This window comes from Arachis hypogaea, chromosome 1 (assembly GCF_003086295.3).
Source record: "Arachis hypogaea cultivar Tifrunner chromosome 1, arahy.Tifrunner.gnm2.J5K5, whole genome shotgun sequence".
NCBI lineage: Eukaryota > Viridiplantae > Streptophyta > Magnoliopsida > Fabales > Fabaceae > Arachis > Arachis hypogaea.
This window is the reverse complement of record NC_092036.1, coordinates 44,547,146-44,619,234: the sequence shown is the minus strand read 5'-3', so window position 1 is coordinate 44,619,234 and position 72,089 is coordinate 44,547,146. Positions and strand designations below refer to the sequence as shown.

General features: G+C 35.1%; 2 protein-coding genes and 2 non-coding genes across 5 annotated transcripts in view; all 4 read left to right on the top strand.

Annotated features, from left to right (window-relative positions):
• The first annotated feature begins 9,205 nt into the window (after positions 1-9,205).
• LOC112712671 (small nucleolar RNA R71) lies at positions 9,206-9,309 on the top strand. The gene has a single exon (XR_003157876.1). It is a non-coding gene; the product is annotated as a small nucleolar RNA R71 (small nucleolar RNA).
• Positions 9,310-33,096: 23,787 nt separating this feature from the next.
• LOC112716951 (small nucleolar RNA R71) lies at positions 33,097-33,200 on the top strand. Its single transcript, XR_003160530.1, has one exon. It is a non-coding gene; the product is annotated as a small nucleolar RNA R71 (small nucleolar RNA).
• A 9,138-nt stretch (positions 33,201-42,338) lies between these two features.
• On the top strand, positions 42,339-46,152 carry LOC112803207 (uncharacterized). 2 transcript variants are annotated; one of them, XM_025846726.3, is made up of 3 exons: positions 42,339-43,200; positions 43,315-43,505; positions 45,043-46,152. In XM_025846726.3, exon 3 carries the CDS (start codon positions 45,062-45,064, stop codon positions 45,971-45,973), a length of 912 nt encoding a protein of 303 aa, XP_025702511.1. In that variant the 5' UTR covers positions 42,339-43,200; positions 43,315-43,505; positions 45,043-45,061; the 3' UTR covers positions 45,974-46,152. The 2 variants fall into 2 exon arrangements, with proteins under 2 accessions (XP_025702511.1, XP_025702505.1); XM_025846720.3 differs by having other exon boundaries at positions 42,356-43,200; positions 43,289-43,505.
• Positions 46,153-66,261: 20,109 nt separating this feature from the next.
• The window catches only part of LOC112803196 (legumain), a 6,564-nt gene continuing 736 nt past the window's right edge, over positions 66,262-72,089 (top strand). The window contains exons 1-7 of the mRNA XM_025846712.3: positions 66,262-66,787; positions 66,868-67,032; positions 68,986-69,142; positions 69,703-69,788; positions 69,885-70,084; positions 70,790-70,838; positions 70,952-71,161. Of these exons, the coding sequence (XP_025702497.1) occupies positions 66,548-66,787; positions 66,868-67,032; positions 68,986-69,142; positions 69,703-69,788; positions 69,885-70,084; positions 70,790-70,838; positions 70,952-71,161 (1,107 nt within the window). The 5' untranslated portion in view covers positions 66,262-66,547. The remainder of the gene's footprint in view (positions 66,788-66,867; positions 67,033-68,985; positions 69,143-69,702; positions 69,789-69,884; positions 70,085-70,789; positions 70,839-70,951; positions 71,162-72,089) is intronic.

The window sequence follows — 72,089 nt, the reverse complement described above, 5'->3', positions numbered from 1 at the left end:
CAAATGGGAAGAGCATGATCTTGTAAACATCCAGATTCATTTTGTTAGTCTTCACAGTGTCACAGATCTGCAAAAAGTTAGAGATAAACAAATTCAGGTCTTCCTACGGGAGTCCATAAAACTGGCAGTTTTATTGCACCAGAGTGATCAACTGTGTCTTCAGCTCAAAATTATTAGCACCAATAGCAGGTACTGAAATACTGCGCCCATAAAAGTTAGGAGTATGGGCAGTGTAGGAACTCAATGTCCTCCTAGCTTGTGCATTCGGATTCCCTCCATTAAGATCCATGGTGAGCTCTTTAGCTTCCTTCTCAAAAGTATCCCTGAGGTTCTTACCGGCTCTGTAGGCTCTAGCTTGTTGCAAATGCCGTCTCAAGGTCCTCTCAGGTTCAGGATCAAATTCAAGAAAGGGTTCTTTATCCCTGTTCTTGCTCATAAACAAACAGAAGACACAGAAAAGTGGGGATTTCTATGTCAGAGTATAGAGAATTTCTCGTGAGATATCCTATGTAAAAGGAGATAAAATAAAAGAAAGCAAACATTAAACTAGAAATTTTGAAAACTACTAAGAGAAGGTAAAATAAAATTTTTGAAAATTAAACAATAAGAAATTTTAAAGTTTTTTTTTAAAAAAAAAGAAAAATTACTAAAGAGACACCAAACTTAAAATAAAAAATTAAGAAAAAATAAATAAAACTAAATTCAACAATTTAAAGGAAAATAGAATAAAAATAAACAAGTAAAACTAAGAAAAATACCAAATCTAAGCAACCAGACAACTGGTAGTTGTGAACTACGTCAGTCCCTGGCAACAGTACCAAAAAATTGGTGCAGAATTAGAATGTCCACAACTAAACCAGCAAGTGCACTGGGTCGTACCAAGTAATATTTCAGGTGAGTGAGGGTCGATCCCACAAGACTGAGGAACTGAGCAATAATGGTCAACCGATTGGCTTAGTTAGGCAAATAGAAAAGTTGGTTTTGTGGGTTGTAAAAGCATTAAACAATGAAACCAGAATAAAGAAAGCAATTATGCGTTTGGTGTGAAAAGAGCGAGAGAAAATAGTTAAGGTATCAGAGATGTTTACTTTTTAGGATTAAAGTTTCTTACCAACTATTTTAATCATGCAAGATTCATTTTATGACAAACTATAATTAACTAAACCCTAATCTCTTAGTGATTTAGTCTCCTCTAACTTTCATCAACCGCCAATCTCTTGGTCACTTAACTTCGATTAGAGGGTTAAGTGCAAATCTAGTTTATGCTACAAAAACCTAATTACCCAAGGTTAATCGGATTATATGTCACATATCTAGATAAGTCCATGTAATAATCAGTTTAGGAGGAAATTACTTTCAAGCTATTGTTCATGTGAGAGACCTCTCTCAAGGATCACATGAACGCATATAGAATAAGGGTCATACTCTCGTTCCACCCAAATTCAGAAAATTAAGAACGAAAGTAATCCTTGAGATTGAATCAATGCATTAATTAAAATAGAAATAAATAGAGTTCCAAACCTTAACCAAGAAGTTTAGTGGCTCATGACTTACTGAGAAACAAGGGTTCTGAAAAGTGCGAAAGAGGGAAAGATCTGAATGTCTGATCCCCCTAAAGGGTGAATCTTTTTCCTTTTATATCTAACCTAATTTGATTTGAAAATAAAATAAAATAATAAATATTAAAACTAAAAGATATTGTTTGTATATAAAAATTACAAAATTAAAAGATAAGATAACTAATAAAGGCTAAATCCAACTAGAGATGCTCCAAGAGTGGGCTTTGAACTCGGACTGCCTGGCGCTAAATGTCAGCTGGGCATTTAGCACCCAAAAGGGAGCACAGATGTTACTCTTGTGAAGCTTGCTGGTGCTAAATGCCAGTTGGCGTTTATCCCCAAAAGGGGGGCAAGGACGTTACTCTTGTGAAGCTTGCTAGCGCTAAACGCCAGCTTAGCGTTTAGTGCCCAGAAGGGATGCTTCAACTTTTCTCCTTTTAGCTCAAAACTCTACCAACTTGCTCCGAATTACACCTAAAATCATAAAAATACTAAAACAACTCAAAGCAGCATCCGAGGAGGATTTTTGCACTAAAATATCATGAAACTTAATAATTTCTAACTAAAAACAACTAGAAAATAAAGGAAAAAAAAGGTACAAGATGCTCATGCATCACTATGGCAAATCTCAAAACTAGCAATGGGAAGGGAATGTTGAAATTTTATTTCTGGTTCACCTTCCACATCGACTCATAAATCAAATGTAACATAGCTATCTTCTTACCCTCTAAAATAGCCCAAATAAGCATAGTAACACAGAGTTGAATGTGGGTGGCATGGGTGCTAGGTAACATATAATCAACCACTATCTGCTGCCATATCCATGCCTCGAGAGTAAAATCACAGCATGCAATGCAGATAGGGGTAGCTTTTTTCCCCGCACTATACTCCCAACGGGCCTCAGGATGGCCAATCTTCTCCAAAATAGGATCCAAAGGGATCTTGCCCTTAATCACATCTGCCTTAATCTTCTAATAGGTATCTCGGCTAGGCAAGATGTGAAGAATCTTTAGGAGGGCTTCAAAAGCTTGATTGGATATATCCAATCGCTTCCCATAGAGGAATATCGTCTTCACTTCCCAAGCTAAGAGATATCCATAGAATTCCTTTACCATTGGTGCACGAAATTGTGATCATCAACAATGGCTCCAATGACTTGGTAGCTCTCACACGTGAATTACACTTAGTCACAACTCCGCACAACTAACCAGCAAGTGCACTGGGTCATCCAAGTAATACCTTACGTGAGTAAGGGTCGATCCCACGGAGATTGTTGGTATGAAGAAATCTATGGTCATCTTGTAGATCTCAGTCAGGCTGATTCAAATGTGATTGGATTAGATAATTAAAAGATAAATAAAATAGGATAGAAATACTTATGTAAATTAATGGTGGGAATTTCAGATAAGCGTATGGAGATGCTTGTCCCTGTTGAATCTCTGTTTTCCTACTACTTTCATCCAATCCTTCTTACTCCTTTCCATGGCAAATTGTATGTAGGGCATCACCGTTGTCAATGGCTACATCCCATTCTCTCAGTGAAAATGGTCCAAATGCTCTGTCACAACACGGCTAATCATCTGTCGGTTCTCAATCAGGTTGGAATAGAATCCCGTGATTCTTTTGCGTCTGTCACTAACGCCCAGCCTTCAGGAGTATGAAGCTCGTCACGGTCATTCAATCCTGGAATCCTACTCGGAATACCACAGACAAGGTTAGACTTCCCGGATTTCCATGAATGCCGCCATCAATTCTAGCTTATACCACGAAGATTCTGATCAAGGAATCCAAGAGATATGCGCCCGGCCTAAGGTAGAACGGAAGTGGTTGTCAATCACGCACGTTCATAGGTGAGAATGATGATGAGTGTCATGGATCATCACATTTATCAAGTTGAAGTGCAATGAATATCTTAGAACAAGAATAAATCGAATTGGATAGAAATTAATAGTAATTGCATTAAAACTTGAGGTACAGCAGAGCTCCACACCCTTAATCTATAGTGTATAGAAACTCCACCATTGAAAATACATAAGTGAAAGGTCCAGGCATGGCCAAATGGCCAGCCCCCATGATCTGAGAACTAAACGTCCCAAGATGTCTAATACAATAGTAAACTATCCTATTTATACTAGACTAGCTACTAGCGTTTACAGGAGTAAGTAATTAATGCATAAATCCACTTCCAGGGCCCACTTGGTGTATGTTTGGGCTGAGCTTGATCTATCCACGAGCTGAGGCTTCTTTTGAAGTTGAACGCCAAGTTGTAACATGTTTTGGGCGTTCAACTCTGGTTCGCGACGTGTTTCTGGCGTTTGACTCCAGAATGCAGCATGGAACTGGCGTTGAGCGCCAGTTTACGTCATCTAATTACGAATAAAGTATAAACTATTATATATTGCTGGAACGCTCTGGATGTCTACTTTCCAACGTCGTTGAGAACGCGCAATTTGGAGTTCTGTAGCTCCAGAAAATCCATTTTGAGTACAGGGAGGTCAGATTCCAACAGCATCAACAGTCCTTTGTCAGCCTCCTATCAGAGTTTTGCTCAGGTCCCTCAATTTCAGCCAGAAAATACCTGAAATCACAGAAAAACACACAAATTCATAGTAAAGTCCAGAAATGTGAATTTAGCATAAAAACTAATGAAAATATCCCTAAAAGTAACTAGATCATACTAAAAACTACCTAAAAACAATGCCAAAAAGCGTATAAATTATCCGCTCATCATATTACCAAACTTAAATTGTTGCTTGTCCCCACGCAACTGAAGATAAAGTAGGATAAAAAGAAGGGAATATACTATAAATCCAAAAATATCAATGAATATTAATTCTAATTAGATGAGCGGGACTTGTAGCTTTTTGCTTCTGAACAGTTTTGGCATCTCACTTTTTCCTTTGAAGTTTAGAATGATTGGCTTCTCTAGGAACTTAGAATTTTGGATAGTGTTATTGATTCTCCTAGTTAAGTATGTTGATTCTTAAACACAGCTACTTTTATGAGTCTTGGCCGTGGCCCTAAGCACTTTGTTTTCCAGTATTACCACCGGATACATAAATGCCACAGACACATGACTGGGTGAACCTTTTTCAGATTGTGACTCAGCTTTGCTAGAGTCCCCAGTTAGAGGTGTCTAGAGCTCTTAAGCACACTCTTTTTGCTTTGGATCACAACTTTAACCACTCAGTCTCAAGCTTTTCACTTGGACCTGCATGCCACAAGCACATGGTTAGGGACAGCTTGATTTAGCCACTTAGGCCTGGATTTTAGTTCCTTGGGCCCTCCTATCCATTGATGCTCAAAGCCTTGGATCCTTTTTACCCTTGCCTTTTGGTTTTAAGGGCTATTGGCTTTTTCTGCTTGCTTTTTCTTTTTCTTTCTATTTTTTTTGCAAAAATTTTTTTTTCTGCAAGCTTTTGCTTTTTCTTGCTTCAAGAATCAATTTTCCTGATTTTTCATATTATCAATAACATTCTCTTTGTTCATCATTCTTTCAAGAGCCAATAATTTTAACATTCATAAACAACATGATAAAAAATATGCACTGTTCAAGCATTCATTCAGAAAACAAAAAGCATTGTCACCACATCAATATAATTAAACTAAATTCAAGGATAAATTCGAAATTCATGTACTTCTTGTTCTTTTTGAATTTTAAAAAAAAATTATTTAAGAAAGGTGAAGGATTCATGGAATTATTCATAGCCTTAAGACATAGTTACTAAACACTAATGATCATGAAGTAGAGACACAAATATAGATGACATAATAAACATAAAAACCGAAAAACAGAAAAAAATAAGAACAAGAAATGAGTCCACATTAGTGGCGTCTTCTTCTTGAAGGACCAATGATGTCCTTAAGCTCTTCTATGTCCCTTCCTTGCCTTTGTTGCTCCTCCCTCGTTGCTCTTTGACCTTCTCTTATTTCATGGAGAATGATGGAGTGCTCTTGATGTTCCACCCTTAATTGATTCACATTGTAACTCAAATCTTCTAAGGAAGTATTGAGTTGTTCCCAATAGTTATTTGGAGGGAAGTGCATCCCTTGAGGCATCTCCGGGATTTCTTGGTGATGAGCTTCCTCATGCGTCTCTTGGGTTCCATGAGTGGGCTCTCTTGTTTGCTCCATCCTTTTCTTAGTGATGGGCTTGTCCTCCTCAATGAGGATGTCTCCTTCTATGATAACTCCAGCTGAGTAACATAGATGGAAAATAAGATGAGGAAAAGCTAGCCTTGCCAAAGTAGAGGACTTATCGGCTATTTTGTAGAATTCATGGGAGATGACTTCATGAACTTCTACTTCCTCTCCAATCATGATGCTATGAATCATGATGGCTCAATCCACAGTAACTTCAGATTGGTTGCTAGTGGGGATGATGGAGCGTTGAATGAATTCCAACCATCCTCTAGCCACAGGCTTGAGGTCCAGTCTTCTTAGTTGACCCGGCTTGCCTTTGGAGTTTCTTTTCCATTGAGCTCCTTCCAGACATATGTCCATAAGGACTTGGTCCAACCTTTGATTAAAGTTGACCCTTCTAGTGTAGAGGCGTGCATCTCCTTGCATCATCGGTAAGTTGAACGCCAACCTCACATTTTCTGGACTAAAATCTAAGTATTTCCCCCGAACCATTGTAAGATAATTCTTTGGATTTGGGTTCACACTTTGATCATGGTTCCTAGTGATCCATGCATTGGCATAGAACTCTTGGACCATTAAGATTCTGACTTGTTGCATGGGATTGGTTAGGACTTCCCAACCTCTTCTTTGGATTTCATGTCGGATCTCCGGATACTCATTTTTCTTGAGCTTGAAAGGGACCTCGCAGATCACCTTCTTCTTTGCCACAACATCATAGAAGTGGTCTTGATGGGCTTTGGAGATGAATCTTTCCATCTCCCATGACTCGGAGGTGGAAGCTTTTGTCTTCCCTTTCCCTTTTCTAGAGGATTCTCCGGCCTTAGGTGCCATCAATGGTAATGGAAAAACAAAAAGCTGATGCTTTTACCACACCAAACTTAAAATATTGCTCGCCCTCGAGCAAGAGAAAAAAAGAAGAAGAAGAAGAAGAAAATATGGAGGAGAGGGGGAGAGGTGTATTCGGCCAAGAAGGAGAAGAGGGGGTTGTGTTGTGTGAAAATGAAGTAGAATAGAGGGGTATATATAGGGAGGTGAGAGAGGGTAGGTTCGGCCATTTAGGGTGGGTTTGGGTGGGAAAGATTTTTGAATTTTGAAGGTAGGTGGGGTTTATGGGGAAGAGTGGATGGATGTGAGTGGTGAAGGAGGTAATTGGGAAGAGAGGTTGAGGTGATTGGTGAAGGGTTTTTGGGAAAGTATGTTATAGGATTATTAGGAGGGAAGGTGAGAATATGTTAGGTGGGGATCCTATGGGGTCCACAGATCCTGAGATGATCCTGTGGGGTCCACAGATCTTGAGGTGTCAAGGATTTACATCCCTGCACCAATTAGGCATGTAAAATGCCTTAGCATACCATTCTGGCGTTTAAACGCCAAAATGATGCACGTTCTGGGTGTTCATCGCCCATGTGTAGCATGTTTCTGGCGTTGAACGCCAGTTCCATGCTTGTTACTGGCGTTCAGCGCCAGCTTTCCTCAAGGCATATTCCTGGCGTTTAAACGCCAGGATGTTGCTTGTTTCTGGCATTCAGCACCAGATCCATGCTCTGTTCTGGCGTTGAACGCCAGCCAGATGCTCCTTACTGGCGTTTAAATGCCAGTAAGTCCTTCCTTCAGGGTGTGATTTTTCTTCTGCTGTTTTTGATTCTGTTTTTAATTTTAATATTTTTTTCGTGACTCCACATGATCATGAACCTACTAAAACACAAAATAACAATTAAATAAAAATAAAATTAGATAAATATAAATTGGGTTGCCTCCCAAAAAGCGCTTCTTTAATATCAATAGCTTGACAGTGGGCTCTCTTGGAGCCATAAAGGTGATTAGGTCAATGTTGTGAACTCCCAACACCAAACTTAGAGTTTGGATATGGGGGTTCAACACCAAACTTAGAGTTTGGTTGTGGCCTCCCAACACCAAACTTAGAGTTTGATTGTGGGGGCTCTGTTTGACTCTGTATTGAGAGAAGCTCTGCATGCTTACTCTCCCTTGTTACAGAAGGATAGCCGTGTGCCTTAAACACAAGGTAGTCCCCATTCAATTGAAGGACTAATTCTCATCTGTTAACATCTATCACAGCTTCTGCTGTGGCTAGGAAAGGTCTTCCAAGGATAATGCACTCATCCTCCTCCTTCCTAGTGTCTAAGATTATAAAATCAGCAGGAATGTAAAGGCCTTTAACCTTTACCAACACGTCCTCTACTGATCCATAAGCTTGTCTTACTGACTTGTCTGCCAATTGTAATGAGAATAAGGCAGGTTGTACCTCAATGATCTCCAGCTTCTCCATTACAGATAGTGGCATAAGATTTATGCCTAACCCTAGGTCACACAGAGCTTTTTTAAAGGTCATGGTGCCTATGGTACAGGGTATTAAAAATTTCTCAGGATCTTGTTTCTTTTGAGGTAGAGTTTGCTGAACCCATGTATCAAGTTTACTAATGAGCAAGGGAGGTTCACCTTCCCAAGTCTCAGTACCAAATAACTTGGCATTCAGCTTCATGATGGCTCCTAGATATTGAGCAACTTGCTCTCCAGTTACATCTTCATCCTCTTCAGAGGAAGAATAGTCTTCAGAGCTCATGAATGGCAGAAGGAGATTTAATGGAATCTCTTTGATCTCTATATGAGCCTCAGATTCCTTTAGGTCCTTAATAGAGAACTCCTTCTTGCTTGAGAGACGTCCCAGGAGGTCTTCCTCACTAGGATTTTCGTCCTTCTCCTCCCTTGTGCATTCGGCCATATTGATTACATCAATGGCCTTGCACTCTCCTTTTGGATTTTCTTCTGTATTGCTTGGGAGAATACTGGGAGGAGTTTCAATGACTTTCTTACTCAGCTGGCCCACTTGTGCCTCCAAATTTTTTATGGAGGACCTTGTTTCACTCATGAAATTTAAGGTGGCCTTTGACAGATCAGAGACTAAATTTGCTAAATTAGAGGGGCTCTGCTCAGAATTTTCTGTCTGTTGCAGAGAAGATGATAGAAAAGGCTTGTTATTGCTGAGCCTGTTTCTTCTACCATTATTAAAGCCTTGTTGAGGCTTTTGTTGATCCTTCCATGAGAAATTTGGATGATTTCTCCATGATGAATTATAGGTGTTTCCATAAGGTTCACCCATGTAATTAACCTCTGCCATTTCAGAGTTTTCAGGATCATAAGCTTCTTCAGAAGCTGCCTCTTTAGTACTGTTGGATGCATTTTGCCATCCATTCAGACTTTGAGAAATCATGTTGACTTGCTGAGTCAACACTTTGTTCTGAGCCAATATGGCATTCAGAGCATCAATTTCAAGAACTCCATTCCTCTGAGGCATCCCATTATTCACGGAATTCCTCTCAGAAGTGTACATGAATTGGTTATTTGCAACCATGTCAATAAGTTCTTGAGCTTCTGCAGGCGTTTTCTTTAAGTGAATGGATCCACCTACAGAATGGTCCAATGACATTTTAGAAAACTCAGATAGACCATAATAGAATATATCTAATATGGTCCATTCTGAAAACATGTCAGAAGGACACTTTTTGGTCATCTGCTTGTATCTTTCCCAAGCTTCATAGAGGGATTCACCATCTTTTTGCTTGAAGGTTTGAACATCCACTCTAAGCTTGCTCAGCTTTTGAGGAGGAAAGAATTTGTCCAAGAAGGCCGTGACCAGCTTATCCCAGGAGTCCAGGCTATCTTTAGGTTGTGAGTCCAACCATGTTCTAGCTCTGTCTCTTACAGCAAAAGGGAAAAGCATGAGCCTGTAGACTTCAGGTTCTACTCCATTTGTCTTAACAATCTCACAAATCTGCAAGAACTCAGTTAAAAATTAATAAGGATCTTCAGATGGAAGTCAATGAAACTTGCAGTTCTGTTGCATCAAAGCAACTAATTGAGGTTTCAGCTCAAAATTGTTTGCTCCAATAGCAGGAATTGAGATGCTTCTGCCATCAAACTTGGACGTTGGTTTAGTAAAATCACCAAGCATCCTCCTTGCATTATTGTTGTTGGGTTCGGCTGCCATATCCTTCTCTTGTTCGAAAATTTCAGTAAGGTTGTCTCTGGATTGTTGTAATTTAGCTTCTCTTAATTTCCTCATCAGAGTCCTTTCAGGTTCAGGGTCAGCTTCAACAAGAATGCCTTTTTCCTTGTTCATGCTCATATAGGGAATAAGGGAACAAGAAAAGAAAGAGGAATCCTCTATGTCACAGTAAAGAGGTTCCTTATTGTTAGTAGAAGAAGAAAGGGAATAAAGAAAAGAGAGGGATGAATAGTCTGTATAAAAAGTAAGGATAGGGGAGGTGATAAGAGATGAAGAGAAGTGAAGAGAAGAGTTAGTAAATAAATAAATAAATAGAAGAAGAGAAGAGAGGGAGAATTCAAAAATAATTTTGAAAAAGTAGTTAATGATGTTCGAAAATTAAAGATAAGATATAATTAAAATTAAAATTTAAAACAATTAGCTAACTTAAAAAGAATTTTGAAAAAGGGATTAGATATTTTCGAAAATTAGAGAGGAAAAAGTAGTTAGATGGTTTTGAAAAAGATAAGAAACAAACAAAAAGTCAAATAGTTAGTTGAAAAAGATATTAAAGTCAAATTTGAAAAGATAAGAAGATAATAAGTTAGACAAGATATTTTGAAATCAAATTTTTAAAAAAGATAAAATTTTGAAAAAATATATGATAAAAAGATAAGATAAAAGGATTTAAATTTTTAAAATTAAAATTAATTACTTAACTAACAAGAAACTAAAAGATATGATTCTAGAATTTAAAGATTGAACCTTTCTTAACAATAAAGTAACAAACTTCAAATTTTTGAATCAATCACATTAATTGTCAGTGTAATTTTGAAAATTTGAAATAAAATTAAGAAAAAGATTTTGAAATAATTTTAAAATTTTCAAAATTAATAAGATAAAAATGAAAAAGATTTTATTTTTGAAAAAGTTTTTGAAAAGATAGGATTTTTGAAATTGAAAATTTAACTTGACTTGTAAGAAACAACTAATTTTTAAAATTTTTGACTTAGTCAACTCAAATTTTTTAAAATTATGAGAAATTCAAGGAAAAGATATTTTTTGATTTTTTTAATTTTTAATGATGAGAGAGAAAAACACAAAAATGACCCAAAACATGAAAATTTTGGATCAAAACACATTATGCATGCAAGAACACTATGAATGTCAAGATGAACACCAAGAACACTTTGAAGATCATGATGAACATCAAGAACATATTTTTGAAAAATTCTTGATGCAAAAAAAACATGCAAGACACCAAACTTAGAAATCTTTAATGCATGGACACTATGAATGCAAAAATGCATATGAAAATCAATAAAAGACAAAACAAGAAAACATCAAGATCAAACAAGAAGACTTACCAAGAACAACTTGAAGATCATGAAGAACACCATGAATGCATGAATTTTCGAAAAATAATGCATAAATTTTTAAAAACATGCAATTGATACCAAACTTAAAAATTGACTCAAGACTCTAACAAGAAATACAAAATATTTTTTATTTTTATGATTTTATGATTTTTTTGTATTTTTATTTTTTTTCGAAAATATTCTTTAGGAAAACGAAAATAAAGACAAATTTTTGAAAGATTTTTTAAAACTTTTTTGAAAAGACAAATAAAAAGAAAATTACCTAATATGAGCAACAAGATGAACCGTTAGTTGTCCAAACTCGAACAATCCCCGGCAACGGCGCCAAAAACTTGGTGCACGAAATTGTGATCATCAACAATGGCTCCAATGACTTGGTAGCTCTCACACGTGAATTACACTTAGTCACAACTCCGCACAACTAACCAGCAAGTGCACTGGGTCATCCAAGTAATACCTTACGTGAGTAAGGGTCGATCCCACGGAGATTGTTGGTATGAAGCAATCTATGGTCATCTTGTAGATCTCAGTCAGGCTGATTCAACTGTGATTGGATTAGATAATTAAAAGATAAATAAAATAGGATAGAAATACTTATGTAAATTAATGGTGGAAATTTCAGATAAGCGTATGGAGATGCTTGTCCCTGTTAAATCTCTGTTTTCCTACTGCTTTCATCCAATCCTTCTTACTCCTTTCCATGGCATGCTGTATGTAGGGCATCACCGTTGTCAATGGCTACATCCCATCCTCTCAGTGAAAATTGTCCAAATGCTCTGTCACAGCACGGCTAATCATCTGTCGATTCTCAATCAGGTTGGAATAAAATCCCGTGATTCTTTTGCGTCTGTCACTAACGCCCAGCCTTCAAAAGTTTGAAGCTTGTCACGGTCATTCAATCCCGGAATCCTACTCGGAATACCACAGACAAGCTTAGACTTTCCGGATTCCCATGAATGCCACCATCAATTCTAGCTTATACTACGAAGATTCTGATCAAGGAATCCAAGAGATATGCGCCCAGCCTAAGGTAGAACGGAAGTGGTTGTCAATCACGCGTGTTCATAGGTGAGAATGATGATGAGTGTCACGGATCATCACATTCATCAAGTTGAAGTGCAACGAATATCTTAGAACAGGAATAAATCGAATTGGATAAAAATTAATAATAATTGCATTAAAACTTGAGGTACAGCAGAGCTCCACACCCTTAATCTATGGTGTGTAGAAACTCCACCGTTGAAAATACATAAGTGAAAGGTCCAGGCATGGTCGAATGGCCAGCCCCCATGATCTGAGAACTAAATGTCCCAAGATGTCTAATACAATAGTAAACTATCCTATTTATACTAGACTAACTACTAGGGTTTACAGGAGTAAGTAATTGATGCATAAATCCACTTCCAGGGCCCACTTGGTGTATGTTTGGGCTAAGCTTGATCTATCCACGAGCTGAGACTTCTTTTGGAGTTGAACGCCAAGTTGTAACGTGTTTTGGGCGTTCAACTCTGGTTCGTGACGTGTTTCTTGCGTTTGACTCCAGAATGCAGCATAAAACTAGCGTTGAGCGCCAGTTTACGTCGTCTAATCACGAATAAAGTATAAACTATTATATATTACTGGAAAGCTATGGATGTCTACTTTCCAACGCCGTTAATAGGGCGCCATTTGGAGTTTTGTAGCTCCAGAAAATCCATTTCGAGTGCAGGGAGGTCAGATTCCAACAGCATTAGCAGTCCTTTGTCAGCCTCCTATCAGAGTTTTGCTCAGGTCCCTCAATTTCAGCCAGAAAATACCTGAAATCACAGAAAAATACACAAACTCATAGTAAAGTCCGAAAATGTGAATTTAGCATAAAAACTAATGAAAACATCCCTAAAAGTAACTAGATCATACTAAAAACTACCTAAAAACAATGCCAAAAAGTGTATAAATTATCCGCTCATCAACCATTGATTCATTGATTTCCATTGGTTGCTCAAGAAATCCCCACTGAAAGGAGGCAATTCGGTCATGGATAGCAACCGCATACTTTTCCTGTACATTGAGCTTTTGCTCCCAATGTATGGCTCTTTGCTCAAGCTTTCCATACAGAATGTTGGCCTTTTCATTTGTGACAGTATCTGACTTATCACTCCAGAGATCAGAAGGACAAGGAAGAATGCCTCAAGGGGTCGAGGATGATGTAGCCGGCTCTTTGTTTTTGTGGTGCATCCTAAAAGGATCAAAAGAATAGAATTCAAGATCACAAGCTAAGGGGTACAAAAAGACAAATGAGGAAGCAAACACAATGTAATCAAGTAACAAACACTTAATTGAGGAAAATTGTATAAGTGTGTGGTTCAAGAAAAGACAATGTGTATCATAAATGTGCGCGCAATTAGAACACACATTAGTATGTTAAAATGGCAACCACACAATCAGAAAATAAAGCACAAGTTTCTCAATTAAGTGGCTTAAGTTACAAGTCATATGATAAGAAAAGAGTGTAGCACAAGCAACCTTAAGCAAACACAACCAAAAGGGAATTGAATTCGTTGAGGAAAATGGATATTGAAATTATGCAATTAAATGCGCAAGATTATATAGGATAGCACAACAAACAATAACCAATTCAATCAAGGAAAAAAACCATTTATTTATCCCAAATAATAAAATAATCACATGAGCAAAGTAGTTAATTTGAAGCAAGTTAATTTTGTGTTAAGACCATGTCAAGTTGATTCAACAGCTTCAAAATATCAAGAACAAGCACTTTGTTATATGATTGTAATGATTTGAAAATCATGATGAATAAAGAAGTCAATTCAATTCATTAAGTTCAAAGAATTTATTAAAATTACACCCACTATGCAACAAAATATGAATGTTTAACCATATTGGTGTTTGTAAGCCAAACCATTGAATAAATGCATTGCCAAATTCAATTTCAAACATCATCAACATTACCTCAAAATTGCACAATTCACTAAAAATTTGCCAAATAAGAATAAAGTTCAAGACATATGGTGGCCACAACATATGAATCAAACATAAATTTCACTCAGGCAATATGACAAATAGTTGGCGTGTAGTGTGCTTATTCAACAAATTTGAGCCAAATTCATGTAACATATAACCCAATAATCAGCAAACAACACTTGCAACTCATATGACAAACTACCAATCTATCTAATTTAATATAGTTACTAAAATTAAATACTAAAATGCAATTTAAACTAAGCAAAAGAAACAGAATGGATAAAAATAGGAACCTGAGTGATTAAGAGAAGCAGAATGGGGGAGATATTGTAGTGGCACTAGGATATCGCCACTGCCAGAGTCACGTCGGGCTAAACTTTGCTGAAAAAGAACCACGCAAATCTGGGTTGCTGAGGTTGGGAGCAGAGCTCGAACGTGAATGGAGGTGGAAGAAGAAAGAGAAGAATATAGGAAAGGAGAGAGAGAATGCGATGGTGGTCGCAGTGGTCACCGGTGGCAACGGGGTTGCTGGACAGATATGGTGGAAGGGTGGGGTTTGGGTGTTGGGTAAGTTAGGCGAGGAAGAAGAGAGAAAAGGGAATAGGGGTATATGGTGCGATAGGGTTTCTATTTGAATTCACGCCTTATTCGATGAGTGTGCGTACACACACAGGCCCGCGCAAACGCACGCTAGGGAAAATGCAGGGTGAGCGCACGCACAATTGTGTGCAGAGAGGCTGAAAACGGTGTTGTGTACGCACACTGAGGAGTTTTTTTAGAAAAAAGGTCATGGGTGCGTACACACAGACGTGTATGTGCGCACGTGGCAGGGAGGCTGAAAACGAGATCGCGTATGTAACCATGTATGCGTACGCGAAGATCAATGGAATTGGGGCATGTGTTCGTACGCATAGGTGTGTACGTACGCACAAAACTCTGTTTTCACAAGATTTTAAAGGCTCTAAGGCACCAAACATGATATCCAACAAAGGTTTTCAACCCCAAAACATGTAGTACCTCAAAAACACATGATCGAAACTAAAATTCAATCAAACTAAACCTAAGCTAGCTAAGAGAAGAAAAATTCAACCAAACAAAAGCTACAAACAAAGAGAAGTTAGAAAGATGTTACCATGGTAGGGTGTCTCTGATAAACCACTATTTCATGGTTTATCTTGTGCTCAATTGAGTGGTTTTTATCAACTCTTTACCCACTTATTCATACTATTTGCATGGTTTTACTTTTTCCTTCCAGATTTTGTGCTATAATTGAAAACATGCTTCTTTGGGCTTTAAATTTGCTATGTTTAATCCTCTCTTATTACCATTCGATTCCTTGATATGTGTGTTAAGTGATTTCAGGAAATACAGGGCAAGAATGGCTTAGAGGATGGAAAGGAATCATGCAAAAGTGGAAGGAATACAAGAAGTTGAAGAAATTGATAAGCTGTCCAGCCTGACCTCTTCGCACTCAAACGGTCATAACTTGAGCAACAGAGGTTCAAATGATGCGGTTTCAGTTGCATTTGAAATCTAACATCCGGGGCTTCGATTTGATATGTAATCTGCTATAGTGCCCATACAGCAAAACAACGCGCACACGTGAATCACGCGGACGCATCGTTCTACAGAAAAATCAGCGACCTGCACGTGGCAAAATTCGCCCCCAGCAATTTTGGGCCGCATTCTGATCCAGTTTTTAGCCCAAAAAACACAGATTAGAGGCTATAAATTAGGGGAAATACATCCATTCATTCACACAACATACATAATTTATAATTTTAGGTTTTACATGTAGTTTCTAGAGAGAGAGGAGAGCTCTCTCTCAGGATTTAGGATTTAGAATTTCTATTAGTTTTAGGATTATTCTTCTTCATTCCAGGTTCAATGTTACTTTAATTTATGTTTCTTTTCTACTTTTAGATACTCTAATGCTTTTACTTGTATTTGACTCATGTTGCCAAATTGACTTATGAACCCTTTCATGTCAGATTTGAATTTATGTTTAAATATAATTTAAGGTATCTCAGATTTATGATTTTTACTTAGCTTTTTATATTCTTGGATTTAATTGATGAATTGATTTATTGGAGACACTTGAGTTATCAAACTCATTGTGATTGATAATTGTTATCTTTGCTAACTAATTTGAATTCCAATAACTCTAGTCTTTTCTTAGGAATTGACTAGGATCTGAAGAATCAAATTGATTCATCCACTTAACTTACCTTCATAGTTAGATGTTAATAAGGTGGGAGCAAAATCTAATTCTCATCATAATTGATAAGGATAACTAGGATAGGACGTCCAGTTTTCATATCTTGTCAAGAGTTTTTCTAGTTATTAATTTATTTTTCCTGCAATTTATTTTCTCTGTTCAACCTTTCAAAAACCCAAAAATATTGTTTTCCATAACCAATAATAAATCATACTTCCCTATAATTCCTTGAGAAGATGACCCGAGGTTTGAATACTTCGATTATAAATTTTATTGGGTTTTGTTACTTGTGACAACCAAACTTTTGTACGAAAGGATTCTCTGTTGGTTTAGAAACTATACTTACAACGCGATTATATTCTTGTGAATTTCTTTACTGATAGAAAGTCCATTCGCCAAAATGGCGCCGTTGCCAGGAATTGCAAACGTGTGCCTTATTATTGGTTATTGTAAATATTTGCTTTTTGCTTATTTATTTGTTTTTTTTTTGTTTTTAATTTTTATTAACTACTATGAATTCTCACCCCTCTGCCTTCATGTTTGATTCCAATGTTGTTGTAAGGAATGGAAGCTATAATGAGAACAGGCATCAAGGTTAGAAGAATCAAAGATGGGAGGAGCCACAAGAATTTGATCAACCCTCTTGGCAACAACCCCCTCGAATGCGCTATCACCAACAACCATTCTATGATGCATACCAAGACAATAGTTATGGTGGACCTTCTCGTGACAACCAACCTCCACCAAATTACTATGGTCAAGAGCCATTCCATGGTGCGTACCAAGATGATAAATATGGTGGATCCCCTTGTAGTTACCAACAAGTCCCACCATATGCCTATGAACCCCCTCTTCAACATAACTTTGGACCACCATACTCACAAGCCCCTTCACCAGTCACATCCACATGACCCTAATCCTTATCCACCATACCAACCACCATATGAGCCGTACTTACAACCACCACCTCAATATACACCATCTCCATATCCTTCTCAAGAGAAACCACCTTCCTACCATGCACCCTTTCTCCAAAATAATGAACCCTCTTATCCATCCCAAACCTCCATGGAGAATACACTTACCTCTCTCATTGGTCTCACTTCTAAACTCCAAAATCTTATATCCCGTATGAACCAACCCTCTACCCCCAACAGTCAACCATCAAGCTCTAGTGCACTTCCTTTTCAACCACAGAATGATCTCTCCATCCCATCACTATCATCCATGGAAGAGCACCCACATCCATCAATCCAAGAGCAACACGATCCAAATTATGCTGTTGACATAGAACAAGAAAGAAGGGATCATCTTAGGGATGCAATGGATCGGTTGCACGCAGCCTTATTTCCAGAGGAGCAAGAGGAGACCCAAAAGGTAGAGATAGTGAAGATCCTTAAAGATGAAGGAGTAGATGAAGGGAGTTGTCATGGAAAGGTAATCATCAAGAAGGAGTATGATTTTATGCTAAAACAACTGGACAAAGCCGTAATAGTTAAAGAGGGTGTGGTTGAAGACTTAGGAGATGCGGAACCTCCAATTGAACCTTAAGTCATGGAGCCTCCTTCCAAGATGGTTGCATTTGATGTTGCGGAGGGTGTACAACCTCCAAGGCATATCATGGTGGAAGACTTGGAAGAGGTTGATCAAGAGATGGAGCTTAAAGAAGAAGAAGCACAACCTCCCATACCCTTGGTGAGCAATGAAAAAGAGATTGAAGTGGAAAAAAGCTCCCAAGAGGAAGAAGTTGATATTAAAGAAGCTTGCAAAGAGGTGGAGACTGTCAAAGAAGAGCACAAGGGAGTGGAGCTTGCAAGATCATTGGAAACACCTCTCCCAAGGCCATTACCGTCCAATACAATGTTCAAGTGGGTAAAATCCTTATCCTTGACCTTTACTTTCCCACTTGACTATGGGCTACTGGAGACGGATGGTCAACTTAGAGCTCTTTGTGGCATTAAGAGTAAGAGGAAGATGGTTAGGGGTTGGAGTTGTCAAGCAAGGTTCAACATGGTTGTGTGCTCAAAGTTTAAACGCGAAGATTGGTGTAGAGCTCAATTGAATGGGTATAGGATGTTGTTTGGCCGCTTCAGTAAGAATTCAGACTACTTGCCACCCAGATGAAACAATATTGCTCAACAAGAAGACGGGTGTAAAAGCAAGATTTAGGACCCCGGAATTCAGTCTAGAAATCAATACTCTTGGGGCCTTGTCACTTGCTTTAACTTGCTTGAAGGCTTTATACAACTAGTGTGAGATCCCGGAGGATATTGGAATTCTAAACGTTGGTGGGGATTCCTGGATGAGTTCAAGCACAAGCCTCCATGACAAGGAGCACACCAAATTTTCAACTTAAGGACTATAACTAAAAGTGCTAGGTGGGAGACAACCCACCATGGTATATCCTTTCCTTTTTGTTCTTATCTTTATTTTATTTTATTTTCATTTGTGTTCATTCATAATTTCTACATAGTCATCTACATTCTGTATTCTGCATTTTGCATACTGCATAAAAAAAATCGCACGCGACGCACGAGCATTGCTAACGCGTCCGCATCATAGGTGCCTTGGACACGAGAAGAAAAGAAGCAGAGAGTCACGCGAAAGCGTGGCTGGAGGCGTGCCTTAGGCACAAGCATGCCCACGCGAATGCGTCGCTGACGCGCCTGCGTCATTTTGGAAAATAGCCTCTCCATGCGTGCACGTCACCCACGCGTACGCATGACCTTGCAAAATCGACGTAAAGAGGTATATCGCAGCAAGTTATGATGGAGTGGGGCTGGAATGGTGCTGGAAGCACCAGCCCTACCACGCGAACGCGCACCCCACGCGGTCGCATGGTTTCCAAAATATGGCCATTCATGCGTGCGCGTCACCCATGCGCACGCGTCACCCAAATTATTGGCAATGTGCGTTTAGAACAAAGACTTGTGCGTGCGTAATGCTGCTTTCGCGCCAATAGCACAAATCAGATCACGCGTCCGCGTGACTCACACATCTGCATCACCTGAACTTATCACCCACCACGCGATCGTGTGCTCCACGCGTCTGCGTCACAAGTGATGCACAGCTTATCCAGATTAGCTCAGTTATCTTATCTTTTCTTCCCCAATCCTAATTTTTTTCTTCTCACTTCTTATTTATTTCTTCTCCCTCCTTTCTTCTTTATTCCTTCTTACTTTTTACTTTCCTCCCTCTTCTTTTTCACATCCATTATCAAGGTTCTTTTCTTTTCTTCTTCCCTTTTTTACCTTTTCATTATTATTTTTTTTATTTATGTTTTCTTCTTCTTTTCTTTTTACTTTCATTATCTATGTTTTCTTTTTCTTTCTTTCTTTTTGCATTATTTTTATTGGTGTTAGAAATTTATTTGGGTAATTGTATTCTCCTATATAATTGCTTGTGGATTAATTAGGAATTTTTTGACAATTATTAATTATTTTTAGAGTCACTTGCATGTTCAAATTTAATACTTTCAATCACACATTTACCATGCATACTAAGTGTTTGTGAAAAAGCCCGTATAGCATTATGCATTTGTACTTACTCTATTCTCCTACTCTAATGCCTATTTTTCACAAAACCCTTTCATTATTTTATTAATTGAATATAATTGTCAATACAAACAGATTGTTAGTTTGAAAGAGTTGATAATCAAACTTGGACATTTAATGCTTGATTTATGCTATTCATGCCTTTGCCAGCATGCCAATAAACATCTTGCATCTAATTGCCATAACATGCACTTGCTATATTTCCATTGATGAACTTATCACATGTAGTCGCAACCATGTGTTAACGACATCCTTCTTTAGCGTGCATTGATTATCACTTGTCCCATCCTCTTCCTTGCTCTAACCCTTAGTTTTAAAGTTACTTACTTTTTCCCTTTTCAGGATGGCCACCAAGAAGGGTATAGAGAAAGCTACTCCCAAACCACCGGCAAGGAAAGGAACAAAAAGAGCACCAGCTGAGGAACTACAAACCCCGTCCACTTGCACATCTTAGCATGCACCGAGGACGGTGTAATCTTTAATTGTGGGGAGGTCGATACCGACTTCCGTGGGTTAGTACCTTCTTGTCTCAATACCAATGTTTAAATTTTCTTTGTTAAATGAGTTGTTCAATTTGCATGTTTGTTTGATCTTTGTGCATATTTTACCACTTGGTTGAAGTAATCTTTTCTTTTTCAAGAAACTTTTTATAGCATTTCACTAATTTGAATTAAACTTTTCGAAAAAAATTTTTGAAGATATTTTAATTTGGAACATAGTTTTAGAGCTCGAACACACAAAACCAGTGAGATTTGAGCTTAATTGCATGGTTACATTATTTAACCATAATATTTTATTCTTGTGTGTTTCCTTCTCTATGATTGCAATCTTTGCTTTGTTCCATTCTATATGTCCAATGTTCAGTGTATTTAAATGTATGCATATGATTGAGGCCATTACTTGTGTAGCTCACTTATCTCAAATAAGCCTACCCTTTAAATTACCCTTGTCAGCCACTTTGAGTCTTTTAAATCACATTTGTTCTATATTTTACCACATCACTAGCCTTAAGCAAAAAAAACAAATTAGTTATCCCAAATAGAATCTTTGGTTAGCTTAATATAGAGATGGTGTGTTAATTAAGTATGGAAAAACTGTGGGAACATGGGTTAATAAGGGAATGTGTTATGTTCTTAATTTACTAAAATATTGGGAATTTGGGTACCTACTCATGTGAGACCAGAAAAATTAAAAATCCATGTGCATTGATAAGTTATGTTTATTTTTCTATTTAAAATAAATAAATAAATAAATAAATAAAATAAAAAAGAAAAAAAAATCCAAAAAATCCAAAAAATATTCAATAAATAAGTAAATAAATAAGGGGACAAAATTACCCCAATGCTAAGTTAAGTTAAGAAAAAGATCAATGCATATGTGATAAAAATTAAAAGAAAGGTTGATGCATGAATATGAGATGAAAAAAATGGGAATTTTGGGTAGCCAGACATGATTTTAGAGTTATATAGAGTATGTGTATGTTAGGTGAGAGCTTAGACTAGTCAAAGATTCAATTCATAGCTCACTTAGCCATATATATATCCTCACCTTTACCTTAGCCCCATTACAACCTTGAAAAGACCTCATGATGTTTGCATTGGTACATTAAATACTTGTTGATTGGTTAGATGAAGAACAAATTTTAGAAAGTATGACTAGAGAAGAGTAGAGTGATTAACCCTAGACACTTGAGAGAGTCAAAGTGATATACACTACCAGTGAGGGTTCAACGCTTGATTCTATGTTCCCTGCTTTCATGAGCTATCTTCTTACAAGTTTACTTGTCTCTTATTGTGTGATTTAAATTAGTGGAATCTGATTTATATTTGTCTTGAAGAATTTATTTACTTTTAACCAAGTAGGTAGAAGCATTTCATATTTAGTTGCATTCATATAGATAGGATTGCATTTCATACATTTTACCATTCCTCTTCACTCCCTTATAGCTTCTCTTGAGCTTAGCATGAGGACATGCTAATGTTTAAGTGTGGGGAGGTTGATAAACCACTATTACATGGTTTATTTTGTGCTCAATTGAGTGGTTTTTATCAACTCTTTACCCACTTATTCATACTATTTGCATAGTTTTACTTTTTCCTTCTAGATTTTGTGCTATGATTGAAAACATGCTTCTTTGGGCTTTAAATTTGTTATGTTTAATCCTCTCTTATTACCATTCAATGCCTTGATATGTGTGTTAAGTGATTTCAGGGAATACAAGGCAGGAATGGCTTAGAGGATGGAAAGGAAGCATGCAAAAGTGGAAGGAATACAAGAAGTTGAAGAAATTGCTAAGTTGTCCAGCCTTACCTCTTTGCACTCAAACGGTCATAACTTAAGCTACAAAGGTCCGAATGATGCAGTTTTAGTTGCGTTAGAAAGCTAACATCCGGGGCTTCAATTTGATATATAATCCACTATAGTGGCCATACAGAAAAATGACGCGCACATGTGAATCACGCGGACGTGTCATTCTACAGAAAAATCAGTGACCTGCACATGGCAAAATTCGCCCCCAGCAATTTTGGGCTGCGTTCTGACCCAGTTTTCGCCCCAGAAAATACAGATTAGAGGCTATAAAGTAGGGAAAATACATCCATTCATTCACACAACATACATAATTCATAATTTTAGGTTTTACATGTAGTTTCTAGAGAGAGATGCTCTCTTCTATCCCTTAGGATTTAGGATTTAGGATTTCTATTAGTTTTAGGATTATTCTTCTTCATTCCAGGTTCAATGTTACTTTAATTTATGTTTCTCTTCTAATTTTAGATACTCTAATACTTTTACTTGTATTTGACTCATGTTGCCAAATTGGCTTATGAACCCTTTCATGTTAGATTTGAATTAATGTTTAAATATAATTTGAGGTATTTCAGATTTATGATTTTTACTTAGCTTTTGATATTCTTGGCTTTAATTGATGAATTGATTAATTGGAGACACTTGAGTTATCAAACTCATTGTGATTGATAATTGTTATCTTTGCTAACTAATTTGAATTCCAATAACTCTAGTCTTTTTTTAGGAATTGACTAGGATCTGAGGAATCAAATTGATTCATCCACTTAACTTACCTTCATAGTTAGAGGTTAATAAGGTGGGAGCAAAATCTAATTCTCATCATAATTGATAAGGATAACTAGGATATGATGTCCAGTTTTCATATCTTGTCAAGAGTTTTTCTAGTTATTAATTTATTTTTCCTGCAATTTATTTTCCCTGTTCAACCTTTCAAAAACCCAAAAATATTATTTTCCATAACCAATAATAAATCATACTTCCCTGCAATTCTTTGAGAAGACGACCCGAGGTTTGAATACTTCGGTTCTAAATTTTATTGGGTTTTGTTACTTGTGACAACCAAACTTTTGTAGGAAAGGATTCTCTGTTGGTTTAGAAACTATACTTACAACGCGATTATATTCCTGTGAATTTCTTTACCTATAGAAAGTCCGTTCGTCAGTCTCCCACCTAATACTTTGGTTTGACGTCCTTAAGTTGGATGGACATGATTTCAATAATCCACTCTTGGGGCATCCCCAAGGAAGAAAATCATCAACTCCTTGGTATGCTTAGCTTGTTCATCCTTCAATGGGGAGATAGGCTCCTTGTCTTCTTGATTGGTAGGCAATGGTTGAGTTTCTTCATCTTCTTTGCTCAATCTCTCCATGTTCAAGCTCTTGTTGAGAATTATTTCCTCATCTTTTTTGGCATGAGCCTCGATCACCTCCTCTTCAATAAGATCATAACCAAAGATAGAATACACCTCATGTAGTTGTTTTATGGTTCCTTCCAATGTGAACTTCACCACTTTCCTTCGATTTCAAATAAATAAGCTCCCGAAAATGCATCTAACTTGAATCGGGATGTCTTCAAGAACGGTCTTCCAAGTAAGATGGAAGATGGCCTATCCGAGTCAAGTGGAGGTGTTTCCAAGATATGGAAGTCCACCGGGAATAATAATTCTTAAATGTTCACTAACACATTTTTCGTAATACCCACAACCAACACTATGCTCTTATCTGCCAACACGAATCTAGTTCCAGACCGCTTCAACGATGCCAAATTCAACTTCTCATAAATGGAAAGTGGCATGATACTCACATGTGCTCCTAACTCACACATACAATCCATGAATTTCATTTCACTAATCACACAAATAACCAAATAAGGCCCCAGATCACTATACTTTTCCAGAATGAAAGAAGAGATAGAATTGTTGACGTTAGGATTTTTGCTAGTAAAGAATTTTATAAAAATATAGTCGCGTTGTAAGTATAGATTCTAAACCAACAGAAAATCCCTTCGTACAAACGTTTTGGTTGTCACAAGTAACAAAACCCAATAAATTTATAAACCGAAGTATTCAAACCTCGGGTCGTCTTCTCAAGAAATTGCAGGGAAGTACGATTTATTATTGGTTATAGAAAAATAGTGTTTGGGTTTGAAAAAGGTTTTAAGCAAGATAAATAGATTGCAAGAATTAATAAATTAATAACTAATAAAACTCTTGGCAAGGTATGAAAACTGGAAGTCTTATCCAGTTATCCTTATCAATTGTGATGAGAATTGGATTTTTCTCCCATTAAGTTAACCTCTAACTATGAAGGTAAGTCAAGTGGATGGAATAAGTTTAGTTCCTCAGGTCCTAGTCTTTCCTTGGAAAAGGCTAGAGTTATTGGAACTCGAGTTAATTCTTGAAGAATTCCAATTTTCAATCGACAATGAGTTTGACAACTCAAGAGTTACCAATTGATCAATTAAAGCCAAGAATATAAAAAGCTAAATTGAAATCATAAATATCCGGAATACCTCAAATTATATTGAATGAAGATGTCAATTCTAACATGGACAATATTCATAAGCCAATTGGGCAACATAAATCAAACACAAATAAAAGCTTCAGAGTAAACAAAAATAGAAGAGAAACATAAATTATTGAACCTGGTATGAAGAAACAATCCTAATCCTAATAGAAATCCTAATCCTAATCCTAAGAGAGAGGAGAGAACCTCTCTCTCTCTCTAAAAACTACATCTAAACCTAAAATTGTGAGTAATGATTGAATGATCTGATTCTGCTCCAAACCCAGCCTCTAATCTATATTTTTTGGGCCGAGAACTGGGTTAAAAATAGCCCAGAAGTCACTCTCAGCACTTTCTGGTCCGTACAGGTTGCGGCAAAGTGATGCAGAGGCGTCGTCCACGCGTTTGCGTGGATTGAAGTTTGCATATACGATGCGGGCGCGTCACCCATGCGTTCGCGTCATCTAACTTCAAGACAGATATGGCAAATTATATATCATTGCAAATCCCCAGATGTTAGCTTTCCAACGCAACTAGAACCCCATCATTTAGACCTCTGTAGCTCAAGTTATGGTCGTTTTAGTGCGAGAGGGTCAGGCTGACAGCTTTGCAATTTCTTCAACTTCTTGTATTCCTTCCATTTTTGCATGCTTTCTTTCCATCCTCTGAGCCATTCATGCCATGTAATCCCTGAAATCACTTAACACACATATCATGGCATCTAATGGTAATAAGAGAGGATTAATATCAGCAAATATAAGGCCAAAGAAGCATGTTTTCAATCATAGCGCAAAATCAGGAAGGAGAATGTAAATCCATGCATTTAGTATGAATAAGCGTATGAAAGATTGATAAAATCCACTCAATTAAGAACAAGACAAACCATAAAATAATGGTTTATCAATTGTTCACTGGACTCTTTCCTAGCTCACCAATTTTCTCCTTGTGAGTACAAATATCCTTGAAAAATTTGACATATTTTGGAAACTTTTAGATAGCTTGAAAAAGGGAAATGGTAACCTCCACATTCTTGAAAATTTGCACCACATTAGGATCAAGTTCCTCATGCTTCTTAGCTTTCTTGGCCACCGATAGAAAAGGTATTGGTGTAGGATTCTCTAGGGGATTTTTTCTATTCAGTTCCTTGGACTTCAATGAATCCTCTTCTCCTCTTGCAATATCTTCCGTCTAATCTTCGCCCAACTCCAGTTCCTCCTTAACTTCTTCACTTTGTACCTCCTCCCTCACAAGTATAGGCTTAGGACCAACCTCCTCCAACCTTGTACCACTCCTTAGGATGATTTCATTAATGCTTCCCTTGGAGTTTGGTTGAGGTTGAGAGGGTAGGCCATTAGAGGTAAATGGTTGGGAGGTGTTGTAATTGTGGGAAGGAGGTAGAGTCAAATGGAACAAGGCTTCGGCAATGGTTTCCATATAGGTTTCTTATTTCTTGTGGAACTCCCATTGCTCTTGGATGAAGGTTTAAAGTGTATCATTCATATGGGATTAGTTTAAAGAAGAGGGTTGGCTATTTTGTTGAAAGGTGGGTCTAGTGTGTGGTGGTTGATATCTTGATTAAGGTGGGAATTGATATGTTGGTTGGGGGTGTGATTGTTAGTTTGATTATGAGTGGTGTGGACTTTGTGGTTGGTATGATTAATGGTGGGGTTAAGGTGGTTGATGGTAGGCTTGTTGGTTTTGGGATGGTTGATAATGATAAGCTTGTTGAGGTTGGAAAAGGTGATTTTAAGAAGGTTGTTGCCATCTTTGATTGGAGTTGTCTCTTCACCCTTGACCTTGGTTGCCTCCATATTAGTATGACCCTTGATTGCTTTGATTGAAATTGGACCTTTAAGGATTAGGATTTGCCACCACCGATGTGTTATCTTCTTGAATTTGGGGACACTCATCTATGTAGTGGCTATTGCAAGCACATATACCATAAGGTCTAAGGGTCCTTCAATCCTAGGAGGTTGAGGTTAAGCAAGTAACGTTGGTGGAATTTGTTGATTTTGGGAGATTTTTCCCAAGAAAACGGTCATTTCTCCGAGTGTCTTGGTCAAGATGGCATCACCGGAGGGAGAAACATCACTTAAAGACTTTGGTTGGGTGTTTCTTGCCCTCAATTGTTGTGCTAAATCCGCCAAATTCACAATGACTTCCCATGCTTCTTCCGCGGTATTGTGCTTTGTGAGAGATCATCTACTTGAGGCATCAATGAGAAGCTTATCTTGAGGGACTAAACCTTGGCAAAAGTAGCTAATGAGCATCAAATCATCTATGCGGTGGTGAGGACAAAACTCCAACAACTTCTTAAATCTTTTCCAATATTCATAAAGTGTCTCTCCATCTCTTTCCATAATGCATGAAATTACTTTTCTCAAGCGATCCATCTTTTGAGGTGTAAAGAACTTTTCATGGAACTCTTTTCTCAACAATTCCCAATTAGTTATTACCTCATCCGATTGGGTGTAGGACCACTCCTTTGCTTTCCCTCTAGAGAGAAAGGGAAAGCAAATACCATCACGGCTATTTTGTCCGATCCATGTCTCCTTGCAGTTGAGCATACAACTTAAAAGTCTTTCAAGTGTTTGAGAAGATCTTCACCTGGTAACCTATAATATTTCGGAAGTAAGTTGATCAACCCCGTCTTAAGTTCAAAGTTTGCATATAGATTCGGGTAACAAACTTGTAATAGTTGTAAGGTGATGTTTGGAGCTCTCGCTTCCTTAAGAGTGACTCTCTGAGGTGATGCCGCCATGTTCTTGTCACCTAATTCACTCACAGAAATTTTAGTACTTCCAAGAGAAGAATACAAGGTACCCTCATTAAAATGGAGAATGAGAATTGGTGCACAAAATTTGTGATCATCAACACTGGCGCCAATAGACTTGGAGCTCTCAAACGTGAATCACACTTTGTCACAACTTCACACAACTAACCAGCAAGTGCACTGGGTCATCCAAGTAATACCTTACGTGAGTAAGGGTCGATCCCACAGAGATTGTTGGTATGGAGCAAGCTATGGTCATCTTGTAAATTTCAGTTAGGCGGATTCAAATGGTAATAATGGTTTTCGAAAATAAGGGTAAATAAAACTTAAAATAGAGATAGAGATACTTATGTAAGTCATTGGTGGGAATTTCATATAAGTGTATGGAGATGCTGTGTTCCTGTTGAATCTCTGCTTTCCTACTATCTTCCTCCAATCATTCTTACTCCTTTCTATAGCAAGCTGTATGTAGGGCATCACCATTGTCAATGGATACTTCTCATCCTCTCAGTGAAAATAGTCCAAATGCTCTGTCACAGCACGGCTAATCATCTGTCGGTTCTCGATCATGTCGCAATAGAATCCATTGATTCTTTTGCGTCTGCCACTACACCCAACAATCGCGAGTTTGAAGCTCATCACAGTCATTCAATCCCTGAATCCTACTCAGAATATCACAGACAAAGTTTAGACCTTCCGGATTCTCAAGAATGACCACCAATAATTCTAGCTTATACCATGAAGATTCTGATTAAGGAATCCAAGAGATATGCGCTCGATCTAAGGTAAAACGGGAGTGGTTGTCAGGCACGCGTTCATAGGTGAGAATGATGACGAGTGTCATGGATCATCACATTCATCATGTTGAAGTGCAACGGATATCTTAGAATAAGAATAAGCTGAATTGAATAGAAAACAGTAGTACTTTGCATTAAAACTCGAGGTACAGCAGAGCCCCACACCTTAATCTATGGTGTGTAGAAACTCCACCGTTGAAAATACATAAGTGATGGTCCATGCATGGCCGAGAGACCAGCCTCCAGAACATGATCAATAGTCTCCTAAGATGAACAATAGATTAAAACTGAGACCAAAGATGTCTAATACAATAGTAAAATGTCCTATTTATACTAGACTAGTTACTAGGGTTTATAGAAATAAGTCTAAATGCAGAAATCCACTTTCGGGGCCCACTTTGGTGTGTGCTTGGGCTGAGCTTGAGCTTTACACGTGCAGAGGCTTCTCTTGGAGTTAAACGCCAAGTTGTAACGTCTTTTTGGTGTTTAACTTTGGTTTGTGATGTGTTTCTGGCATTTTACTCCAGAATGCAGCATGGAACTGGTGTTGAACGCCAGTTTGCGTCATCTAAACTCGAACAAACTTTCCAACTCAGTTGAGAGCGCACCATTTGGAGTTCTGTAGCTCCAGAAAATCCATTTCGAGTGCAGGGAGGTCAGAATCCAACAGCATCAGCAGTCATTTGTCAGCCTGAATGAGATTTTTACTCAGGTCCCTCAATTTCAGCCAGAAAATACTTGAAATCATAGAAAAACACACAAACTCATAGTAAAGTCCAGAAATGTGAATTTTTCATAAAAACTAATGAAAACATCCCTAAAAGTAGCTAGATACTACTAAAAATAACCTAAAAACAATGCCAAAAAGCGTATAAATTATCCGCTCATCACAACACCAAACTTAAATTGTTGCTTGTCCCCATGCAACTGAAAATCAAATAGGATAAAAAGAAGAGAATATACTATAAATCCCAAAATATCAATGAAGCTTAGTTCTAATTAGATGAACGGGACTAGTAGCTTTTTGCTTCTGAACAGTTTTGGCATCTCACTTTATCCTTTGAAGTTTAGAATGATTGGCATTTATAGAAACTCGGAGTTCAAATAGTGTTATTGATTCTCCTAGTTAAGTATGTTGATTCTTGAACACAGCTACTTTTATGAGTCTTGGCCGTGGCCCTAAGCACTTTGTTTTCCAGTATTACCACCGGATACATAAATGTCACAGACACATGACTGGGTGAACCTTTTCAGATTGTGACTCAGCTTTGCTAAAGTCCCTAGTTAGAGGTGTCCAGAGCTCTTAAGCACACTCTTTTTGCTTTGGATCACAACTTTAACACTCAGTCTCAAGCTTTTCACTTGGACCTGCATGCCACAAGCACATGGTTAGGGACAGCTTGGTTTAGCCGCTTAGGCCTGGATTTTATTTCCTTGGGCCTTCCTATCCATTGATGCTCAAAGCCTTGGATCCTTTTTACCCTTGCCTTTTGGTTTTAAGGGCTATTGGCTTTTTCTGCTTGCTTTTTCTTTTTCTTTCTTTAGATTTTTTTTTTCGCCATTTTTTTTCGCAAGCTTCTTCTTTTTCACTGCTTTTTCTTGCTTCAAGAATCAATTTCATAATTTTTCATATTATCAATAACATTTCTCTTGTTCATCATTCTTTCAAGAGCCAATAATTTTAACATTCATAAACAGCAAGATCAAAAATATGCACTGTTCAAGCATTCATTCAGAAAACAAAAAGTATTGTCACCACATCAATATACTTCTTGTTCTTTTGTTTTAGAAATATTTTTCATTTAAGAAAGGTGAAGGATTCATGGAATTATTCATAGCCTTAAGACATAGTTACTAAATACTAATGATCATGTAGTAAAGACACAAACATAGACAAACATGAAGTTCAAAAATCGAAAAACAGAGAAATAAGAACAAGGAAGTTAAGGAATGAGTCCACCTTAGTGATGGTGGCGCCTTCTCCTTGAAGGACCAATGGTGTTCTTGAGCTCCTCTATGTCTCTTCCTTGCCTTTGTTGCTTGATCCCTAGTGATTTTGGTGCTCCTACCCTTAGTTGCTCCCAATAATTGTGTGGAGAAAAATGTATCCCCTGAGGTATCTCAGGAATTTCTTGATGAGGAAATTCCTCATGCTCTTGTTGAGGTCCATGAGTGGGCTCTCTTGATGTGCAGTCAAATGCTCTACTACTGAGCTATGGACCCTTGAGATGAATCTCTCCATCTCCCATGACTCGGAGGTGGAAGCTTTTGTCTTCCCTTTTCTCTTTCTAGAGGTTTCTCTGGCCTTAGGTACCATCAATGGTTATGGAAAAACAAAAAAGCTATACTTTTACCACACCAAACTTAGAATGTTGCTTATCCTCGAGCAAAAGAAGAAAGAATAGAAGAAGGAGAAGAATATATAGAGGAGAGGGAGAGAAGTGTGGTTTCGGTCAAGGGGGTAAGAGAGGGTTGTGTTGTGTGAGAATGAAGAAGGAATGAAGGGTTTATATAGTGGAGAGAGAGGGGTTTATGGTTCGGTCATGTAGGGTGGGGTTTATGGGGAAGAGTGGCAAGATGTGAGTGGTGAAGAGGTGATAGGGAAGAGTGTTATGAAAAGGTGTGAGAGATAGGGAGAAGGTAGGTGCGGATCCTGTGGGGTCCACAGATCCTGAGGTGTCAAGGATTTCTTATCCATGCACCCTTTAGGCGTGTAAAATGCCCTCTATATGCAATCCTAGCATTTAATGCCAGACTTCAGCATGTTTTTGGCGTTAAATGCCACTTTCATACTTGTTTTGGGCGTTCAACGCCAATCTGCAGCATGTTTCTGGCGTTGAACGCCACTTCCATGCTTGTTTCTGGCGTTCAACGCCAGCTTTCCTCAGGGTGCATGCCTGTCGTTTAAACGCCAGACTGCTACTTGTTTCTGGCATTCAACGCCAGCTTCATGCTCTATTCTGGCGTTGAACGCCAGACAGATGCTCCTTACTGGCGTTTAAACGCCAGTAAGCTCTTCCTCCAGGGTGTGCTTTTTCTTCTGCTGTTTTTTATTCTGTTTTTAATTTTTGCAATTGTTTTGTGAGTCCACATGATCATAAACCTAATAAAACATAAAAGAACAATAGAAATATATATAATTAAAAATTGGGTTGCCTCCCAATAAGCGCTTCTTTAATGTTAATAGCTTGACAGTGAGCTCTCATGGAGCTTCACAGATGTTCAGAGCATTGTTGGGACCTCCCAACACCAAACTTAGAGTTTGAATGTGGGGGTTCAATACCAAACTTAGAGTTTGGTTGTGGCCTCCCAACACCAAACTTAGAGTTTGATTGTGGGGGCTTTGTTTGACTCTATATTGAGAGAAGCTTTTCATGCTTCCTCTCCATGGTTGCAGAGGAAGATCCTTGAACTTTAAACACAAGGTAGTCCCCATTCAATTGAAGGACTAGCTCTCCTCTATCAACATCTCACAGCTCCTGCTGTGGCTAGGAAGGGTCTTCCAAGAATGATGGATTCATTCTCATCCTTTCCAGTGTCCAAGATTATGAAATCAGCAGGGATGTAAAGGCCTTTAACCTTCACTAACACGTCCTCTACCAATCCAAAATCTTGTTTTATTGACTTGTCTGCCATCTCTAATGAGATTCTTGAAGCTTGTACCTCAAAGATCCCTAGTTTCTCCATTACAGAGAGTGGCATAAGATTTATACCTAACCCCAGGTCACACAGAGCCTTCTCAAAGGTCATAGTGCCTATGGTATAGGGTATTAAGAATTTACCAGGATCTTGTTTCTTTTGAGGTAAAGTTTGCTGAACCCATGTATTTAGTTCACTAATGAGCAAGGGAGGTTCATCTTCCCAAGTCTCATTACCAAACAACTTGGCATTCAGCTTCATGATGCCTCTTAGATATTGAGCAACTTGCTCTTCAGTTACATCTTCATCCTCTTCAGAGGAAGAATAGTTCTCAGAGCTCATGAATGGCAGAAGAAGGTTTAATGGAATCTCTATGGTCTCTATATGAGCCTCAGATTCCTTTAGGTCCTCAATAGGGAACTCCTTTCTGTCTAGAGGACGTCCCATGAGGTCTTCCTCATTGGGATTCACATCCTCCCCTTCCTCTTTAGATTCAGCCATTTTGATTATATCAATGGCCTTGCACTCTCTTTTTGGATTCTCTTCTGTATTGCTTGGGAGAGTACTAGGAGGAGTTTCAGTGATTTTCTTACTCAGCTGACCCACTTGTGCCTCCAAGTTTCTAATGGAGGACCTTGTTTCATTCATAAAACTTAAAGTGGCCTTAGATAGATCAGAGACTATATTTGCTAAGCTAGAGGGGTTCTGCTCAGAATTCTTTGTCTGTTGCTGAGAAGATGATGGAAAAGGCTTGCTATTGCTAAGCATGTTTCTTCCAGCATTATTAAAGCCTTGTTGAGGCTTTTGTTGATCCTTCCATGAGAAATTTGGATGATTTTTCCATGAGAAATTATAGGTGTTCCCTCACCCATGTAATTCACCTCTGCCATTGCAGGGTCTCAAGATCATAAGCTTCTTCTTCAGAAGATGCCTCTTTAGTACTGTTGGATGCATTTTGCCATCCATTCAGACTTTGAGAAATCATGTTGACTTGTTAAGTCAACATTTTATTCTGAGCCAATATGACATTCAGAGCATCAATTTCAAGAACTCCCCTCTTCTGAGGCGTCCCATTACTCACAGGATTCCTCTCAGAGGTGTACATGAATTAGTTATTTACAACCATGTCAATAAGTTCTTGAGCTTCTGCAGGCGTTTTCTTTAGGTGAATAGATCCACCTACAGAATGGTCCAGTGACATCTTAGAAAGCTCAAATAGACCATCATAGAATATATCTAAAATGGTCCACTCTGAAAGCATGCCAGAAGGACACTTTTTGGTCAATTGCTTGTATCTTTCCCAATCTTCATAGAGGGATTCACCATCTTTTTGCTTGAAGGTCTGAACATCCACTCTAAGCTTGCTCAGCTTTTGAGGAGGAAAGAACTTGGCCAAGAAGGCCGTGACCAACTTATCCCAAGAGTCCAGGCTATCTTTAGGTTGTGAGTCCAACCATGTTCTAGCTCTGTCTCTCACAGCAAAAGGGAGAAGCATGAGCCTGTAGACTTCAGGATCTACTCCATTAATCTTAACAGTATCACAGATCTGCAAGAACTCAGTTAAAAACTGATAGGGATCTTCTGATGGAAGTCCATGAAACTTGCAGTTCTGTTGCATTAGAGCAACTAGTTGAGGCTTCATCTCAAAATTGTTTGCTCCAATGGCAGGGATTGAGATGCTTCTTCCATAAAAATTGGAAGTAGGTGTTACAGTATAATCATCAAGCATCCTCCTTGTGTTATTGTTGTTGTTATTATTTTCGGCTGCCATCTCCTATTCTTTTTCAAAAATTTCTGTAAGGTTTTCTCTGGATTGTTGTATTTTAGCTTCTCTTAGTTTCTTCTTCAGAGTCCTTTCAGGTTCAGGATCTGCTTCAACAAGAATGTTCTTGTCCTTGCTCCTACTCATATGAAAAAGAAGGGAACAGAAAATAATAATAGGGATCCACTTTGCCACAGTAGAGAGATTCCTTTATGTGAGTAGAAGAAAATAAGAATAGAAGAATGAAGAAGAGAAAAATTTTGAACACAGAGGAGAAGAGAGGGTTCAAATTTTAAGATGAAGAGAAGAGTGTTAGTAATTAAATTAATAAATAGAAGAAGATGAGATAGAGAGAAATTCGAAAATTGTTTTTGAAAAATAGTTAGTGATTTTCGAAAATTGAGAGAAGAAATATAATTAAAATTAAAATTTGAAATAATTAGATTAAAAGAATTTTGAAAAAGAGGGAGGTAATTTTCGAAAATTAGAGAGAGAAAAGTAGTTAGGTGGTTTTGAAAAAGATAAGAAACAAACAAAAAGTTAATTAGTTAGTTGAAAAAGATTTGAAAATCAATTTTGAAAAGATAAGAAGTTAGAAAAGATTTTTGAATTGATTTTGAAAAATATATGATTAAAAATATATGATTAGAATTTATTTTTGAAAAGGATTTGATTTTTAAAATTAAAATTGATTACTTGACTAACACGAAACTAAAAGATATGATTCTAAAATTTAAAGATTGAACCTTTCTTAACAAGAAAGTAACAAACTTCAAATTTTTGAATCAATCACATTAATTGTTAGTAAAGTTTTCAATTTTCAAATAAAGATAAGAAAAAGATTTTGAAAATAAAATTTAAAAAAAATTGAAAATAATAAAAAATGAAAAAGATTTGATTTTTGAAAAAGTTTTGAAAAGATAGGATTTTTAAAATTGAAAATTTGACTTGACTTATAAGAAATAGCTAAGTTTTAAAATTTTTGACTATGTCAATTCAAATTTTTGAAAATTATGAGTAAAATAAGGAAAAGATATTTTTTATTTTTGAATTTTTAGTGATGAGAGAGAAAAATACAAATATGACCCAAAACATGAAAATTTTGGATCAAAACCAATGATGCATGCAAGAACACTATGAATGTCAAGATGAACACCAAGAACACTTTGAAGATCAAGATGAACATCAAGACTTATTTTTGAAAAATTTTCAAGAAAAGAAAAACATACAAGACACCAAACTTAGACATTTTCAATGCTTAGACACTATGAATGCAAAAATACATATGGAAAACAACAAAAAACACAAAAGAAGAAAATTTAAAGATCAAACAAGAAGACTTGTCAAGAACAACTTGACGATCATGAAGAACACATGCATGAATTTTTGAAAAATGCAAAAGTTTTTAAAACATGAAATTGACACCAAACTTAAAAATTGACACTAGACTCAAACAAGAAACACAAAATATTTTTGGTTTTTATGATTTTATTAATTTTTTTGTTTTTTTTCGAAAATTTATTTTTAGAAAAACGAAAACAAAGACACTTTTTTTTTGAAAAATTTTTTGAAAACTTTTTGAAAAGAAAATTACCTAATCTGAGAAACAAGATGAACCGTCAGTTGTCCAAACTCGAACGATCCCCGGCAACGGCGCCAAAAACTTGGTGCATGAAATTTGTGATCATCAACAATGGCGCCAATAGACTTGGAGCTCTCAAACGTGAATCACACTTTGTCACAACTTCGCACAACTAACCAGTAAGTGCACTGGGTCATCCAAGTAATACCTTACGTGAGTAAGGGTCGATCCCACGGAGATTGTTGGTATGGAGCAAGTTATGGTCATCTTGTAAATCTCAGTTAGGCGGATTCATATGGTAATAATGGTTTTCGAAAATAAGGATAAATAAAACTTAAAATAGAGATAGAGATACTTATGTAAATCATTGGTGGGAATTTCAGATAAGTGTATGGAGATGCTGTGTTCCTGTTGAATCTCCGCTCTCCTACTGTCTTCCTCCAATCATTCTTACTCCTTTCTATGGCAAGCTGTATGTAGGACATCACCGTTGTCAATGGCTACTTTCCATCCTCTCAGTGAAAATGGTCCAAATGCTCTGTCACAGCACGGCTAATCATCTATTGGTTCTCGATCATGTCAGAATAGAATCCATTGATTCTTTTGCGTCTGTCACTACGCCCTACAATCGCGATTTTGAAGCTCGTCACAGTCATTCAATCCCTGAATCCTACTCAGAATACCACAGACAAAGTTTAGACCTTTCGGATTCTCAAGAATGACCACCAATAATTCTAGCTTATACCATGAAGATTCTGATTAAGGAATCCAAGAGATATGCGCTCGATCTAAGGTAAAACGGGAGTGGTTGTCAGGCACGCGTTCATAGGTGAGAATGATGACGAGTGTCACGGATCATCACATTCATCATGTTGAAGTGCAACGGATATCTTAGAATAAGAATAAGCTGAATTGAATAGAAAACAGTAGTACTTTGCATTAAAACTCGAGGTACAGCAGAGCCCCACACCTTAATCTATGGTGTGTAGAAACTCCACCGTTGAAAATACATAAGTGATGGTCCAGGCATGGCCGAGAGACCAGCCTCCAGAACGTGATCAATAGTCTCCTAAGATGAACAATAGATTAAAATTGAGACCAAAGATGTCTAATACAATAGTAAAATGTCCTATTTATACTAGACTAGTTACTAGGGTTTACAGAAATAAGTCTAAATGCAGAAATCCACTTCTGGGGTCCATTTTGGTGTGTGCTTAGGCTGAGCTTGAGCTTTACACGTGCAGAGGCTTTTCTTGGAGTTAAATGCCAAGTTGTAACGTCTTTTTGGCGTTTAACTTTGGTTTATGTCGTGTTTCTGGCGTTTTACTCCAGAATGCAGCATGGAACTGGCGTTGAACGCCAGTTTGTATCATCTAAACTCGAACAAAGTATGAACTATTATATATTGCTGGAAAGCTCTGAATGTCTACTTTCCAACGCAATTAAGAGCGTGCCATTTGGAGTTCTGTAGCTCCAGAAAATCCATTTCAAGTGTAGGAAGGTCAGAATCCAACAGCATCAGCTGTCCTTTGTCAGCCTGAATCAGATTTTTGGTCAGGTCCCTCAATTTTAGCCAGAAAATACCTAAAATTACAGAAAACACACAAACTCATAGTAAAGTCCAGAAATGTGAATTTCGCATAAAAACTAATGAAAATATCCCTAAAAGTAGCTAGATACTACTAAAAATAACCTAAAAACAATGCCAAAAAGCGTATAAATTATCTGCTCATCAAGAATCACGGTTAGAAAGTGACGGTGAATCGGGTTGCTCTTCAAGAGAATCTGATTCACTGTGCACAAATGTTAATCGGTGCCGAGCTTGCCTGGGATGAGTTAAAGTGTTTTCAATCTCAACATCAAAAGGGGCTAAGCTTGGGTCTGAAAGCGACCGTGTCATTCAACTTGAAAATCATAGAAATCATGCAATTATCAAAACCAAACAAGAGTAAAAAAATAATCAAAAAGCAAGCTAACAATTAACAACTACCAAAAACTACCAAAACAAAGGAACTAGCTACCAATTAGTGTCAAATGGCAAACAAAAAGAAAATATTCACACTATTTATATATTCACAACAACAAAAAATTTGGCACTCAATTGCATAAGTTATTCAGCAACGGTGCCAAAAACTTGACAATAGCCGAATCATCGATTAGGAATTTCTTAAGGATAAAAATCGCGTTACAAGTATATTCCCAACCGACAAAGCAACTTCCGGTCAAAGTCTAGAATAAAGAGTGTCACAATTCAATTCAAATAACTGGGAGTTTTACTTCTTGGGTCGTCTTTTCACAGAACTAGCAATTACGAGTGCACAAGTTTGGTTGTGAAATTGGGGGTTTCCAAGCATAGAGGAAAAATTAAAGGAATTAAAAAATCAATAGCTAAAACAATGAATTAATAAGAATAAAAAATAACAAGCAAGTAAGTGAATAATAGTAACGTATCAATAATAGCGCAATAATGAACTAATAAGGAATCAAAGAACAATTAATGCTAAATAGGAGAGAACAAGGTCAAAACTAGTGAAAATGTGGTTCAATGCATAGGAGGAACCTTGGCTTGGGGTTGGGGATTAAGGAATCATTTCCTTGTCATAATCACAACTATGACAATTACAATGAGTTAATCCTACTTAGTTAACTCTTAACATCGAGAGTAAGTCAAGTGAGTATAATTGTTCTTAATCCACAAATTCTAGCTAACTTGCTAATTTACTTAGTAAAAAGCTAGCGTTAGTGGAAACAAGAGCAACTAACAATCTAAAATTACCATTAAATGTCAGACATTATGACTCTAGTATCCTATGTATCTATTTTCCAAGCCAAGGAGTGAAAATCTATTCCATATTCAAAATTGACATTTTCACAAACATTTAGTGGGCATAATGACCAAACATGATAAAATTGCAAAAATACTTAAAACTATAACCAACCATAAAATACTTAAAACACTAATATAAACCTTAATTAAACCCTAAGAAGGTTGAGAGAAAATCTTAAGGAAAATGCCTCGTGTTATACTGTTGAATAACAAGCCCTCAATTATCTAGTTAGAGAGAATTTGTGTGCTTGGGAGTCCCTAATAATTAAAAAAAACCAAGATTTTAAAACTAAACTAAAACTTCCTAAAAACTATCTAATATTGTGTATGTATGATATGGTATGTTGTCCCCTTGTTAGCTCTTCTATTTCAGCTTCAGACCTTGCAAAATTGGGCCAAAGGCCCCCAAAATCGTGAGCCACATGACTTTTTAATGAAGTCACGCAGTAGGACTTGTGCGTACGCACAGGGTTGTGTGCATACACACACTGGCTGAATCTCATCTTGTGCGTACGCACAGGAAGGTGTGCACATTGGTGTGCTCTTCTCCTTTGTTTCTTCATGTGTTCTCCCATTTTGCATACTTTTCTTCCATTTTTCCAAGCCATTCTTACCTATTGAACTTGAAATCACTCAACAAAATATATCAAGACATCGAATGAAATAAAAGTAGTATTAAATTGATCAATTAAGGCACAAAAAAGCATGTTTTCACATTTAGGTGTAATTTAGAGAGAAATCACAAAAGTATGCGATTTAAGTGAATAATTGTGAGTTTACATGATGAAATCCACTCAATTCAAGCTAAAATTTACCATCAAATATGGACTCATCACTTATTTCTGTAAATATTTATAGACTCTGTTATTTATACTAACAGCCCCGACTCACAAGAGTCATCGGACACACCTGTGATCTTGCTACTTGCTTGTCCTAATGCGGAGAACTCAAAGATGATCATGCTAGTTTCCATCTACAGAATAAGAGAAAGTAAGGGGCGAGAACCCAAGGTTCTTAGTAGGGTACTAAGCAGAAAACTAGGGGTTCTATAGCCTAAGTTAAGATGTTTGTGTAGTTGTGTCGATAAGTCACGCAAACAAGGACATGCACAAGTATACAGCATAATAGTAAACAAGCAAAGAATCATGAAACATAGATAAATCACAATCACAGAAAAATGCAGTAATCAAGTATGATGCATGCTTGGTCCTATGCAAGCCATAAGCTCACGCGTCAGTTGATTGCTCGCAACCTAACATTACTCGGGACTAAGCCTGAATATGGTTTTCCCAATTGTGTATGTTCTACATACGTGCCTAATGGACAAAGCCACGTGCATTTTGGCAATTGCCAATCGTCACAGAGCTTGACACCATAGTATGCTAACAGTTGGAGAAACAGGTTTTGACATAAAGTGGGCATCCCCACATCTTATGGTTCTAGTTCTGTCGAAGCAAACACTCCTTCCCAGATAATTTCTTAGCACATTAGGGTTTACAATTTTCTTTTTTCCACGACACTTTTCAAATAAACTTTATCCCTAAGGGACTTCTCTGTCCTTTTCTTTTATAAAAACTTGTGCTCGGTCTCTTCTCTTAAAATCTCTTAGCTTTTATCACATTTATTATTTTGTACTTGATACTTTTATATATTTTTAATTTTGCCCTTTTGTACATAACTTCTCCTTTTACTATTTTCTTTAGTTTTTTAGTGACGCTTTCACCACTAATGTTATTACTTTACCATTTTATCTTCGTATCCTCCCTAACATATCATTTTATCATTTATTAAGTTAATTAACCATTTTTACATTTACTATATGCCCAAAATTATCATTTTATCCCTCGGTGCTCTAGTTTATTCGTTTAATTGTATTTAGCATTAAAACTTTGCCAATTAACCCTAATCATTTTTAATTTATTTCAATTTTACCCCTAGGGACTTAAAATATCATGTTATCCTTTATTAATTTATTTACTTGTTTTAGTTACCACTTTTTATCATTTTACTTCTAACTTTTACTACAGCTTTGATTTAGATCCAAAATTTTATTTTACTTACAATTTCGATCCAACTAATTTATATAATTATTAATTTATTCTTAATGACACTAAGTTCAGAATTTTACTTCTTTTATATTTAAATTACATATTTAACCCTCTTTTTTATCTAAAAATGACTATAACACTCTTTTTTATTTTTACACACTTGTTTCATAGAATTAAAATCAGTTTTCTATCTTCTTTCTAATCCTCTAACAAGTTATTTTCTAGATCTTTTAATGCCAGAATTTTCAGGGGTTTAATTTTTTTTTATTTTTACTCACTTTTAGTGATGTTTAAGACTTGAAACTTAAACCTCAAGTGTTCGATTTAATTTCAGTGATTCCATATAATTTTTAGAGGCAAATAAGCTTGATATATCACTCAAATAATAAGTCAAAAATAAAGAAGCACTACTAAATTTATAGATTATAAAATTAAGTACAAAATCACCACAAAATGGCTTATATGAACACTGAATCAAGCACAAACATATTCTAACTATTCATAATCCTTACCTCTTATTTACTTCAATCACTAGATCTCTCAAACACTAGAAAATACTTTCACAAAGGCTGGAACATATTTGGATATGGTGCAGTTTTTCTTTCTTGACCGAAAGTGTCATAAAAGTGTTAAAATTTGATCACTTTAAACTTGAATTTGTGTAACTCCTTAGGCGTGCTCCTTTGGCTCAGTAAGTCTCTCTCTCTCTCTCTCTCTCTCTCTCTCTCTCTCTCTCTCTCTCTCTCTCTCTCTCTCTCTCTCTCTCTCTCTCTCTCTCTCTCTCTCTCTCTCTCTCTCTCTCTCTCTCTCTCTCTCTCTCTCTGAGGTTCTTTTGGGACTGTACATCATGCTGAGTGGAATAGCTCACTTCTCTCTCTCTCCCTCTCCTTCTCCCTCTCTCTCTCTCTCTTTCTCTCTCTCTCTATCAAAAAAGATGATAAAAATACACAAGTGTGTGTAAAATTTGTGACCAATGTTCTTTTAAATTAAAATTTAGAGTCTTGCTAAATTTATGATGGTAAAAGGCTAAAAAAATAAGAAGAAAAGGGGTTGAGATTTAAAGGGAAGGGGCATGAGTTTGAGAGAGAATAATTAGCATCATAATGACGTGTTTATCAGTAATTAACTGCGGTTAGTTGCTTGTGGTTAAAAATACAATAGAGAGGGATGAGAGGCTAAGATAATCTTGGTCCAGAGGCCGAGAGGGAGGAGTGAGTTACTTAGGTGGCAAATAAGAGAATTCGAGATGTATGGGAGTCGTCTGCGGAATACTAGTTAAAAATTCGGTTTGGAGTAACTTTTACCATGTGGTAAAATAATTAATGGTTAAGATTTATGTTTCAAGAAATAAAACATGAATGGATGGCTAATATTAATCTTGGGATACAATTACTAAGGTAGAAATTATTTTTACCAATGCTTCCGAGTTTTTGGTTACTAACTTTCTCTTGACGCACGTAAAATCATCACTAAAAGTGAATTCCCGAATCAAAAACTCTCTAGTGAAAAAAATAAACTATTGGCAAGCAAGTGTTTACTTTTTATTAGTTAAATTTGACTTAGAAAAATTAATTACCCTTGTAAAGTCAAATTTAACCTATTAAGTATTATTTTCTAATTTATTTTTATTTTTTTATTATTAGGCCTGCCTCACAGTTAGTTATTGGGCCGTGATTCTAAATTTTGTGAAATAAATTATAAAATAATAAAAAAATTAGTTTTTCAAAAAATGAGTTCCTACACTTTATCGGTTTATCCCTTTATAAAAAATTATACCAACTAAATCACTATAAAAATATAAAGAGATACAAGAAGATAAAATAAAATAAATATGATAATCATATTACAAATTATAATTCAAGTTGCTTATTTGTTTTTTTTTTTATACTAAAATTTTCTTGATTTTGTTAATTTATATAAACTAATTTTAAGGATAAAATATATTTTTTGTTTTTGAAATTTATTAAAAAAATTAAAATATTCTTAAATTTTATTTTGCGTTAATTTTATCCTAAAAATTTTTTTTGCATCAAATTTATTCTAATGACTAATTTTTCAAAAAAATGTGATCAATTCAAAAATAACTTTATAAAAATAATTTTTAACACAAATAAATCAAACATATTTATTATACATTTTTAAACTTTAATTGTCAAAAATATATCTAATACAAATAAAAAAATTTATAATAAAATTAAAATAAAATAAAACTTAAAAATATTTTTAAAATTTTTAACCAATTTTAAAAATAAAAAATATATTTTATCCTAATTTTAGATACTACATTGAACAAAGTTAAAAAAAATATAATATTCGAACTTTTCTTTGGCCCACTGCGGGCAAAGCTGAACCGGCCGAAAACCAGAACCCGCACCACCAGTACAGTACAGTACAAATCAGACCCGACCCGCCCTAGTCAGAAGATGGATACCTAATCTTCCAGCCACCATGCCGTCACCACGAGAACGAGGCGTCGCGGTTGGATGCTTCCACTTCGCCTCCTGAAGTTGAAGACTTCGCCGGCTCCACCGCTTCTTTCTGGTCATCGCAAAGGAGAAAGAAGGACCGCACTATCTTCAACTGCAGCTCGCCATGCCACTAGCTGCCGTGGCACGCCTCGCCTCCTCCGTCTCCGTTTGCTCGTCGACTCTCGCCGATTCCACTGCTGCGCATTGGACCGTCGCGTTTCCTGACCCTTGCTCAGTTTGCTGCTTGTTTCGGAGTGTCTGGAACTGTCCTGGTTCTTGGGTTCGAGCATGACCTGCTTCTGTTTCGCGACCTTCGTTCTCTTTTTCTTTTTTAATTAGACCCGCGTGCCCGCCCTGTTTTGAAATTCTGAAAATCTTCAACCTCGCTTCTTCAGAGCTGCTCATCGTCCCTGGGTGTTGCAAGAAAACTTCCATTTCCGTCCTACTCAGCGCTACAACGGCGACGTGCGAAGAAGAACCTTTTCGCCGCCTGGCCAAGCCATTTCCCATCACCGTTGCTTCCTTCTTGCAGGCCTTGTGGATTGATCAACTCGGTTGTGGCAGATCGTCCGGTGCTTCCGGTCACCGCCTCGTCGCATCTGCTCCGCCTCGTTGCATCTGCTCCACCTCGTCGCAGCTGCTCCAGATTGAAGAACATCCTCTATCGCTACTTCGGGTAAGAGTGGTCTAGGTGGAATCAAAGTTTGCAGTCTTGGAGATCTCATCTATGTTGAGAATTTATTTTTATTTTTATTTTGTCTCAGATTGTGCAATGTTATTATTCTATTAGGAGCAAAGCTTGAAGTGGACTTTCCCTAGATCGTTGGGTGATCCACGTGGCCCATTCGCGAGAATTTTCCCTCCTTTGCACCAGAGAAGAGCCATCTACATTTTTGGTTGCAATAACAATAACGAACCTATCACGTTTATTTTCTTTGCAGTGACGAGCAAACAAAAACCATCCCCGTTATACTGTTTCGGGTAAGCATGTGTTACCAAAATAATCACACACACACACACATATGCTTAAGATCTGCGGTCGTTATTATACTGCTTTGTTTTTTAAAAAGGAAGATAAAAATCTTTTTTAGGATGATACTACTTGGTAGTTGCAATGTCCCTTACCATGGGAATGCACACCTAGTGTTTGATGTAATTCCTCGTAACACATGGGTGTGCTTCTTCTTTCTATATTTCCAAGATCACATTCTTTTTCGCCTCTTACTCCATTTCCATACATTCCTATGCGTGCCCACCTATTGCAATCTGTGTGTAAAGCAGTTAGAACTTTTTTCCCCATTCGTGAACATGCTGCCATAGTTGTATAGTTGCATGGATTATGGATAGGGAGAACTATGCCGTGTTCTGAAGTTAATGCATAGGGATTAGTAAATAAGTTAAGAACTTGTACAAATTTATGCTGCTTTAACCAGTTGCTACAAATTTGGAATGGCTGGCCTTCAAAATCTAACCAAATATAACCTTGTTCATGCATATTAGTTTTATGCTGCAATGCATAAGTCTTGATTATCTAGCTGTCAAATCTTCTTATTCTATCATATGAACGCGGTTATTTATAGAGCTTTGGTTTCATTGTCCAAAGGACTTATTTTTTCTTGAGGTCCAGTTCATGCTCGTCATTTGTTTGAAAGAGGTGATCAAGTTAATACTTAGAATTTTGAGGATTATTAAAGTATGATGTTTGTGATTTTTAATGTCGGAACTGTTAGGCTAAAGCCTGTCATCTTGATGCCGTTAACAGACCTTGCAATCCACCTTGCTTGAGTAAATTTTCTTGAGAATGTATTAAATATTCTCTAATATAGAATCTAGTCCTCAAATAGACACAGTCTGACATACTTTTGTAAATTGAGCATAACTTTGTAGATGCTTACTCTTTTAATATGGTTTCAATGCTATGGTAAACCCACTTAAACTGATGTTTGGGTGCAGAGGAGTGTTTTGTTCTTGACTTCTCATGGTTTTAGCCATGATTGTTTGTCACTAAAGCCTGTGCAATACATGTATTAGTCACGACGATGCTAATTTATCATTATTCTTCACTTCTCTCTCTCACAAGCATGCACATGAACAGAAGACACTTTATCATATTAGTTTTTCTGGGAAAATTGACGTTGATGTACTTCTAGTTCCCCAACTTGGACTTGATACAGTTTCTACAAGTTTTAATCATAGTTCCAAGAGTAAATAGTTACAAGAACTGAGAGAGAAGAAAGATTTTGTGCCATCGAGAGCAATTGGTAACTCTACAAAATCATTGATTAGTTGTTAAGACTAATGACTTCAAACTTGTTGTTTAATTATGCTTCCTTATTGTACATATACATTTTAGGGACTATAGATCCCAACCATAAATGTGATTCCTGAATTTATTAAGTCATATACTGGTTTTATTGTCCTTATTATATTTATGCAGTTCCATAAATAGGAATTTTTTTGCTGAAACTTTTATCGTTGCTTGTGATACTAATTGTGATTAATGTAAGTTGTCTCATAGGCACCCAGGTGAAGCTTTGATGACTGGTACTCCGGCAGTTAGCAGCTTAAGAGCAGCTTTCTCGTATTGTGTACAACAAGTGCGTAGCTATGATTATCATCACTATCTTTGCCTTCTTGAACTGCCCCCATCTATGCGGAAGGCAGCATTTGCACTCCGCGCCTTGAATGTTGAAACATCTAGAGCTATGGATGTAGCTTCAGATACCAGGATCGGTCTTATGCGCCTTGTATGGTGGCAAGAGGCCATAGACAAAATGTACTCCAATAAATTGATTGAACACCCAACAGCGCAGGCCCTTTCGTCTGTGATAGCAGAGACCAAGCTTAGTAAGACATGGTTGAAACGATCTGTTGAAGCCAGGATCAATGACGCAAGAAGAGAGGACACTGAAATGCCAGAAACCATTCAAGAATTGGAGAAATATGCTGAGGACACAGTATCAACCATGCTTTACTTGACCCTTCAAGCTGGTGGGATCAATTCAACTGCAGCAGACCATGCAGCCTCACACATTGGAAAGGCCAGCGGCATTCTCCTTCTCCTCAAATCACTGCCGTATCATGCAAGCCGCAACCGCCATTTTTCTTACATACCAACTGAAGTGGCATTCAAGCATGGTTTAATAGTTAAACAAGGCGGTCGAGACGAGGTACGATTGGATCCTCGTGAGGGGCTTCGCAATGCTGTTTTCGACATGGCATCGGTAGCCAATGCTCACTTACAGAAAGCTCGGCAGTTGGCCAAGAGTGTCCCTGCTGAGGCAGTTCCAGTGCTCCTGCCAGCAGTGCCTGCTGAGGTTATCTTAAATACCCTAAGTAAGTTCCAATTTGATGTGTTTGATTCAAGGCTAGCAAAAGGAGTTCTGGGAATACCCCCTTTGTGGTACCAACTCAAACTGAAGTGGGTTTCATGGAGAGGAAAGTACTGAGAAGTTATGTTATGTATCCTATCTCAAATGTTAGAAATTTTTCATAAAATTTCCCCCTGATTAGAAGAGATAGCTTCTATATTTTGTGTCTTAATAAAAGATACGTTTCTTGTGTTCAAAGACAATAACTAAGGTGATATTAACTTATCAAGTATCTCTGGAGATTATTTGATTTCAAATTTCAATCTCAAGCATTAGTTTGTACTTGATCCATATTTCATTATTTCATGTACCTTGTTGACTTATTTACAATTGCTATTTAGTCCAACAAATTTCTGTGGAGGTTGATGGATACAACTTACCTAGCTGGCAGCCAGGAAACACAGGACCCACGAAACGTTAAATCAAATATGAAATCATTAATCTAAGACCACATATTAGGGGCCAAGTTGAAATAACAAATGTTCCTCAACTAATCTTGTGGTGTGGTTTTAACCAATTAAAACTAAGCTTGACACATAATATATAATTAGATATTTTATTTCAATTCAATCCTTTTCTTCTAAGAATGCAATACTATCATTCCTAGATTCTTTCAATATTTAAACGATAACTCCTGAAAAAATCTCGTTTTAAAAAATGTTGTTGTGGTGTTCATAATTGCCTGTCGTTGTCATTCTTATATAGAAAAACAATCGAGGTTAGTAGACCGCAATAATAGTTCAATGGGAAAAGATTATTAATATAGGACAAAATATGAAGCATCAAAATTCTTGTGCTACCTTTCCTTCTCAAGTATGTTGTTTATTGATTAGGAGAAATCACGAGCTCATAATCTTAGTTTGGACCTTATCACATTTATCAGAAATTTGACTAAAATACTTGTGATGAAAGATGGAAAGCAAACACAGTACCAGAGATATTCTATCTAATTGCTTAATGTTTATTATAATTATATATATGCAATCACCAACAAACAATTTTAATTATTTTTAAAAGTAAAATATAGGTATAAAAATTTTCAATGAAATGTGAAATACATGTTGAAATATCGAAGTAATGGTTTTCGGTTGTTATTCTATTGTTTCTGTTTCGTAGAATATTTTAGTATCCACAATCATTTAATAGATGCCAAGTTTATTATAATAGATATAATATTTATATTTATCTATGATATAGAATTAATGGATAGATGCTCCGCCAAGTTTCTTTATTAGAATATATCTAATTCCCTGTGGAATTAATGGATAGAAGCTCTGCCATGTTTCTTTATTATAATATATCTAATGTTATCTGTGGAATTAATGGATAGAAGCTCTAATATTTATAGTTTCGGTATAAAATAAGAGGTCGACAAAGTATTTTTTTTTTGGTGACTTAAAAAGGAAAACACAACTAACAAAGAAAAAATAAACAAAAAACTGCTTAAGAAAAGTAGTCTCGTTGAATATTATTCTCAAACTCCTTTTAAGGCAACGGAAGCTTCAATTGGAGAGAAAGGGTTCTCATTGCAGTCTTTGCCATAATGTGCTACTGTATTTACATCTGTTAAGATCAATCGAAGATCAGCACGCCATTTCCAAGACATGATATCTCGAATTCTTAACATCAAAGGATCAATAAACCCAAAGCAATCATGTAAATTATTGACAATAGTAAAAGCCTCCACACAGTCTGTTTTGCATATAATGTCTCTTTGTCCCGAGTCCCATACTAAAAGAAAGCCTCTCCAAATAGCAAATAACTCTCCTTGCAAAATGTTACGACTCTCAATTGTTCTCAAACAGCCTCGTTGCCACCTTCCCTTCCAATCTCTGCTAACACAAGCAAACCAACTCGAGCACCATTGCCAGGATAGCTAGCATCACAATTAATCTTAAAAGTACCCACTAAGGGGGGAATCCAAGAGCCACTAATGGTAGAGGGGATAGACAGTCGTTGCAACTCAAAAATATTTCGGAATTCTTTTTCTAAGGACAAAGCCATACCAATCACCTTGTCTGTGATCCAATGCTCATGAGGATGAAAGATCACGTTATTCCTCGAACGCCAAATCCATCAGAGACCAGAAAAGAATCTAAAGGGGCGCTGTTTGCTGTTATGTAAGAACCAACTCATCAAATCCACTGGTTCATCGGAGATCCCTAAAGCTTGCCAAACTAGTTGGGCTTTTGGACAATCCCGAATACAATGTAAAATCGATTCCTGACTTGAGAAACATCGTGGACAGCTATTCGTGTGCGAAATGTCCTTCCTAAAACAACATGCAGCAGTAGGAAGAGCCTCCTAAAGGCATAGCCAGGCCAAAAATTTGTACTTTTCCGGAACATGTTGATGCCAAAGCCAAAGCCAATTACTCCTATCCTCTCAACTAAACATCTTCTTACTGAGCCACAAATAACCAGTACGAGTATCATAAACCTTTGACGCCGCACCAGTCTAACACTAACCGACCTCTAAACCAGCTTGAACATCCGGGTTGTAAGAGTTAATATTGCTCTGCAGAGACTGATTCAGAGGAGAATATATTCTCAAAGTTCCACTGTCCAGATGACCAAAGATCCAAGATCCTGAGATCCGAATAAAAAATGTGAACATAATTCATCTCCTGACACAATCGCCCCTCTCTTCTCCATTTAGAAAACCAAAAGTTCTGATCTAAATCCCCAATGCACCAAATAAAACCTTCCTTCAGGATATCCCAAGCTCGACATATACTCTTCCAAACATAAGATCCCCTTCCTCGAGACCAACTGAAGCAATCATCCTTAGAAGAATGGTATTTTTCCGTCAACAGTTGAACCCATAGCTTGTCCGGATGGTGAAAAAGTTGCCAAACTAGTTTTTCAAGAAGAGCAATATTAGCACAAAAAGGATATCTAATTCCCAGACCTCCAAACTTCTTAGGGGTGACCAACACTTTTTAATTAACTAGATTCAGGCCTCTATCATCAGCTTGACCCTTCCATAGAAATTTTCGCATCTTGGATTCGATTTTATTAGTTACCCCTTTAGGGAAGAGAGATACTTGCATGCGGTAAGTAGAAATCGCAGTCACTACCGAGTTAAGCAAACAGAGTCTTCCTGCCTTATTAAGCAATCTCCCTTTCCAGCTAGCTAGCCTTCCCCAAATCTTGTCCAGAACATCGTTGAAAGTTATGCGTGTCACCCGAGAGTGATTAAGGTTCACCCCTAAATACTTGCCCAAGTTCTGGACGAATTTGATGGAGGACACTCCGGTGAAAATCTCTTTTCTTGTCGCTGAAACATTCCTGGAGCATAGTGCTTTAGATTTCTCCACATTAACCTTCATCCCAGAGGCTCTGCAGAAATTTTCCAAAGCTACCATTACAGTTTGAACTTGTTATTTTTCGGCTTTACAGAAAAGAAGCAAATCATTGGCAAACATCAAATGAGAAATTCTTGGACCCCCTCTAGAAACCGCAACCGGCTTCCACAAGCCCTTATCAACTTGCTGATTAATAGAACAGGACAATCTCTCCATACACAACACAAACAAATACGATGATATAGGATCTCCTTGCCTAAGACCCCTACTCGGAGTGAAGCTATTTAATCTATCCCCATTCCAGAGGATAGACAGTGAGGAAGCAGTGACACAATGCATAATCAGATTGACTGTTGGAGGAGGAAAGCCAAAACTCACAAGGGTTTGTTTCAGAAATTCCCAATCCACTCTATTATACGCTTTCTCCAGATCAATCTTAAAGGCCAGGGTACCTTTCTTTGACTTTGTCTTCTTCATGAAATGGAGAACCGCTTGTGCTACAATGATGTTGTCAGGGGCTCCTCTCCTCGGAATAAACCCTCCTTGAAGGGGCCCAACAATCTCTTTGAGATGGGGACGAAGTCTATTGACCAGGACCTTCGTTATAACTTTGTAAACCACATTACAAAGACTAATAGGTCGGAAATCCTTCATGGAAACCGGGTTTTCTACCTTCGGAATAAGAACCACAAGAGTTTCCATCATCCTTGGATCCATATCCAAACCAGAGAACGCATGACGAACCATAGTCCAAACATCAAAACCAACAATCTCCCAATATTCTTTAAAGAAGAAAGCCTGAAACGCATTAGGGCCCGGCGCCTTAAAAGAATGCATACTGAAAACAGCTGACTTAACTTCTTCCAAAGTAACTGGCGTTGTGAGGCTACAACAGGCTTCATTATTCAGGGAAGGCAGCGGCACATCACCAAGACAACCTAAGTCTACATCCTCTGACTAGCAGAATAGGCATTTATAAAAGGATTCAGCTTCCCTTCTAAGGACATCTGGGTCCGTTTCCCATACCCCATCTTGAAGAAAGAGACCATGAATCTTATTATGTTTTCTCCGCACAAGAGTCTGGACATGAAAGAACTTGGTATTTCTATCCCCGAATTTTACCCACTACTCTCTGGATTTCTGAAACCATAGAAGTTCCTCCTACACAAGCGTGTTATTAAATTCCTCAATCAGCTGTTGTTCTTTTTGCCGCATAGACAAATCTTCCATTACTTCTAGTCACTTCTGAAGGAAATTAATCTGTCTCTCCAATTCGCATTTCTTAACAAAAATGTTACCAAACACTGTAGAATTAAACTCCAAAGAGTTCTTCTACACTTCTGAAAGCTTGCCATGCATCTCTCTGTAGCTAGCTTGCCATGACTGGTTCACAATATCTCTGTAACCCGGATGAGTTGCCCAAGCCGCAATAAACCGAAAAGGTCTATTCTTTTTCAGTTGGGGACGACCTGTACAGCGTACTAGAATCGGACAATGATTAGACTGAAGCCTATTTAAAATTTCTGCATAAGCCTCTGGAAAGAGAGATAACCATCCACTGTTGATACAAACCCAGTCAAGTTTTTTCGCCACCTCAACACCATTTTAACCCTTCTGTACCAAGAAAATCGTCTTCCAATAGTTTGTAAGTCAAACAGATCACTATCCCCTAGAGAGGCAGCAAGCCGATCTGCATGGCGACTCGAGAAGAGACAACCCTTAGATTCATGAGAGAATAGTACTTCATTAAAATCGCCAAGAACAATCCATGGCCCACAGAAAGATGAAGACTGAGTAACAAGATAATCCCAGAGCAGAACTCTGGTATTAAATTGAGGACTACCATAGATATCATTGCACCTCCAAATCACATTATTTACCTGAACCTCAACTGTAACACATTGATCGAAAGCATCAACCCATTTGCAGTGAGCACCCTGCATTGTAGAAAGGAACCAGATACCCCCTTTATGTTCTGACGCCTCCACTATACCAATAGGGTGATAACCAAGTCTTTCCCAGAACAATTTCAAGTGTTGAAAAGGACAGTGAGTTTCAACCACAATGAAAATTACAGGTTTAAATTTTCTAACCAGCTCTTCACAATTCACCCGGGCTAACTTATTAGAAGCACCCCTAATATTCCAAACTATTATATTTAAACTATCCATAATATAAAATATAAAAATATAAAACAAAGAAATCAAAGTGCTTCACCAACCTCAAACCGAGGCTTGTCCAGCGAAAGTAACTCCCGCGACCTTCATGTTTGCCGGATCTCCATCTAATATCTCCTTATTCCCGCCTACCGACGTAGCAACAGGCGGCAATGCGCCTTCCTTCTCCAATAGAACCGCTACGGTAACACCCTCTTTCACGGCTGCAAGAAGACATGGCGATACTTCCACCATCGTGCCTCCACTCTTTTCAACTGGCGAGCTCTGTAAGGACACCGGCCTTAGTCGTGTCCGGAGAAAGGAGCCGCAAGGCACTGGGGTGTGTCAGGTTGAGGAGATCGACGTCTCACCAACACGGGAAGCGCTGTGTCCGACCTTGACTCGTGACCCGACTCTGGCGCGATAGGTGCTGGATCCATTCGTGTGAGAGAAGTGGATGATAGACCTGATTACTCTACCTGAATCGGTTCTGGATAGAATGCCTCGTTGGACCTTATTAGATTGCTTCTGGCCCAGCTTGGTTTTACCTTTCCTCACAACTTGCTCCCAGCTTGGTTCATCATGCATGCAAGCCTCCTCAACGTTATTTCTTTCCAAATTATTAGCCTCCAAATCCTCTTGCAAACTCGGTGCAAGATTCTCACCAGTCACGCCACCTACTACATTAGGTTCTACTTCATTTGAATTGTGAATTTCGGGCTCAGGATGTGGCACTGCCATGGTACCATCTCGTGGCTTGGTGTCATCGAAATCAGCACTTTTTCCTTCCCTAGAGACTCTACTCAAGCACTGTGTCATATCGTAACCATAACGTGCACAAGAATTACAAATTAAATTTAAATTTTCATACTCCACTACATGAGTTACGCCTTCTACAATGATATGCTTGATCACTGGCAATCCTAAATTTATTTGAACACATACTCGAGTATATCGTCCTCTCTCAGCCAACTTAATGACTAGGTCCACTTTAATGAGAACTCCTATTGCAGAAGCAATACGCATCATGAGAAAGATAAGTTGTAATTAAGATTTAATATTGAGAAAATGATAAAATATATTTTTTTATTTAAAGTTTTTTAAAATATTTTTTATATTTAATTTATTTTAATTATATTTAAAGGTTAATACTGTTAATACATATGATAACATAAAAGTTATATAGTGATGTGTCACTGATATGTTATTTATTATCTAACTCAAAAATATAATTGAAATATATTAAAATGTTTGAGATAAAATTAAAATTATATATAAAGGATCTTTAAAAAAATAAAATATATTATTTAATATAATCTTTTCTAAATAAAATTATATTGATAATACTTTTAAAATACATCAATTTTATTGAGATTCCAACATCATCTATCTTTTATTAAAATAATTTTTTTGTAAGTACAACATATTCTTCATAAACATTAAATAAAAACACTTTAGAAACATATCATTTTTATTATATAAAAATTACTTGAATATCTTTAACGAATATTTTTATATAGTTTACTAATAAAAATATATAATACTTAATTGCCTGCCATAATCACATGTTAGTGAATTATTAAAGGTATTAGTAAAGAAATTTTTTAAGGCATTCGCGTTATTTTTATATAATAAAAATAATACAATTTTAAAATATTTTTATATTTTCTAAGAAGAATATGAAGTAATTACCATAATTTTTATTTGTAATAAAAAATATTATTGTATTATGAAAGTAAGCCTCAATAAAAATGATGTATTTGAAAGATATTATCTCAATATAATTTATATTTAAAAAAATATTGAATAATACATTCTATTTTTTTTTTTAATATTTATATTTTATTTTAATTTTATTCATAACATTTGTTGCTAATTTTATTTCTGCCATTTTAATATGTTTTATTATACTTTTGGATTGAAAAATATATGAGATGACAATTCTATACTGATATATCATTGATGCATAAGTATATAAATGCCACATTAGCATCTCTGTTAATAGTGTTAACTCTTAAAGATATAATTAAAACATATTTAAAATGTTAGGGACAAAATCAAAGTAAATTAAATATTAAAGATATTTTTAAATATTTTTAAAAATTTTAAAAACAAAAATTATATTTTATCCTTAAAAAAATGTGAAAGAGAGACTATAAAGCTAACATATAACTTCCAATATTTTCAAAAATAAGTCATACATTATTAGCGTATATCATTCTTTTCTTCCTCAACCTATTTGCTACCTTGTTGTACCTTAACCCTTAGTCACTCACCCTTCTCTCTTTTTTCTCCTCTATTTTTTTCTTTTAGCCTCCTCTATCTCCCACAATTAAGGATGTAATCGAGTCGAACTGAGTTACTTTTTGCTAAATTTGAGACCCAAACCAATTAAATTAGGTCGATTCAAGTTACATCGGATTAGTGTAGTGACTGGATCCGAACTGCTCAAATCCAAATTGGATCGGTTCGAATAATCGAATACCCTAAAAATAATAGGGTAATCGAACCTAGAATTTGTTGCGTAACCGAATTACCCATACCCACTTACACCTCTACACACAAAATTTCTATATTCCTCTTCATGGTTTTGAGCCTCCATCTAGAGTCGTCTCCTTCTCCATCAACGTAAGCACTATCGTTGAAACCTTCTAGAGTGCATCAATATCCTCATGCAATTGTTGTTGCCGTCTAGATTTGAACCTATATTTATTGCCATCCAAATCCTCATCATTCTTCTTGCATTATTTAGACCTAACATTGATGCTTTATCCAGCTAGATATGAAATCATCGCTTTCAACTCTTTGGTTTTATTTTCTCTCATCATTGTCATCACCTCCCATCTGCTATGTCTCTTTCCTTCACCCTTCTTATTTGTTTTCTGCTACAACCACCACAATTGTAAGATCTGCTATATTATTGTGCTTATCGAAGAGTTGAAGTTATTATTGTTGTCATCGCTGTCCAAATCTGAAATCGTCATTCTCAGTGTCTTCTCTTATTTTGCTTGCTCTTGCCATTGCTACCATGTTTTCTTTTCTCTCATTCTCTCCTCTACCTTTTTGGCTCATTGCCACTGACACCATCTCTAATCTGCTTTGACATATTCAAAACAAAGAGGTGTTTCATGTTTTTTTTCTAATGTTTTTATGATAACTGTCTAAATTTGTACATTTTGATATATTACAATAAATATTTCGAATTTTTTTTAGTATAGTTTGGAATTTCTTATGGTATTAGATTTTGTATGTTCATTTGAATGGCTTGAGTAGTTTAAAAATGTGTTAGGTTTATGTCTTTTAAATTTTTAGATTTTTAATTTAACATAAATTAATTTAATAATCTTTTTACTTTTGATGTTTTGATATAGGTGTTTCATCACGCTTGGATGTTCTTTTCAGTAATGTTTTGAATATTTTTTTATGGTTATCAGTGGTTAAGAGAATGGGTGATTGAATCTTGGCCTCCTTTGCTGCTGAAAAACACTTTTGTATCATTAACAGAACTTTAAGAGATACTTTTACTTTTGTCTCCTGTTGAGAAACGAGACTCCCATTTTTGTCTCCTAAAACAGAATTAGAGTAGATAGTCTCCTAAAATAGAATTAAAGTAGAGAGGAAGGAGTGACACACAGATATATCCTGATTCAGCTACTAAGTGTAATGTAGCTTACATCCAATCTCCATCACAATTGTGATAAAATTTTACTATCTTTTTCACAAGATTACAAACACCAATACTTCCTTAGAATCTACCCAATCTTATATGGGACAAATTTATATTCTAATCTAATCTGAATTTGACTAGGACTCAACCTAGTTTTCAACAGCCAAGTGCTAACCCAACTTGCAAGGAAATCTCACAGGATTATGATACAAAATAGAAAGATGTACAAAGAATATCTGAGACATCTTATGGCTTTTTCTCATAGTTTAAATCACTGTCTTTTACCTCTCATTGGTTTTTTCTTACAAACCTCACCATATTTGCCTTTTTCAATGAGACACAGACAGAGTAAACTGAGAAAAAGAAATACATCATGTAAATCATGAAGGAGAAGAACTCAACCAGCTTAGGTTGCTATGAGAACTGAATCATGTGCTCTGTTCTACTCTCTTGCCTTCAACCATTGGCCATTCACCATTATTATAGAAGAGTGAAGCTTCCAAGTTTAAATCAAGTTCAACCCTATGCTGCCTTCTTCTCCAACATCAGAGCTTGCTGCGTCTTCGTCATTAGAGAGAGAAGACCGAATCCGAGACATACATCTGACCTTCTCTTTCATATTTTTTCTTTAAGCTCTATAGATCTTGATCATTGAGCTTGACTTTGGCCCCAAATTTTGTTTCTGAGCGTTGATGAGTTTCTAACCATATTTGACTCCACTGTCTCCATGGTAGCTTGATTTGAGCTTGAGGCTTGGTAGATTTCTTTACAGTTCCTTGGTGAAGCATAAATGGAGAAAGAAGACTTTTGACATTCTCAGACCCAGAGAGAATAGCTTTTTGATTGTAGCCCTTCTTCTTTGCTTAGATTTGGAAACAATCTTTTTGCCTTTCTCCATAACCTAGCTTCCGCAGTTTCCATTTTTTTTCTTTCTTCTTCTTTGAATGACGTGACCAAAAGAGAAGAAAGAGTTCTACTTTCAGTGGAAGTTAAGTGAGATTAAAATGAACTGAACTTGGAGTTTAAATTTCTTAGAGTGTGGGTGTTAATGATTGAATATGACTTGAATGGAATTTGAATTCATTTCTTTATTTTCTCATATTCTTACTTCTGGTGGGAATGTGTTTGAGGCTTTTGTTTATGATATTCAATGTTTTGATAATTACATAATAATAATATTTGTTCATCACTTTAATCATTTATTAGTTATCCAAACTCAACATTTTTTTGTATTAAGTTTTGGATGTTCTTTTAGATGGTTTGGAGGTTTTTTAGATGCATTAAGTTTGAATTTTTTAATATTTAACCTCACATAAATAAATCTTAATAAATTTATAATTTTTGATGTCTCAATAAGTTATTTCACTTTTAGATATACTTTTTAGTAGGATTTTAGATACTTGATTAGATAAAATTTTAAATGCTAGATTATATAAATTTTTATATGTTTGATTATTTAGAATTTTGGATGTTCAATTATATGAAATTTTAGATGCTATCATTTTTCCTTTGTTTTGGATGTTCTCTTACTTTTGAATTTATTTCCAATGGAAGTTTTGGAAGATTTTTTAATGTTAGATTTAGATGTTCATTTGAATGAGTTGAAAAATTTTGTTTATGTGTTAGGTTTATATTTTTTAATTTAAAAGTTTAACTTATTTTTAAATTTTTAATTTGCTTAATTTTTTTAGTAAGTGATCACTAAAAAATATCTTTTGAGAGGAAGTAGTTGTTAACGGAGAGTAAAAATTGTGGTAATAATGGCAAGGATAACAATGATATTTAGAGAACGTAAAAATATATATATAAAAAACTAATTCTAAATATAAGGGTAAAAGTAAAATTAGAAAATGTTAAAATTGATTAATGAATAGCTAGGTTTTTAACTAAATGTATATAATTTTAATACTTATTACCAATTAAAAGTTAAGAGTTATTCACTTGTTTGAATGATTTTATTTTTATTTTAATAAAATAAAAATAGACAAATAAAATCCAGTAATTTGTTGGTTTTAGTACCAGAATGAGCTGGCACAAGGGTTTGCATTTTGTAAAGCAAAAGGGCTAAAGTCACTACAGTATTAAGTGGAAAAATATAAGAGACAGAGACCAAATGCAAACAAAAAATAAAATGAAAACAAGAAAAAGGACGGAAATGAATCCTCTTCATTTTTTTTTCACTTGAGAGAATAAAATGTGATCTCTCATCTTTAATTTTATAAGTGAGATCAAAAATAAATAAAAAAGAGAAAATAATTAAGAATGCGATTAAATATTGAATACCATCTAGTTTTTTTTTCACTAGAGATGATATATTCCCAAAAAAAACAGATTATTAGTTGGGTCATTCCAATCTAAATATCCAACCTCACTTATAAATTTATAATTTCAAATAAATGTTTAAAACCACAGGAAAGTGACATGATGCCGCCATAATTAGACACCCGAAAAATATTTTTCTTGTAATGAAAATAGTCAATACTATTACGGAATAGTTAACTCTTTTGGTGGGTTTTACGCCATTAAAAAATCATTTTAAGCAACTAAACTAACATAATAAAATATTTTTTTAATTTATTTTTGGTTTGTTTGTTTGGAAAAATTCTTTTGAGTAGAATCTTATTATTATTATTCTTGCTACATATTTAAATTTTTTTAGCAATTAAGTTTAATTAAATTAATTTAAATTTAACAAAAATTAATTTTATTAGTGAAAATATATTTACATATTTCAACAATTCTTTTCATGTCACTTTTTTTTGTGTTTCTTTTTCTTTGTTGTGTCTCTTTTTTTTGTATGTTTTTTTTTATCGTTATTTTTTTATTGTTGTTGTTGTTGTTATATTTTTTGTTTCTTTTCCTCCTCTTCTCTCTAATGATTCTATAGCATTATTTTTTTTTGTTTGATTTTTTTTGTTTTTATTCTTGTTAAGAGAGTAAAACAAAAAAATTATAAAAAAGATGAAGACGATGAATTTTTTAATATGACACAGAAATTTCTTAATTTTTTATCGAAATTTCTTAATTATGACCCAAATTGTTTGTTAAAAGGGTGAAACAATAATTATGAAAATGTGAAAAAAAGAAGACGATGAAAACAACTACGATGAAGAAGAGGAAAAGAAGGAATAAAAGTTTTGAATTGTGCAGAAAAAATAATATCAAAATTTTTTAATCATGACACAGAAATTTTTTAACTCTGACACCAAAATTTTGCTACAAAAACATATAAATGTATTCTTTAATAATGTTGCACTTTTTTTTATTCTTTTTTTTTGGTTGTTCTTACTTTTTCCTTTAGGAGCATTGCTTCTTATATTAGACTTAAATAAATACGTTCTTCTACTTTTATGTTCCTTTTTTTCTTTCTCTGTTCGGGAGTGGATAAGTGAGGATATAGTATATGGGTTTAATTTGAGAATTAGGGTTAGAGTGAGAAAAAAAGGAGACAAGAATAGTATAAAGAATTTTAATAAAATTATAAGATAGAGTAATAATTTAAAATTAAATGTATTATAATAAAGTTATTTTAAGAATATGTAAAATATTCATTTATTAATTTAAATTAATTATTTTAATTTAAAATTAAAAATAATTTAATAAATATTCTTTTATTTTATAAAATTTATTACAAATTTTTAATTATTCAAATCAAAATATCTAATTTCTATTATTTTTCAAATTTAAATTTTAAATATGTAAAATATATAATTATAAAAATTATATAAGAGTTTTAATTTATTTAAATTCAAATTATCAAAAATTAATTTAATTACCTATAATAAGTTATGAAAGATAAAGTATTGAACAAATAAAATAAATTTTGAGTAACTTATATGACTATGCTTATTAACGTCGTCCTCGTTTTCTTTTCCTTCTTCGATTCTATCTCTCTCTCTCTCACTCTCTCTCTCCATTAATAGCATCAATTTTCTTCTTTGTTGACATTGTCCTTCTCTCTTCCTTCAATTGCTCTTCTCTTTTTTTTATTCTCTTCTTTAGTCTCTGTCTTTTCTCTCTTTATTTATTTCTCTTCGTCCTCTCTATTTTATATGTGTGAATGAAATTAGGAGATTAGAACTAAATTTTAGAAGAAATGGGTAGTTTAAAAATCGTAATAAAAAATAGAAAACTCAAATTATACACAATACTTTATTATTAGAAGAATTACTCATAAACTTTAACTAATGTAAAATATGTTGAACTTTTGTAATAAGACACTTTTTTTTACAAAATATATTGAACTTTTGTGATAAAATAACATTTTGTTACAAAATATTTTGAACATTTGTAACAAAACACTTTTTTTATACAAAACATTTTAAACTTTTGCAACAAAACGATATTTCGTTACAAAAAATAATACATTTTGTAATTATTTAATTCTAATTACAAAAAATAATTTGTAACAATTTTAAATTTTGATACAAAATTTTTGTTACAAATACTTCATTTTCTTGTAGTGACTATCACTACAAGAAAAATGCTGAGTACTATGAGATTTATTGTCAGAATTACTGTCAAAAATAATTGAACGATATAAATCTCAGCGGTAAATGTTTACCGTCGAACTCTCCGACAGAATGTACTGAATACGAAAACGGATCATGTTGAGCGTTACCATCGAAAATTATCGACGGTAATATTTGGCGCCACATCTTTTCTGCTCCTGTCATGTTACCCTCGAATTCATCCGACGGTAATGCCAACGAAAATATATTTTTAAAAATAATGTAACTGTCAATATTTTGACGATAGCCTTTTTTATTATCTTTTCTGTCAATCTATAATATACTCTGATAATTAATCATTAAAATAGTACTTCAAACCTGATGTGAAGCACAAAAAATATAAATTACAAATACCGAATGATGGTAACAAAAATATCTGAAATAATGCTAACAATTTCAAAATCACAAAACTATGTTTATAGTCACTGAAATATATATTACAAATACAATTAGGTTTTTAAAGAAATACATATTACAGAATAATGTTTACATTAACTCTAATCAGATTCATCATCTTCTTCCTCTAGTTCATTATCCTCCTCTTCCGATATAGCTTTCTTATTACATCAAACTCGTGTTCCTCTTCTTCATTGTCATCGACCCCGTCTTCTTCTTGAAAATCGTCGCCCTGAGGTGGAAGTTTATGGGCATCTAGTCCAAGATCAATGATATCATCATCTATAATAATAGACCTAAGGGTGATGGGATCACTGGTATCAACCACCGTTCTCGTAGGAGTAGGATTGTCAATCTGGTAAGGTTATTAACCCTCTGTTCTATCATCAGACTCGATGCGACCTCTTGACTTAGTCTTAATCACAACCACCTAACTAGGCATGCATGAATCCGGATAAGGCAAACAGTATACCTGTCATACATTTTGAGGTAGAACAAAAAGATCGTAGTGCCTATATTTCTTAATTATATTAACTTCAGTGATATTGTAAGAACCGAAATTAATTAATCATTTAATTAAAATAAAATAAAAATATAATTTAACTGTCCGAAATAGGTTGAAAATGATAAGAAATGTTAAAATAGAAAATTTAATGAAGAAAATAGAATTTAGGGTAAAAATATTATTTATCGCGTAAAAGTGTGTACCAACTTAAATTGGACTGACACTGTGAGTGAGAAAACAAATTTAATTATGAGTGAATAAATTTAGAAAATTGAATTTATTAATTAGAAAAGATGAAAATAATTTAGAATTGAAAATCGGACACTAATTTTAAAGATTTTGACCCAAAGTTATGACAAACAAACCAAAAATGCTAACGAGTTGGACAGGCCCAAGTTGACCCAAATCCAACATATATATAAGCTAATTAGAGGCCAACCTAGCCTCATTATTCAGAAATTAAGGGAGAGGGGCGCTGAATGAGAAGAGAGGAGAAGAGCAATTTTGATACTACTCACTTCCTCTTTCGTTTGCTCATATCTTGAGCTATAAAGTTCTGATTTGCGTGCTTTTACAGCCTCATGAAGCTCTCACTGAGCCTATCATTTCTAGCCAAACAAAGTTGGTATAAACTTGAAATTCATGCTCCAGTTCTCTGCCCTAATAGATTTCATGTTTTGGGTTTAATTATTGAGTGAATTTTGTGGTTTTGATTGTTTAGGTGGTGATTAACCTTGGATTATTGTTATATTTTGTCCCAATCCATAGTGGGTAAGGTAAGAATGCTCCTAATCTTGTGGTTTGTCATATTTGTGAACCCTATGATTGATTTTGGTATATTGATGGATATAGTTTGAATTATTGTTGATTGGAGTTGAATTGAAGAATTGATGCAATTGGAATTAAGATTTTGGGGCTGAAGCTTTGTGAAACTTACTTGGAGGTCATTTGGTGATTTTGTGCTTTTGTGTGAATCAGTCAAGGTATGGTTTCGATTTTTTTAGTTAATATGTAATGTTTCATGAAACTTAGGCTAATAGCCCTTAAGATAGGATTGAATGATTGGATGTATCGTTAATTGCATGTGAATTTTATGTTTGAGGATAAGTTGTATGATGATGATGATGATATGGAGTTTTGGAATGTGGGATAAAGGTTGAATGAGTTGTATGTGTTGGAAAATGATTATCATGATATTATGATGAGTATTGATTATTATTGTTGATGTTGATGTTGATGACAATTGGAAATAATTGTGAGTTTTAATGATGTTGAATTGAAGAATAATGATTATGATGAAATTGTTTAATGGTTGATAGTGTTTTGTGATGATTATGTTGATGATGATGTTGATAAGGATCTAAGAAAATTATGAAAAATTGAATGGTTTAGATAGTGGTATGATTAAGAGATGGCTAACGAATGTTTAGTATAGATTTTAGGTTGTTTTGGTGTTGTTTGGGTTGTGAGTAAATTGGTTTGAGTTTTGAAAGAATAGAGGATTTGGCACAATTTTGATAAAAACATATTTTTAGCCAACTTCGGCGGACCATAACTTGAGCCTCGGATTTTGTATTTGAGTGAAATTTATTTAAAATTGAGGATAATTTTAAGAGCTTCAAAACGGTTTAAAGATTGAGTAAATCAAAGTTTTGTAGAGGAAGTTATGGACGTCGGAAGTTAGGTTCAAAAAAATAAATTTAGCTAAGTTGCAAAAAACCAGAATTTCTGGTTTGGATGCCCACGCACCCTATGGTGCGCATGCATGTGACGGAGCAGGTGTTGACACTCGTGCATACGCACGCCCTGCAAATTTTACAAGTTGTGCGTACGCACGATATGATGCATATGCACTAACAGGAAATTATTATCTGGAGCGTGCGTACACACAATATGATGCGTACGAACGATGTCCTATTTTTCACACAAACTTCTGTTTTTAACTGTTTGACTTCTTGGCAAGATTGTAAACTTCCGTAAAATACTGTTTTGGCCGAAAGTGACATTTTTAAATGTTTAACCAATCCTCTAGCCTTCTAAACTTCTTTAATTATTGTTTGAGATCCCTAGGTAATGTTTTGGACTTGGTACGAGTGAGAGAGTTTTGGGTGAATTAATCAGGTTATATGTTATTAGTTTAGAGCCGATGACTAAAATTTTGTAAGGCTTGTGGATGAAACTAGTGAGAATTGAATTATGGAGTATTTCATTGATGAGGAATTGATAAATGGTTAAGAGTGAGTTGGACACTATATCCCAGGATTAAAAGTGAGTCGGGTACTATATCCTAGGATATCTATATGGTTTATGAACTTGAGAGAACTTGAGAAATGAGAATGATTATGATGAGTTGAGAAAGTGAAGGTTGGTGAAAATGTGGAACATGATCAGTGATCACTGGATGATAAATGATGAAATGTTGTTTTGGTAAGTCGCTGCGCGCCTCAGGCAAGGACGGTAGTGAATCCTTCTTGTCGAGGTAGCAGCGCTGGCGAAGGGGCTGCGGTAGTCTCCCGCCTACGTTCAAATGTGAGGGATGAGATAGTATCCTGCTCGCATAACCTTCTTTGCCGCATGAGTGAGTCGGGCACTATATCCCAAGATTAAGAGTGGGTCGGACACTATATCCCAGGAGACGATAGTGAGCAGGGCACTATATCCCTGGCTGTACAGAGTGAAGGCTGTGGTAGGTTGGTGAAGATCGTGGGACAGCGGTAACTAGTATTAGTTAGAAATTTTCTAAGTTAGACTACCCTGTTTATGGTTTAATTTCTATAATTTTCTAAGCTTGAATACTTGTACCGATGTAAAGCTCTAGGATTGTCTTTGACTTTCTAGAACCTTATATCTTTTCTATTGAGCACTGTTACCATACTGACAACTTCTGGTTCTCATACCATATGTTGTTGTTATTTTTCAGATATAGGTCGCAACCCATCTCTATGAGTTTGCTGACGTGGTGATAGAGCGGAGGATGATTCAACTTTGTTTTGTACCTTATTTTATTATTAGTTCTCTCATTTTTGTTATTGTATTTTGTTGTCTTAGAGGCTTAAACTTTGAGAGATAGGATGTTAGCTGTTTTAACTTATAAAAACTCTGTTGTATCTATTTTTACTAGTCGGTCTAAACTCTGCGGGTTAAGACTAGTTCCTCTTGACTATATATATATATATATATATATATATATATATATATATATATATATATATATATATATATATATATATATATACCTTGTTTAACTTATGCTTCGTATATCGTGCCTTCTCGTTTTAACTATCGTGTGTGAACGCTTCGCATTTTTGTATATCTATTTTATGTGTCATTGAGCTTTATTTTTTTATCGGGCTTCTAGTATATTATATTCCTTGATTATATATTATTGTAAAGAGTTTTAGAACTATCGTGACACTTTGTTGACCTTTTCTTTACAGTCAGAGGTAAGGCTTAAAGTGGTAGGGTGTTACGGATATCGTAGTCCTTATGCTTTCGTGTTCCTTGTCACAAACTGGGATCATACCATTTAAATTTAAATACACACACCCTGTATGTAGTACAACAGAAATACTCTAACTTAATTATGTTGTGCAAAACACCAAACCAATTAGAGTAACCCCGCCTGAATCCCCTAGAATTCAATGAACAATAGAAATTATTTAAGATTTTAGAAAATTTGATAGATTGTCTCCTATAATTAGAATCTCCCGTCAAATACAATTATCAGTATATAACATACTAAACACGTAGTGAACAATTTAAATGATAATTCATAGACCTTCTGCTTGATTCAGCAACATCAATCAAATAAAAACAAATAGTTTTCACATAGGAAACAGCTGCAGGCATAAATCATTAACATACAAGCAGTAGTAAAACATCAATTCCTAACTGTTCCAGCAAACAAGGGTTTTGAGAAGGCGTCATTACGCGAATGATGGAGGATAAATGTTGGTCTATAAATTTCTCAAAGGAATTTTGTTGTAAGCATAGTTCAAACCAACAATTAACTCTCAATCAAAGTTTAAAAGGTTGTCACAATACAAATCAAATTAATCGGAAGTATTAATATCGGGTCGCTCTCCTTAGAAATCACAATCGAGTGCTCAATTATTGGCTATGAAGTATTTTAGGGTTTTTGTAATAAGAGACAAGAAAATAAAACCAACAACTAAGGAATGTAAATGCTAAAAGCTACTCAAAGCAAGGATTAAGAGTCAAGGTATCCTATCTTGGACTATTGACCACAATATGGTGATTACAAAGAGTTAATTCTATTTAGTTGTCCTCTAATATCAGAGGGTTAAGTGAAGTGATCATAATTGGTCTTAGAACCAACTAACAACCCTAAATCACTAATGAAACTGGACATCAATAATCTCAAGGGACTTAAGTCCTCAATCACAAGTCAAGAGTATCAAAATCTACTCTAAAATTCAACCAAGCATTTTATCAAACACTTGGAAGACATAAAATAAAAGCATGGTAAAATTGCAAGAATATAAAATCTATGGCTACCAAATGCAAGAAAACAATAATAACAACTAGATTAAGCAACAATAAACAAAGAAACATCAAATTTCATTAATAGAAATTAAATTCAACAAAGCGTTCATAAATATAAAAGTGACATAAAAAGAAAATTAACAAGAAGACTAAGAAGATTAAAGCAATGGAACAAGGAAAGGTAAAGGAAACTAAATCAAAACAAGCAATTAAACCTAAATCTAAGAGAAATCTATCTTAATCTACCCTAATTCTAGAGAGGAGAGAGAGCTTCTCTCTCTAGAATATAATCTAAAGCACGTTACTATTCTACTCCTAATTGCTTTCCCCTTGTTTCCTCTTGAATTCTGCATCAAATAGCCTCAGAAATGAGTTGGATTGGGCTTCTGCATCCCCAGAAATCGCCCCCAGCGTGTTTCTTTAATGAGGTCACGTGCTGCTTGTCACGCATATGCGTGGGTCACACGTACGCGTCGCTTGGTGAATTTCTGGTCATGCATACATCTCGTATGGCAGATTTCCAAAACTTCATTTCTTCATACTTTCTCTACTTTTGCATATTTTTTCTTCGTTCCTTCAGTCCAATCTTTATCTTCTAAATATGAAATCACTCAACAAACATATCAATGCATCGAATGGAATTAAAGTGAATTAAATTTAGCAATTTAAATGTCTAGAAAGCATGTTTTTACTCTTAAGTGCAAATTAGGAGAAATTCACAAAACCATGCTATTTTATTGAATAAATATGAAAAAAGTTGATTAAATTCTCTAAATTCAATACAAAATAAACCCTAAAAGTGGGATTTATCAACCTCTCCACACTTAAACCAAGTATGTCCTTATGCTAAACTCAAAAAAGACAAGAAAGGAGTATTAACATGTATTCAATGCAAAATATCTAAATACAAATTATCTATATGCACGTACTCTATCTAAATGCATGCAACTACATGGTAAATAATTATAAAATCATTTGAAATGTATCTTGATAGAATATTAATATATAATATTCTAAATATGTTCTAATAATTATATAAAAATATATAATATTAAAAAAAAATAACTATACAACCATAATTAAAAAAAAATATTAAAAGACTATTAAAATTTATAGCGATCACTTTTAGTCATTAATCAAATTCTTTTAGTTTAGTAATCTAATAATATATTTTAACTCATACATTTAAATATTGATGACTAATTAATGACTAAAATAATAATTTTTTACCATTTTTCCTTTAAAAAAAGTTTGATTATCATCCACTTTTGAGCATGCGTAACATAACACACCTCTTACAAACTGAAAATAAAAAAGTAGAAGAAAATGGGGAGGTTGAGTGAATATTTTCGGGAAAAAGGAGCAACATAGTAAACAGACACGGACACACTAACTAAAAAACAGTATAGAAAGAGGAGAAAGAATATCTCACAAGACTCTCAATATCATTCTTTGCCATAAAATAAGGCACAATCACACACCCCTTTCCCTCCCTTCCTTCTCATACTTTACTATAAATATATAAATATCTATGCACATATAACAAAACTCTCATAAGTCATAACTCTTCTGTTTCCTGGTTATAACTTCTTCAGTTCCTTCCTATGGCGATTGCATACTCTTTTCTTTCATCATCATGGTCATGGATGCTGTTGTTCTTCTTCTTGTTGCTGTTTCTGAATATGCAGGGTAAAGCGTCGAGGCTGAACTCGTTCTATGACTCGGTGATTCGGTTACCCTCCGAGTCAGAGTCAGAGTCAGCAGAAAATGATGAAGTTGGTGGTGGAACCCGATGGGCTGTTCTAGTAGCTGGCTCAAGCGGATACGGCAATTACAGGCACCAAGTGCGTGCTTTTAATTTGTTTCTTTCACTTTTCTTCTTCTTTCCTTCCTTAATCTTATGCATGTTTAATGCACACAACAGGCAGATGTGTGCCATGCGTATCAGTTGCTAATAAAAGGTGGACTCAAAGAAGAAAACATAGTTGTGTTCATGTATGATGACATAGCCAACAACGACTTGAATCCAAGGCCTGGAATCATCATCAACCATCCTCATGGTCAAGATGTCTATGCTGGCGTCCCCAAGGTAACTAAATTCAACTCTTAAATATCTTTTATCCTTTCACCCCTCTTTCATCAGAAATTTAAACTTTGCAAATTTTCAAGAATTTATTCAGTAATTTTTTTTTAAATCTACAAATTCATAATGAAAATTTTAAAAAGTTTACTTATTCTTTTTTTTTTTTACGAAAATTATTTAGACTCTTTTTGGGTATTACTTCTACCGACGAAGAATTATAAAAATAGTGCAATTTTGTATGGTTTAAAATAGTCAAGCTAAGAAGATTAAGAATTCAACAGCTTAGTAGAGATGTTCATCTTTTACTCACGAGTCCCGAGATTAAATTTTAAGAAAATGAAAAAAAAAAAGACTGACGATGAGAAAGCCAATTATGATTCATCATTGAGCCAATTAAATAATAAACTCTGGAAACAGAAAGCAAAGACAAGAATAAAAAACTAGAAACACCCGAAGAAAACCCAATGCTACATACAATACAAGTGGGGGAACTGCATGCCGTTGATTAATTAAAATTTTGTCGACTTGTGACAAATCGTCAAATTGGCCCATTGCAAGTTTTGCCAAATTCTATAATCTAAAAGGCCAAGTGTCAAGAGTTTTTCCAATTTTTCCTTTCCTGAAAATAATTTTCTCCTCTCGTCTTTAAGAAACAAGGCATGCCAGCAAACAAACAAATTAAATATGAGAGGTTCGCATGGTACTAGTACTTATATTATTTAAACTATAAATTTATATGGAGTTGTTTTTATATAAAATTAATAATTAAAAATTATTAAATAATAATCTATTCAAATATATTAAATTATTTAATAATTTTTAATTATTAATTTTACATAAAAATAATTGAAAATAAGTTTTCACCATTATTTAAATGCTACTTTTTTTGTGTGTGTCTATTTAAATACTAATGATGAATTGCTGGCAAGTAACCTTTTTCATTTGGAAAATAAATTAGTGCAGCATGCGTGCACGGAGAACATAGAATTATATGGAAGTACTTTTGTTCTATGTAGGAAGGAACAACGAAAAGAAGATATATTATGTGTATACACTAAAGTTTATGAACCATTACGATTTGATAATACGAATAACAATTTTTTAAAATGTCTTTGACATTATTGTTAAATACTTTAATTTCTTAAATATGAACCAAAAGGCCTTCCTTTAAAGTTTAAATGAGGTGTATCACAACATTCCTTAATTTTACCAACTAACCCACTTCTGAAAAACAAACAACTTCACTACCCCTAATTATTTTACCGTATTTGGCACTGGGCGGAATTAATAAGAGGATTTGGGTATCCAAGCATCAATGGATGTGGAGTGACTTAAAGTCTAATAGAATTTGATTAGCGGAAAACATTTCGAAATCGTTATTGCGTTGTTGGAAAGGCAATTAATGTGGTGAGTCACGTCTAGACAATGTTACATCAAAGTTGGGGTTCTCTGTTGATGATATTTTCTTTAAATAATTAGATTTAATAGGGCATTACTTGTTTACTTAGAATTAGAAAGCAACCTACATAGTTTAAAGTTTGTGGGGACATTGACCATATTCATTATCAGAAAGTCAATTGACATAAATAAACAATATAACTAACTATTTTAGTATATTTAGAATAAAATATTTTTAAAATTGATTTGATTTGATTTAAAATAAATCAAAACGAAAAAAATTACTTAGAATTAATTATATAAAATATATATTTTTTATAACTGATATGAGAATTTGATTTTTATATTTTTATTCTTTATCTATTCCTTTTTTTACTGCGAACAATAATCGTCATTGACCACAGTTGAATTTCGACATTCTCGATCTTTTCTAACTCTTTTTTTATATTAATAGTTAAAGTATAAAAATGACATATTTTTAACATACTAATTTCAATTCCATTATTATATTCTAAAGACAGATTTAGTAAATTTGAATTGAGCTCATTTTATTTCGTGTAGGATTACACAGGTGAGAACGTGACAACTCATAATTTATATGCGGTAATTCTTGGGGACAAGAGTAAGGTGAAAGGTGGAAGTGGCAAAGTAATAAACAGCAAACCTGATGATAGGATATTTATATATTATGCTGATCATGGAGGCCCAGGTGTTCTTGGTGCGTTAATCATCTCTTCCTTATTTTGCATTATAATTATAATACTAATCGTACTTTAATAACAAGCTTCTATATTATTCGAGTTCATCTATAATGATATGGGTTGTGTTTACTACTTTTTTTCTTTGCTAAATTTGATATGAGAGAATAAAACTGGGAAAGGGGGGAAAATGTTTATTTTGCTAACATATAAATGTAACTTCCTTTTTTTTAATTTATTTATAACGACTCTAAACTGATCCGAATTTGTATGAAATTTTGCCTTTTATTTTGATCTAATACCAAACACACCTATTATGTGAAAAATCACCTCATTTGAATATTAGGTTTTTGAATAAAATAAATAACTTATTTGTAGTATAAATTTTATGAAAACGACCAGAGTTTTTTTTTTTTTTTTAAATAAACTCTTTCAACTATATATATAAAAAAGTTTATGCTATGTATAATTACTTTTTAAGAATCAGAAACAAATGCAGCCTTAATCTAGCAAGTGCTATACATTGGTGGATTGGTGGTGTAGAAGTCATTGCAATTCATTGTCTCCCATTTGATTATAGGGATGCCAAACACTCCAAACCTTTATGCCATGGATTTTATTGACGTCTTGAAGAAGAAGCATGCATCTGGAGGTTACAAGAAGATGGTAATTAAAGATTTCATATATTGACTAAAATATGCTTACCATTACTAATCATCATGAATGTGCAATTAAGAATAATTATATGGTATGGTTGTGTAGGTTATATACGTGGAAGCTTGTGAAAGTGGGAGCATATTTGAGGGTATATTGCCAAAGGATATAAACATTTATGTGACAACTGCATCAAATGCTCAAGAGGCTAGTTGGGGAACTTATTGTCCTGGCATGGATCCTTCTCCTCCTCCTGAATACATCACTTGCCTTGGGGATTTGTATAGTGTTGCTTGGATGGAAGACAGGTACTAATACATAACATATGCTTCTTTTACATGTTATTATTTAAATTTCAACTTAATCCCTCGAACTAATTGTATGCACTAAAATAATCTCTCAAATTTTAATTGCACCAATGTCTCTATTAATAAAAATACATTATATTATTTTTTTGTCATTTTTTTATCAGTAATTTATCACATCGTTTTAGAAAATAACATGATTTTCTTTTGACCAATTTAGAGACATATAATTGATGCAATTAAAATTTTGAAAATTATTCCAGAATACAAGACTAATTTTGGGATACAATTCTACTTTCACTTTTGAAAAAAGTCTAAAAACTAATAGAATTTATTGATTATGATCTGCATTTTTAATCATCAATTCAATTTTTTTAGTTTAACAATTTAAAAATATATTTTTAGCCCATACTTTTAAACATTAATTATTGATTAACTATTGGTTAAAAACAATAAATTTCATTGGCCCTCTAACATTTTTGTTCGCTTTTTGATATAATTTTGTATCTATGCTTGTAGTCTTATACCAAATTTATGACACTAGTGTGACATAGTATATTCGCCTATTGCGTTGTAGTCAGATGTAGGACAACTAGATTATCCCCTTTGTCTGTTGCATTAATACCATGACCATTACCAACACCGTAAACATAGACATAAATTTAATTAAGTTGCAAAACTGAATCATGGCACTTGAATTCTCTGCAGTGAAAGTCACAATCTAAAGAGGGAATCGGTGCAACAACAATACCAATCGGTAAGATTAATTTTGACCATATAATAACAGTGCTTCGTTAAATGTTAGCATCAGCCATGAGCGAGAATAAGAACAATTAAATTAAAGAGGGGCTATATATTTTTGTTGAGCAGGTGAAGGAACGGACCTCAAATTTTAACAACTACGAGCTTGGTTCCCATGTGATGGAGTACGGTGATACACACGTCAAACCGGAGAAGCTTTATCTGTACCATGGTTTTGATCCTGCCACAGTCAACTTTCCTTCTCTTAATGGAATGTTAGGAGCACCCGTGGATGTTGTTAATCAGAGAGATGCAGACCTGATCTTCATGTGGCAAATGGTACTCTTAGCATTTTCTCCTCAATCCGTTGACCACAATATTTTCTTTATTAAATCTCATCTCATTGTGGAATAAATACACACTAGAGATCACATTCTGATCAAATGGTTTTAAGTTTGATATCTTGAAATTGGACACTAATCTATAGTATTTGGTAAATGTCTTAAAAACAGAATAAAAATATCAATTTTGATTGTTTAGATAGAGAAAAGATTAGTCAATTCTTCTTATAATTTTTAATTTTATATGAAACAGACATTAATTATTCTAAATATACGCTAAAATCAGTAACTAATAAAAAATATATGTTAGAATATAAAATGTATATTAAAAATAAATTAAATAGTATATATTTATACACAAATATATCACATATAACTTTTTTAAATAAATATTTTATTTTTTATTAGATGTTTTTACTGATGTGCCATATTTTATAAATTTATTATTAAAATGTGATTTTTAAAAAGTAAATTAGTCAAATACCATATTTTTGTTAAAGTGACAATCAATTTATTATTTTATTTTAAATATAATTAATTACAGTAACATAAAAATAGTGGTATTTGAGTAATTAGTCTAAAAAAAATAACATTTTACTATTTTAGTATTAAGTTTTAAAAAATGACATATTGGTAAATATATATATATATATATATATATATATATATATATATATATATATATTTGGAACTTAACGTTCTTTTATCCTTTTCTTTCTCTTTTTGCCGAACGTTTTTTTTGGCATGTTGGCTTTTCTGACGAATAATGGTTGCACTTGCATGTTGTATTAAACTAGTCTTTCAGCTTAGTTTATAACAACAATAAAAAAGTCTCGTGTTCCACAAATTTAGCCTAATAAAATACATAAATTCAATTACAATTTTAATTTTTTTTATTATTGTGATGGATTAAGGTAGAAAAGTAG

Bases quoted from the DNA above. Each gene is read 5' to 3' on its own strand.
- LOC112803207 (XM_025846726.3), top strand. From the start codon at position 45,062: ATGACTGGTACTCCGGCAGTTAGCAGCTTAAGAGCAGCTTTCTCGTAT.